Source organism: Prosopis cineraria, unplaced genomic scaffold, assembly GCF_029017545.1.
Source record: "Prosopis cineraria cultivar Desert tree isolate PC_DT_omini unplaced genomic scaffold, ASM2901754v1 PC5, whole genome shotgun sequence".
Lineage (NCBI taxonomy): Eukaryota > Viridiplantae > Streptophyta > Magnoliopsida > Fabales > Fabaceae > Prosopis > Prosopis cineraria.
The window spans coordinates 1,783,291-1,855,379 of record NW_026555336.1 but is presented as its reverse complement, the minus strand read 5'-3'; the positions used below and the strand labels follow the sequence as shown (position 1 = coordinate 1,855,379).

Genomic DNA, 72,089 nt, shown 5'->3' with positions numbered 1-72,089 from the left:
TTATAAAATATTGAAAGAGAGAAGTAAGTTTAGCTACTCAATAAGAAATTACACCTAACCTATGCAATTGTATATCAATTGTTTTAAATACATAAAGGAATTATTCACTTAAAAATATACAATTTTCAAGTGATACAAGTTGTCATTTCTCAATTTAACTCATTTTCATATTTTCATTTTGAATCACAAAGTGAATTGCCACAATACACACAACAAATGGGACAATAGCACATTTACTATCACGACTTATCATAAACTTATCACCATGTGACATGTCGGATTAACACATATTTGGCATGATTAACACCTTATATCCTCCTTATTTTATCCAACTAAAATTGTGGACAGTAATATCAATCAGGTTCCATCCATATAATTGGACTATCCAAACTCATCAATTGTAAGGTATGACTCGTCTAAAGATCACATAACTCACTCTCGAACCATGAATTTTCCTATTCTCAAATCTCTAGGGTGTCATATATGTCGCACCCGAAAAAAATGCGAAGCGGACGGCGCGTGAGCGGAGGTCCTGACCTTTGCGGCAGGAACCACATGAACAAGAAGTCGCTACCGAGATTTTGAGGTAAATCTCGAAAACCAATTAAAAGGAGAATAAGGGTGGTCTGCGAATCAAGAATAAGTGTGGGAGTCGGTTGAGTGTAGGGAAGGTGTTAGGCACCCCACAACACCCATTCGTCAGAATAGTTACCTAAAGTTTGTTGTGCTCTATTAATATAGTTTTAAAATTATTTTAATTATCCCTTTTATATTCATGTGTTTGATATAAAAATGATGATAATTGAGTAAGAAATATTTATTTATTTTACAAGGAGGACGGACTTGACTCAGAATCTGACTCTGAGGCCTACGTATCCTGTGATGGGGATCAAAATCCACGTAGTTCGGGTTTAAAAGTTTGTTGGTGAAAATATTTTTTTAAATAGAAATTAATTAGAAATAATTCACTATTTTGCAAATAAAATAATTTTTGAAATTTTGATATGTGTGTTTTAAATTGCAAAAGGTAATTTAATTTTAATTATTTTCTCTATTTTTAAATTTTTGGAATAAAGAAAGAAAATGGTTTAAAATTATTATTTTTTTATGTTTTATGAATGAAAATTTTAACCGCTATACCTGTAGAGCCTTATTGGTTCATACGGTAATGCAATTATTCTAAGTATCTGTGAAGATTTTGAAATCTCACACGATAAAAGAATTTAGCAATTTAGTTTATTTATTTTTAAGTGTTAATAATAGTTTGCTTAAGTATGTATATATGTTTTTAAAGAATTTTAATCATCATACCCCTATAGCCTTATTAGCTTATACGGTCATATGACTTATCCAAATATCTGCGGGGATTCTAAAATGTCACACGATAAAGGAGTTAAATTTAATTAATTGATTTAATTAATTATATAATATATATATATATATATGTATATATATATTTTAAAAACTAAATCGTTTATCTCTATTGACTCATATGATAACACGATGATCTTAGAAGCCTACAGAGATGCAAAAATCTCACATAACTAAAAGATATAATCGGTAAATATGGTTACAATTAAATATATTAATTTGGTTAATTAAGTTTTTCTTAAATTATATATTATATGATTATTTACAAAAATTATTTATTTATTATAAAAATTGATAATCACTATATTTGTGAGGACTTATTATCCCACATGATAAGGTGATTAATTTAAGTCTCTACGAAGATCCTTGAAATCTCACATGGGACTTAAAAATATTATTATAAAGAAAGAATTAAGTTTAATATTGAGCTTTTGAAACTCATATAAATACCTACAAAATTGATCTTCATACCTGTAAAATCTTATTGATTACACGGTATGAAATCATTCTAAATGCCTACGGAGATTTTTAAAATCTCACACGATAAATAGATAATCAAAATATTTGTATTTGTAATCAGTACATAATATTATGGTTGGTTAAATAATTTATGCAATAAAGGTAATAGAAAGAATAAATTAATTTGATAATTCACTATTCTTTCAACTTGAGGATATATTTTTTTAAAAAAATCAGATTTGGCATAAACTTTTAGCAAGATTATAACCACAATAGATACAGCTTCAAACCACAATCAACCTCACAAATTATCAATATTTTCACAAGCTCTCTCTCTCTGTTTTTTTTTATCAAACACCTCTCATGTGTGTTCTAAATTCTAGGGAGATGACATGATTTAAATATTACTTGATCTAATGTAGCAGCCTATAATTCCAGTATGGCCCCCCATCGTTGCTCCCATGGTTAGCACCAAATGTTTTTGCTTTCTCTAGCTTTCCATCCTCTGACTAATGAAGCTAGGAATTAACTTGTATATTCCACTCAAGTGGTATTACAACAACACTCCTTGCAAACTCAACACCTACTATGTCTACATTTTTAGCCTGATCCCAACGTGGCTTTGGAGGAGAGGATTCTGTCCAACCACTGAAGCCAAAGCCAAAAATAATAACTGAAACCTCTGAGATTGACCAAATGAAATAATATTTCCATTGCATACAAATATAGACCATACAAAAGCTAGCTTGTAGAAGCATTCGAATAGCATATGGTAGTGGTCTTTTTGTTGATGTGCTCCAAAGCCCTTTTCCTTTAGCCCAGTCTAGATAATCCTTCTTTCAAAAAACTGGACCAGTCAAATGACTCTAAGGCAGTAATCAAAAATTCAAAAGACGACCTAGCTTATACTTGCCGTAAAGCCACGATGAATGACCAGAAAATTTTTTTTTGTTTTCTCAACTTCGGCCTTGTACTTCTCAACTTCCTGAACCACCTTCTCTATTTCTTTTCTCCTTTTCTGTCCCCTGCTTTGCGTCTGTCATGTTCTGTTTCTCTTCTCCTCTTTCCCTTCAGGAATCTCTTTTTTTTCAGTCTCTCCTCTCTTTTTTTCGTTTCTCTTTCTTCTTTTCTTCGTTTCGGATCAGTGTTCCTTCTTCCTCGGTGCTCTGTTTTTTCTCTCTATCTTGAATCTCTCTGTGTTTCATGCTGTGTTTTTTTCTTCTAATTTTTCAGTCTCTTGTTCTGTACTCTCTTTTTTTTCCAGTTTTTCCTCTTCTCTCGGACTCTTCCTCGGTCTCGCCTCTCTCTCACGTTTATGGCTCTATCTTTTTTCATCTCTCCTCCCTCTTGTCTCTCGCTGAAACGTTCCTGTTTCTCCTTCTCTCTATGCTCTGTTTTTCCTTCAATTTTCTGTCTCTGTCTCCTTCTCCTTCGTTCTCTCCTCCATGAGCAAAAAATTCGATCCCTTCTCGTAGATCTTTGCATGAGAGATCCCTTTATTGTTATAGCTTAGGCTCTTTTTCTTTACCGTGCACGTCTTCTCTATTTCTTTCTCCTTTTCTTTGTTTCTGCTCCCCAGTTTTTCTGCTCGCGTGCGTGTCTAGCATTTGTTTTTCTTTTCTTCTTCGTACGTGCATGCGTTTCTTTTTCTGCATGCATCTCTAACTCCTTTTCTTTATGTGACCAAGTGTTTTTCACATATGATCTTTTCTGCGTTTGCCTCTGGTATTCTTCTGCATTTCCCTTTTAGCTGTGTGGCTGTGCATCGTCTCCATTTCTTTTTGTTTTTGCATATGTGCTTCTGGTCTTCTTTATCTCTGTGTGCATGGCATCTGATCGAAAGACCAAGTTTGGAACTGATGGGGTAAGATTTAACCCATCGGTTTGTGTATTATTATTTTTTAAAAAAAACAAACTATAATTCTTTCTTTTTTTTTAAATCCTATTTGTTAATTTAAAATTTTAAAAAAAAGACAAAAGAAATTTGATTTTGAATTAAGCAAACATATTTTTTTGGAAAATAACAAAATTTAAAGGAAGAAATTCAAAAGAAGTTAACTCTCAAAATTAGTTCCTAATATCTTGAATGGTTAGGATAATTTTGAAGAGATTTTAAGCAAGGTTATTTTTTTTTGTTAATTTTGTTAGATTATTTTTTTTGAAAATATAATCCTAAAAAAGGATTAAATTTCATTTTTTTGTATTTTTATATTTTTTGGTTATTTATTATTATTTAAAAAAATATCCGGACAAAATATAGTGTTCACATATACCTTAAGCTAACCTCTTCGATAAACAAGTGGAAATAGTTAGTTCTAGTCTCTCGATAAACTATAGGACTGTCTCTCAACAAAAAGTGAGATAAGACTATACCTTTGTGCACCAGAAGGCAACCATAAAGTATTGTATGGATTTTATCTATTCATCTCCTTAGGTGAATTCCTGCCAAATAATCATGCAATATCTCATGTTCACACACATATTCACATAAGCCTATGATTCACTATAACAAGCTTATTGTTTTAAAAGTTATTTTATCAATTAATACATGTGAGCATCCTCAATTATCACGGTATCACATACCATTTCCTCTTTATTCAAGCATAACTTTCTTCACAATACACACACTTATCACATTACATAACATAAACTCCTCATTCCAACATATTACTATAATTGACTCCTCTTTTAAGGTCGGCTCTACATTTAAATACAAATACGATTAATAAACTTTCATGTGAATTTTGGCATGCATATACATGTATGTTTTCAAACATGCATGTAAGTAAATCCATTTTCATATTACGACATAATTAACAAACAACTACTCAAGATAAGTTTTTTTCAATTACCTCAAATCTTTGAGAGGTCAAATGTTTACCCTTCAATATATATTTTCAAGCTAAAAAAATGGTTGCCTGGACAATTAATCTACAATTAATTAATTCTAAACTCAATTAATATTACCAAAAACATATTTCCAACTCTTACATTTCATTTTTAAAATACCCAAAGCCCTTGTTTTCCACATTTAGGCTTATCCATTGGGTATATTAACTCTCTTTAACTCTTGTTAGCTCCATTAATTGTCTATAGGGTCATTTATGTCTCAACAACCTTCATAAATTTTGAATTTAATGCCTATTTTTGGATATTTATGGCTTCCAAACACCATTAATGTCTAAACCCACAATTTCTAAGTTTAAATACTTAAAACAACTCTCACTAACTCTATTTAAGTCAATAGATTCGAACTCATAACCCATATGGATCAAAAAAGGCCTTTCATTATCAAACCCTAATAAAAAACCTCAAGAAAATGGGTTGCAAAAGGAAAAGAAGTAGTAGGAAACTTACTTAGGGTTTAGCAGCTTGAAAATTCCTATAACCTTCTTAGAATTGAAACCCTAATAGAGCAAAAAGGAGCTCCTTCATTTTCTTCACTCTCCCTCTTCTGTTCTTTTATTTGTTTGCGTACTTAAGTCTATAAAAAATGGGTCATGCACTATGGCACACATCATTTATGCCCATCTATGACTATATACTGTGGCAGACACTTCCTGTGCCATGACAGATGGTATAAGAGGTTCTTCTTCTCTGTTTTAGTTGCTTATTATGCTGCGGCGCATGGTAAAGAATCACATACCTTCATTTTCTCTCCCTTTTTGGCTTACATGACGTACACTTAATCTCAAACCCACATTCTAAGGTCGTTATTAGGCCCAAAAGGTTCCTTAATTCTCTATAACGACTCTCTTCATTATTTTTACTTAATTAAACTTGATTGATCCCTTAATAATCTAATGATTAAAATTTAAGATGTTATACCTAGCATGAAGCCAAATTGATTGTTAGAAATATTAGTCTCCAATATCAACCTATGATTAATAATCTTTTCTCACAATTTCATTATATGACTCACGAGTCCATTCATGCATTTTTTTATACCCTAACATCTCATTAAATAACTTAGTTAGCCACCACTCTCCCTTTTCACTTAGACATTTCCCTACTTTAATAGGGATATAATCAAGTTGTTGGCTCTACCATTAATATTTTCTTAAGAGCTTCCTTTACCTTAATATCACAAATGCTTCAATAAAATGACAAATTATTCTCCTTCATGAGTTACTAAATCCTTCATCATTGAAAAGTTTGTAAAATAGGTCTCCTATTTGTCTTTAATATCACCATCAGTAACCAAAACTCTTCTTCATCCTTTATGCACTTTACTTGTTCCAAATCTTTTGATGTTCTTTTTCTACTCTTAGCAATCTTATAAATTCTTCGTTCTCCATCCTTTGTCCCAAGATCCTTGTAAAAGTCTTCAAATGCTTTAGAATAAACTTCACTCACAACTAGGGGTGCACATGGGCAGGGCAGGGCTGGGTAGGAGCCTGCTCGATGCCTAGCCCAAAGAATGAATGGGCTGCAAAATGCAGCCCGAAGCCCAGCCCTGCCCATAAAATGCCCTATTAGTTTGGGCTGGGTAAGGCTGGTTGGGCAGCTTTGCCCAGCCCATCAAATAATCGCCCTGCTCATTAAATCACAACTCTTTTTATCATTTTGAAATAAAACTTTCACAAATCAACAATAGTCCTATGTATCAACTCAAAAAATTAAGTCAAAAACCATAAATCCACAATAACGGTAACAGTCACAATATCAAATTATTCATAATTGAATCCAAAATAACAGCTATGATCATTGAAAACAACAAAATTCACAAAAACTTGGAGCATCATATGAGAAACAACAATTTGAAAGAGTAGACTCCAATTCACAAAAAACTTCTTCCCAACTCTCAACTTGCATGAATGGAAGAGGAAAAAATATGTCATAACTAAACAGATTAAAATCCTTATTCAAGGCAAATGCATGGTGAATCTTGAATGGAGTAAAAGGAAACTCACATGCAAGCCAACATTTGCTCTGGAATGCATCAGATCTGCCCTCCTCTAGATAAAAGCAGTCAAAAGAAATGGAATCCACAGTAGCCGAAGCATAACTTTGGTAAATAGCAAAGCAGAATAAAGGGGACCAGTAGGGGGCATACATGCATAAGGGACCTATCACTAGTGTCCACTTCATCCAACTTAACCAAATTTACAAACTTATTTAATTTTTCAAAGAGTTAATAAAGGGTCAAGATATACCTATAAAGAAACACTTCAATCAACACTAGCAGCCGCATTCTCCCCTTCAAGTGTTGCATCTGAAGACAAAAAAATTACATTAATATAAAAACTAAAATAAAGGGTGTATGTGTGCATGTGTAAACTTTAGAAAAAAAATATGTTACTTGTAAGCTGAATAATATTTTCTGTCTCATTAAAGTTATCAAACTCATGAAGCTTATCAACCAACTCAGAGAGAGATTGCCCACTTTGCAGCCAATTTTACCCACAAATCAATGCTTCTGTCATTTTAGGAGATAAAGAGCTCCTATATTAATCAACTACACGTCCACCAGTACTAAATGCAGACTCAGAAGCCACTGTAGAAATTGGCATAGCCAATACATCTCGTGCCATGTGGGAGAGAATTTTATATTTTTCAAAATTGGCTTTCCATCATGATAGTATGTCAAACTCAGAATCAGATGATGAGATTTCAGCTCTAGAATCAGTTCCAAGATATCTATCTAGCTCACTTTGTGGATCCATTAAAGTTCTTTGCTTCAAAGACTCTAACCACATTGCCCCTGGATCCTCAATGTCGTCATCATCATCATCATCAAGAGAGGGAAATGAACTTGTAGATGCATTATTTGTATGGGTAGGCCCTAATTCAGTAGGAACCCCAACAGAATACTCGTCAAACAGTCGATGCAAACAAGTTTTGACCTTCTCCATCATCAATGCACATTCCTCAGGGTTACTGAAAAGGAGTTCAAACATGTAATTTACATAAACTAATTTGTATCGAGGATCCAAGATCACAGCCACAATCAACAATGGATTCATATTATCTGCATGACCCCAATACTTATTAAACTTTAAATGCATCTTAAAGCTCATATCTCCTAAAAAAGTATTACCATTGTTTCCAATATGCTTATGCAACATTTGCTGAACACGAGCAATTTGATGGAAACAATCATTTGATGTTACAACAAGGGAGCTTGAAAATTTCAAAGTTATGTCATAAAAGACCTTCAAGAATTTGATGAAGACTTTAGAATTTTTTCAATCATCAAGAATAGGGCCAGAGAAAATACCTCCCTCTTGCCTAGAGCTGAAGAATGCAATATAGTCATCATCTTCATCACGCATCCTCTCAAACACCTTTTGAAACTTCATTGCAGCTTCCAACATTAAATATATTGAATTCCATCGAGTGCTAACATCAAGGCAGACAAGGCTCTTGGTTTCTATTTTTTCATATTCAACCTAATTTTTAAATTTTAGAAACTGTGAAGGAGATGACCGAACATATCTCACAGCACTTCAAATGGCTTCAAAACTATCTTTCATGTGTTTGATGCCTTCGTTGACCACCAAATTAAGAACATGTGCACAACATCTTAATTGTAGATAGTCTCCTCCACAAATCAAGCCCTTCCAACTTCTCAACCTCCTTTTAAGATATCTTAAAGCCGTGTCATTAGATGAAGCATTATCCATAGTTATGCTAAACACCTTATCAATACCCCAATCCAACAAGCATTGCTCAATGGTCTTCCCTATAGTCTTACCTTTATGATTTTCAATCAGAACAAAACTTAAGATCTTCTTATGAAGCTTCCATTCATTATCAATAAAATGTGCCGTCAAACACAAATAATTGAAATTTTGGTTTGACGTCCAACAATCTGTCGTGAGACAAACATGCTTAAAACATTGCTTCAAGATCTTCTTTAGCACTTTTACTTCACCAAGATATAGTTGCCACACATCTCTCGCAATTGTTGTTCTTGAAGGGATTAGAAAGCGAGGTTCAAACTCATTCAACAACTTCTTAAATGAAGTTCTCAACAATTCTGAACAACTGCTCATCACAATGATAAATTCAACAAGAGCTCTTCTACACCTCTTCTCATCATATAAGTGATTGACTAAAGATTTTCCTTGCCTACTTGTCCTACCTGATAACAGATTTATCATTCCTTGTTTCTTATCTTTGGTGGCCTTGTGAGGGTTCTTTGGACACTTTAGGATGTGCTTCAACAAAGAATGTGTCCCATGGCATGATGGATCAGAAGCATAAGTCGTGTGGCAAAACTTGCATGCTGCTCTATGCTCCCCATTAGTTTCTTCTATAGGAAACCTAATAAAGTAATCCTACACCTCCGATGTATGTTTAAGTTCCTTTTCTTTCCTTTTTCAACCCCTTCTCTCAACATCTGTTACTTGTGTGACATGTTCTGTGGGAGTTTAGGTGGGAAGAGCACGAGGGGGAAAAGAAGGAGGTGCATGTAGAGGGACAGATTGAGGGGGAGGGGGAAGGGGAGGCAGAGGGGGAGGGGCTGCTGTTTGTGTAGGAGTATGGGTTAGGGTTTGTGTAGGTCCGGTAGGGGTTGGTGAATGGGAAGGTCCAGTAGGGGTTGGTGTTTAAGATGTTTCAAAAGGTGATGCAACTGAAGCTTGATCCTCCATGCTAGCATAACAAAATTACAGAACCATAAATTTCATAAAAATACAAAATCAAGCTTGTTATTCAATGATATAAAAATCACAAAAAAATACATATAATAGAGATGCAGAACAGTCATGTAAAAGCAATGATTATAGATTAGGAAACAAGAAATTTGCCATTTTCAACAACTTTCTTCTTATGCAGTAATTGGGATAAAAATCATTTATCAAATCAATAGCAAATCAGATAAAGTGTGTGTAATGTATTATATATGTAATATTAATACATTATAATATAATCTATAACAATAAAGCCAGAACTCAACTCATAATTGTTCTCACAATCTCGTATCATTATTTCATCAACAAAGCTTTTTTTTTTCAGACAAAAACAAATCAAATCAAAGACTAATATGGAAAAATCATGCAGGCTTGGAAGATACCAGACTCAACTTTGTACAGAGACATTGAGCATTATCTAAGTTCCACCTTAATCCCAAGTGTTCTTATTATTCAACTGGGTTCTCCTATCTACTTTGCAAACTCTTCCTACATCAAACACATGCACGTAATATTTCTCTCTCTCTCTCTATATATATATATATATATCATGACGATCCAAGTAATTGACCCTTTTTTATGAATTTAAAAACTATGAAATAGGATCATGAGGTATATTCAATACGAGGCGAGTTCTAGTACTGGGGAAACTGTAGAGCATATCATCCTCTATTTATCAGGTTCGTATGTCATTATGTTTTCAGTGAAGTACTTTTCTAGGTACATATATATTTTGTAACTGCTATTGAAGGATTATTACACTAAAAAAATGAAGAAGAGCAAATTGAAAACCTAGGCACTGGGCAGACGCGAACTGAATAAGATTTAAGAGTGGAGACTGGAGACAGAGATGAGTGAACAGCAGAACAGGTGAACAGGACAAATAAATTCGAAGAATATGCAATCTATCAACACACACAGCTGGAGTTGATGAACGCTGAACGGACGATATCGTGCCAGACTGCCAGTGGAGACTGATGGCGAACGGTCGAAGAGAGTGACTATGAGAAATACTCGAACAGGGAGAGGCGAGAGAGGAGAATGACGGCAACCATAAAGATTGTGTGAGGGCCGAGGGGAGAACAACGGCAAGCAAAGGTGTGGCAGTGTGAGGAGAGAATGACACGACGAGAGACGAGATTAGAGAATGAAGGTTAATGATTGAGCTGTGTGGCAGTGTTGGTCTGTGCTTCTGCCTTGTGGGACGCTGAGTCGCTGATCCAGTGATGCTATTGCTGACTACTGAGCCTGAGACGCCGCCGGGACTCTGGAGTTTGGACTCTAGAGTGGAGAGTAGAGAGATGATTAGGGTTAGAGATTAGAGAATAAGAGGTGGGAGAGACGCTGTTGCTAACTCTGAGTCTGCACTGCAATGCTGATTGCTGAGTTATTGATGCTTTGCTTGGTCAATTGGTCCATGCTGAAAATTGAAATGCTGGAGTTGGGCTGTAGACGCTAAGCACTGGGCAGATGGACTCACGCAGACAGCAGATCCACAATTTGGATACAAAAAAAAATATATGAGCACATTTCGGGCTGGGCCAAACGGGCAGGGCAGCATACCTTCCCCTCGCCTGAATATCAGCCCAGCCCAAAAATGCCCAAATCATGTTGGGCTATTTTTTTTGGGCCGGGCTGGGAAAAATTTTATCGAGTTTGGGCGGACATGTCGGGCAACCGGGCTCCATGAACACCCTTACTCACAACTTTCTTTGTTTCCTTCTTAGCCATACAATACCTATTTTAATTTTCATCCAGGGGTGGAGATAGGGGGACCAGCATGGGCCACGACTCCCCTAACTTTTTAACTTTTTCTTAGTAAAATGTAGTTGTCATTAAAGGATTGATATCATTTAATTTTGCTTTCATTTTATATTTGATTAAAGAAATTATAAGAATTACTATTAACAAACTTTGTCAAGCAATGCAACAAAAATCCCAAGATAAATTAAATGGTATTTTCTTGATATTTACCATAAAATCACCTATATAAAAGTTAAGAAGTTATAATTAAGATATATTCTTCTAGGAAAAAAATTACTTTTTCTATAATAACCAAACTATTGAAATTTATTATATGAATAGTTTTTACTATGATATACTTATATCTCATCGATATAAAGAATTTGTGGCAATTGAGCATCATTATTGTGTTAATATATTTATTTACTACAATTATCAATTATTGAAAGAATTAAATAATAAATTTAGTAAACAAGTAATAGAGTTTAGTTCTTTAAATTGCACAAAATTTTAGATCTCAAGAGTACATTTAAATTATTTAATGCTTATGGAGAAGATAAAATCTTCGCTAATTTAATAATAGTTTATATTGACAAAGAAATTATTAAAAAATTTATTGTAGACATGATAATTAATTATTCTTGTACCATGAAAAATTGATGTGAAAAACTTAAAAAATTAAGGTATATATTTATTTTTGTTATTTATGTATGTATGTATGTATGTATGTATGTAAAATTGAATATAAATATACTCATTAAAATATTTATGTTATGTTAGTGATATATATATATATATATATATTTAATTTTCTTTCGATTATCATATATGATTTGTTATCTCGGCCCTCCTTAATAAATTTTTTTGGCTTTGCCCCTATTTTCATCATTATTGCACAAATGGATGGATTTAAAATACTCCTTCTTATATTTAACTTTTTTCAATACATTGTCATTCCACTACCAAGATCCCTTATCTCTCATACCGAAACCTTTTAACTCTTCAAAATTTCTTTAGCAATCTTTCTTACCTTCTTAGCTATATTCTCCCATAAGATGCTAGCACTTCTATGAGACTCCCAAGTTCCCTCAACCAAAAGATTCAACTTGAAAATTTCTCGCTTCTCATTTTTTAATTATCACTACCTAATCCTCTGATTTATATCTTGTTTGCGCTTTTGATTTTTACTCACAATATGCACATTAAGGATAAGGATCCTATGTTGTATTGTTATAACATTCTCAGGAATCACCTTATAATTTTTATAAAGTCTTCCATCTATGTTCCTTACCAAAAAAAATTAATCTTTGACCTCAATGCTCCACTTTTGTAAGTGATGAAATGTTCATCTCTTTTCTTGAAACAAGTGTTAACCATCTTGAAATCATACGCCAAAAAAAAAAATCAAGAATAAATTGTCCTTTATTGTTTAACTCTTCAAAACTAAAACTATCATGCACCCTTGCATAGTTACCTACCTCCCTCTCGACATGACCATTAACGCCTCCTCCAATAAAGATATTTTCACTTTATGGTATAGATTGAAGCAACCCTTTTAAATCTTTCAAAATATCCTTAAGACTAGCTTCTGCCCTAGCTTGAAGTGTATAAGTGTTAATAATATTGACAGTCTCTCATCTAAATGATCATTTTTAAAGAAATAATTATGTCTGTAATTCATTTAACTTCTACCATGTTCTTTTTTCACTTCTCATCAATAATGATACCCACCCTATTTCGTGTGCTTACTTTTCATGTATACTAAAATTTAAAACCTTGAATATCTTTAGCTTGTTCATTGGACCATTTAGTTTCCTACAAGCATAAAATATTAATTTTTTAATGAATCATAATTCCTATCACCTCCATATATTTACAATTCAAAGTTCTAACATTTCAAATATCAAATTTGATCTTGCTCACATGGATTAAATTCTTTAGCCATGTTCATTTAGAACAATGCAGTAGCCCTTACTCATTTAACACTACGTCTAGGAGTCAAAGTAGCAGCTCTCACTCATTTGTCATTGCACTCTGCACTCAAGTCATATAACACATTACTTATGCAACAACCTAGCATTAGCACAAAACCATTAATTGTCCATATTCATTTGAGATTCAACAAAGTTTTATGTTGGTCATTGAGGATGCTTAACACAATTATCCTCCTTTACTCGGGCTTGAAACCAACTATAAATATAGGCAAGGTTTCATACTTAAATACCATTTAAAAAATATAACATTTGTATAGAGTCTAAATAAAATATAATATTCATAATATGACTTGTTATAAATTTAATATTAGGTATATATATATATATATATATATATTGATAGTCCTTGTATCCTGTAATCCATCATATTTTGCAAAAAGAGTGATTCAAAACCTGTATTGTTCTTTCAGGTAAAAAAAAAACAAAAAAGCCTGCATTGTCCCTCCTCATAAATGCACTGGATCTGGTTATCAATTTAAAGTTTCTCAATTTTCTATAAAATTAATTGTGTTAATTTCTTAGAGAAATTATCCTAAAACATAACTTGTCAACCGAATCTCGGCCACTAAATCAAAGTAAAATCTAGAAATCAGTCCACCGTAATCTGGTTCCCTCTTCTCTCTTGCGACTACAGAGTCACGCACATTGCCGGACCGGAAGAAATCAGATCAGATAAGCAGGCAGCTCAATCTGAAGAGTTCGACATGCAGGCCTCAAGGGTGTTGCTACTATCTCCAGTACCAACCTCCATTTCACGAATGGGCCGTTTCAGATCCTCACCATCACTTACTTTCACAAAGCCAAGGTCGTCGACGTCGTCACCCAAAATCACGGCAATGGCAAAGGAGGACAGCGACGCCGGCGGCGAAGGCATAATAGAGAAAGCAGCGATAGCAGGAGGGCTGATATCGAGCCCAGTCATCGCGTGGTCTCTCTACACGCTGAAAACAACGGGGTGCGGATTGCCTCCCGGTCCAGGCGGCTCGATCGGCGCACTGGAGGGGGTGAGCTACCTGGTAGTGCTGGGGATAGTGGGGTGGTCAATCTACACGAAGACGAAGACGGGTTCGGGTCTGCCAAACGGACCGTTGGGTTTGTTGGGTGCGGTGGAAGGGCTGTCGTATTTGGCGGTGGCGGCCATAGTGGTGGTGTTCGGGTTGCAGTATGTGGAGCAGGGTTACATCCCTGGTCCTCTCCCAGCTGATCAGTGCTTCGGCTAGAGCCTACCATCAATTGTGGACCACTCCAATTCTATCTTCTTCTCGTGGATACTGTTGTTTCTTGTTGCCTTTATTTCTTCCATTTCCTTTGACCCTCGAGTGATCCTGATCCCTGTAATAATAACCCAAATCAAATATTTTTTCCCACCCAGTACGCAGTTGCCTTTTTCTATTGTAAGTTGTTTTTTGTGTGTGGGTATTTTCGTGATTCAATGTATAATATAAAAATAAACTTTATAACAAGGCATTTATAAGTAGTAGTATACACCAACCTTATACTTCACAGTGAACAATAAACAAAAAGCACGACTCATTTTAATAATAATAATTAAAAAAATGTCACCCGCAAATTTGATTATGAACACGTATTTAAGGTTCATGGCTTTTAAATATTTATTTTTTTATAAATTTTATATTATTGTATATAAATGGATAGTATATATAATAGATTTAAAAAAAGTAAGACTTATATACTTAATATATTTATATTAAATTAAATCATAACAAGTGAATTTTAATATGTTAATAAAATTAATAATAAGAATTTATTATAAAATAAATAATCTATACAAGATTCATATATCTTAATGTGATTAGAGTCGGGAAATGGACGGGCCTAGCATATATGGACCTAGCCTTTACGGGCCTGGCCCTTATGGACTTAAGCCCGAAAGTTCAATTACCTCAATTTCACCCAAAAGTTGAGGCTCGATTCTTATTCAAAGAACTCAAGGCCAAGCCCATAAGCCCGTTTATAAAAAAAATAAAATAAAATTTAACATTTTAATTTACTTAGAGTATTCTAAAATTCAATATACATTAAATCAAAGTCTCACGTAATTTAAAAAATAAACTCAAGATTTAGAAGTTCAAATAAGATAAAGACAAAAGTCATCATCAATGCTAATTAAGATCTCCCTCATCATCATTCACAAATAAAATGTTATTTTCAACTCTGTCACAGGCCTGAAAGTGAGAGAGTGAGAGATCGAGTATGAGTATGCTGCGTAGGGTTTCTTTAAAAGTTGAAAGTCCAATCCTAATTCGGCCATTCCTCAAAGTCCAATATAGAAGGAAAAAAAAAAGTTAAACGGGCTTGACGGGTCGCTAGGGCCCGAGCCCCTTTTTTTAGAGCTAAAAAGAGCCGGGTTTCGAAGCCTGGTTATATTAAAAAATATTAAATTTTTAAGCCCAAATCCCTATTAAAACGGGCTTAAACAGGCAGCCCACCAATCTTAGCCTTTATTCTCAACTCTAAATGTAATTGAAAACAAATACATTTAGTATATAAGGTTAAATATATAAGTTTTTTCCCTAGCCAAGCAACAAATTAATTTTTCCCTGGCTTCGGAAACAGAAATCAAAGCAAATTCAATGTTTTGTTTTAAGAAGAATTACAGATAAGGACTTGAGAAGAAATTTAATTTCAAGTAAATCCAAAACATTTTAAAATTTTAATTTAGTCCATGTCTGAGAAAAATCAAAAGAATTTCAATTGTGAAAATATCAAAATGCCCTTCTCCTATTATGTGGAATTACTAGTTGTTAATTTACAAATATGAGTTTCAAATTACATAAGTTAATATATCAATAATTATATAAGATTTGTAACATTAGTTTTTCAATTATAAATAGTAACATCAGTTATTAAATTATTAACTTTACTTGTTAATTTATTAATATTAGTTGTAAATTCTTGACAAGTCTTGTAATTTACTAACATTAATTATGAATTACTAACAAATCTTGTAATTTATAACCGATGTTAGTAAATTAATAAATAAAATTAATAAATTAACAACTAATATTGTTGATTATCTAATAAAAGAAAGTAATTTATAAGTAATATTGATAAATTAACAAGTGCAATAAAAAAATTAATAACTAGTGATTTTGTGTAATAGATGAATGGTATTTTAATTTTTTTTACAGTCAAAATTCTTTTGACTTTTTTTTCTAAATTAAACTGAAATTTTAAAATATTTTTGGATCCACTTGAAATTAAGTCTCTTCTTAAATTCTTAATTAAAATTCTCCCTTTGTTTTATTTACAAAACAAATAATATTCAAGTTTTCTTTATGAATGCACCGAGCAAAGCCAACACAAACTTTTGATAGCGATTGAAGCCTAGAACTTTTCTACACGAGCTCTTTTATATGCAGTACAGTCATTCAATTATATTATATTATAAGTTTTGCTGGCATTAGGGTAGCAAATTAAATATGCAATGGTCATATTTAGTGGCACCATGAAAGAAAAACATGGGTGGACGTCGTATAACTATGGACATAAGTGAACGAATACCATTAAAAAATTGGCAAAAATCTGTAACGGAATCGAACTAAGCTTAAGGTGGCAGAAAAAAATTCCTCCTTTGTAGGAGACCATTGAGGAATGACATGAACAGTCAAGTATGGTGAAATCATATCAGGCAACAAGTTTTCCTTTTCTTTCTTTTGAGAAGTCTTTCATTTCTCCAAACAGGTACCGTCCCTTAACTCATTATCATTTCTTCAAAGACATTGTAATCAATCAAATTCCTCATTTCATTATTTGATTTCTGTACCCTTTTAATCTTCATCTGCATTGTTTCTAAAAGTGTTCTTGTACTTCTCTCAGGGTTCTCAGTGTTTGTGACAGGAGCAGCTAGGGGAAAGGTGGAGCTTCCGGCGACGTGTAAACATTTGGCCGGAATTCTCAAGTTCTTCATGTTCTGAATCCAAAGAATATAAATATAATGTCTTCCTCATCCCCTGACACTGCTCCGTCTTCAGATTCTGGTAACAATGACAACAATAGTGATGATTATGGAGATCCATCGCAAAGCCCTCCATCACCTCCACCACCAGATCATCAGACGGCGGATCCTAATGACGATCCATTTGTGAATTCTCCACCACCGCCTGACCAGAACTCTTCGGGTTCCAATAATTCCGACTCTGGTTCGTCGTCGGGTTCCAATTCCGATTCTGGTTCATCGAACAAAGGTTCTTCTGGTGGTAAATCCCCATCTCCATCTTCAGGTCCTTCACCGAACAATGGTAAATCGTCGAATTCTGGTTCATCCTCCTCTGATTCGTCGTCATCGTCAACGCCTAATTTAACACCAAAATCTTCCGGTGGGAACAAGCAGTCGCCTCCTGCACTCCCAGATTCCAGCGAAAAAAGCAGCGGCGACAAAAATGGCGACAGCAGAGCAATCATCGGAGCCGCCGTTGGTGTGGGGTTTCTTCTTCTTATAATGATCGTCGTCTGTGTCATTTGTTGCAGAAAGAAGAAGCGAAAGCATAGGTATTACTATAGCGATGATGGCAAACCCGGCAAATCTGGTACGGTTTTCAGTTCATTCATTGAATTCAACTTTTTTATACGAAGAACGAAGAACCATGTGCACCATTTTTAGTTGCTTTTGGTCACAAATCTTGTGCAAATAGATGTGCACGTCACTCATTCCGTATTCAAACAAGTGCACGCATGCTGCTTGTGATTATATAAATATCCTATATAATTTATGGATAATGTAGTTCTATAGATTTTAATATTTTATATTCATCGCGAACTAAACTGATATTTTGGCAAGACTATAAATTGGATTTCAAAATTAATAAATTTTTGTAAATGAATTTTTCTTTATTTTTGAGTAACGACAAAACAATAATGTCTAATAAATTTGCTACGTTGAAATATTAATTTATAGACTTATGATTTCCATGGCTTGTTTTATATATATCAGTGACATTGATTTAACTCTTAAATAAATAAATATATATTAATTATATAATTTTCAAAATTATACAAATATATATATATATATATATATATATTAATAAATATGTCAGGATCGTTATATATTAGTTCAACATAATAATACAGATTCTTTTGAAAAAAGGTTCACTTTTGTTTTGAACAATTCATTTGCTGGAGACTTGCTGACACCTGTTTAGCCAAGCTAATAACTAAGCCAACCACCTTTGATATATTCAGGTATTCAAATTAAGGTTCCTTTTCTTGGTTCTTTTGCACAAGAATGTAACTAATAATAATAATAATAATAATAATAATCTAAGTGACTAATTAATAAGGATCCAAGAATGAGGATGCTGCAAATATTTAGGTGAATTCATAATTAGATATGATTCCAAAACATGCATGTGCAGCTAGTGGATATTACAACAGAGGGCAGAACCCGAATAACTGGCACCCAGGTGGGAATGACCATGTTGTGAGGATGCAGCAATCACCGGGCATGGGTACGGGCATGGGTCCGGATAGTGGTGGGTGGGGCCCAGTTCCTCCGCCTCCTCCACCGCACAGCACTGACATGAGTTCCAATTACTCACTGGGGCCACCGCCCCTGCCTCCGCCATCCCCAGGGCTGTCATTAGGGCTGAACTGTGGCACCTTCTCTTTTGAAGACTTGGCTGCTGCAACGGAGGGCTTTGCTGATAAGAATCTGATAGGACAAGGAGGTTTTGGTTACGTGCATAAGGGTGTTTTGCCTAATGGAAAAGAAGTTGCAGTGAAGAGCCTGAAAGCTGGCAGCGGCCAAGGAGAGCGTGAGTTCCAAGCTGAGATTGAAATCATTAGCCGTGTTCATCATCGCCATCTCGTCTCGCTTAATGGCTACTGTATTGCTGGTGGACAACGAATGTTGGTTTATGAATTTGTTCCCAACAATACCCTTGAGCATCACCTTCATGGTAGAGCATTCATTCAATTGCTTAATTTTACACTCTCTTAAGACATGCATATTGTAACATACAGATTTGATGGTCTTGAGCAGGAAAGGGTCTGCCAACCATGACTTGGCCTGATAGACTGAGAATTGCAGTAGGATCTGCCAAGGGGCTTGCATACCTTCATGAAGACTGTGAGTTTTATGATCGTGATATGTACACTTCAATTTGTTTTTTTGTCATATTAATTTTGATCTCTCTCATCTTTGCTTGATTGACAAGTTATATAATGCGCTCAGGTCATCCTCGAATTATCCACCGTGATATAAAATCTGCTAATGTCCTACTTGATGACAGCTTCGAAGCCAAGGTTTCATTTGAAGCAATCCAACTTATTATATATTCACACATGTTCACAAATATATTTAGCAATATAAATTGAATTGCAAACCCCATGTTAATGCGTACATATGTTAATCATCAGGTGGCTGATTTCGGATTGGCCAAGTTGACTACTGATAATAACACTCATGTCTCAACTCGAGTCATGGGAACATTCGGGTATATAATTTTCCTTCAATACATGCTCTAATTAAATACATAATTAATTACACCGTTGCTTAATTTGGATGCTAATTAACTCAGGTACTTGGCTCCGGAATATGCGTCAAGTGGAAAATTGACTGAGAAGTCTGACGTGTTCTCTTTCGGAGTGATGTTATTAGAACTTATGACGGGGAAGCGACCGATAGATATCCAAAATATGATGGATGACAGTTTAGTGGACTGGGTTAGTATTGTTTTTTCTACCTTATGTTATAAAAGCTTTTTTTTATTTTTTATTTTATTTTTGGCTGTATGATAAATATGTGTGTAATATGGATCAGGCTCGACCACTTCTGGCAAGGGGGCTAGAGGATGGCAACTTTGAAGAGCTAGTGGATCCGTTCTTGGAAGGCAATTACAATAACCAGGAATTGTCTCGCATGGCTGCCTGTGCTTCTGCCAGTATTCGTCATTCTGGCAAGAAACGTCCAAAAATGAGCCAGGTACATACACGCATCGATCTTTTAATTAATATTGGATCTCCTTCCTTAAAACCAGAAGACTGTACGTTGTCTCTCAAGAATTCATGCAACATGTATGTGGTTACATGCAGATTGTAAGAGCACTGGAAGGAGATGTGTCACTGGAAGACTTGAACGATACAAGGGCAGGGCATAGCCATCTTCTGGCATCTTCATCGAGCTCAGACTACGATTCAAGTGCATATCAGGCTGATATGAAGAGGTTCAGACAGATAGCTCTGGCGAGCCAGGAATTTGGGAGCAGTGAATCAAGCGGTGAAATGTCTCAGCTTCACCAGATTCCAAAGCAACACCTTTAGGGTACTCCAAAATTTATCATTCGTACTGCAAATTATTCAAGGCTACTTTGAATCGATGATCGACCTTTGTGTCCTCGTCACTTGTAGCCATTTTGCTGACGGTTAATCAAGCAAGGACAAGAAGAGATCCACCCATTGCTTCAACTTTTCAAGAGCGCGCCTTAGAGAAAAAGATTCTTTAGTAGACTGTGTTTATTTAAATAAAATAAACTAATACCACAAAAAAAAAAAATCAATCATTTGGAGCTGCCACATTGGTGGTAAATTGAGGGACTGATTGCATGATCATGATTTCATTGAATTAATTTACATTCTTTTAATTAGACACCATCAACCCAAGAATTTTTTTCCCCGTTCATTTTTGTGCTCACGGAGGATCTTGTACAATTAAAACACCGATCAATGTGTGACCTCATTTTTTAATCACTACTGGTTTGTGTTCTAAAATATAAAGATTTGTATTATTGTATATTTATGAACATTCTTTAGATTGGTGAAGGCATGATATTCTCTTATTCCTTTATTTTTCTTTTGGAATTTGAATGTTTTTTATATTTTATTTTGTGATTAAGAATATACGCGTGTGTGTAGCTAAATCAAACACTACAAATTAGCTGTTGATCTATTTATGGGTATAGTTTATAGGACGAATGGATTGACTTTGTTTGTTCCATTTTTTCTATTAAAATTTTGAATGCCAGTCGCATTTAATTTGTTTAGTTCGTCTCGTAGATTGTCTGAACTGAATTGTTCGATTTCTCAAGAAGCTGTTCATGTACATCCCATTTCATGAAGAGAATTTAGCTTCTAATTTGTAATAAATTAGCATACCAATATGTCAAATCTCCAATATCTTTGTCGGATTCCTAAATAATATAACATATCGTTTGGATGGGTGGATTTGTTAAAATACATGTATTTAAAATCTTTTATTTGAATAGTTTAAAAAATTTTAAATTAAGAGGAGAGGTGAGTTGAAATTAAAAACAAAATGGAAAATTGGGAGTGATAAATTTACCATTATTTTTTAATTAATGAGAGTTGAAAATAATGTATGAGAAAAGTGGTATACACTACAGCATTAGTCGTGCATGTACCAAATTAGACTAGTGGACACCCTAGGTCAAATCTATTAACAAGTTGGATTTTATATTGATTAAAAATAAACAACAAGGAAAATTGGTTTGATTAATTTTCTAAAAATGCAATTAGAACTCTAACTAATGTTCATACAATTTTTGTTTTTAGAAAAAATGAGTGAACAAATGAAAGTGTGTTTGCAACAATGAATGGAAATGATCCCTACAAGTATGTTGATTTCAAATATTTTCATGTGTTATTAGGAAATTTTAGATTCAATTTGGAGTCATTTAAGTAATTGTAAGAGAAAATGAGGCTATTACTTGAGAAAAAGGAAAGAAAAGTGTTTTTGAATATCAGAAGGAAGACTTAGTAATATCTTGTTGAAATGAATGAATTGCTTGAGCTAAAATTACATTAGTAACCTAAATTATGAGTCAAAATGCTATATGTAAGTAAAGATTGAAGATGAAGAAAAAGTAAGATTATGATATAGTATATCTGAATTATGCAACAACATAATTCAATGACAGTGGCAGCGATAGTAGGTTTACATCGCAACATAACCCAATGATGCCATAATGTAAGCATTAGTTAATGAAATGCAGAGTTTCACGAAAAACTAATATTTTTAGGGTTCTAAACATTTTTGCTCGGCATTCTTCATCTTTGCTCATCTCCAGTAGCTCCAACTGATTAGGAAAGTGAGAAAAACACCATGGATGAGATGGAGAAGATTGAATTTCATGAGAGATTAGTGATTTTCATCTAAAATCATTCTAATTAAGCTTTTCTTCTCCTTCTCTTCTTCATTTTGATGTATTCTCTGTTTAGTTTTGCAATTTTTAGACTTATGTGTAGCTAAATCTCTTAGACCTAGAGGAACTAAAAACCTATTGATGGATTAGACTGGTTTTTATCCATTAGTTATGCTAAATGTTAATTTTAGTTGCTTAATCTTATACTTTAATGTCTACTTGATACTTGGCCAACATTAAATGTGATTTTGAGTATTGGAATTTTTTCTTGATAAAGGAGAATCTCATTTAGATCATTGGATTGAGCAATATGGGATTAGATTTTATCTAATTTACAATTACAATAGACATGTACCTAATTGCCTCATATAATCATTGTGAAGTGTTCTTGGTTTGCGTTGCTTTTTGGATAATTGTATTAGAAATAATATAATTAATTTAAGAGTTCTTAGTGGATTGAAAGACCCTAAAACTCTTGATGAACAAAATTGGCTTTGAAATTAGTTAATTAGATTAAAATGGAGTCTACGAAATTAATAGGGGATTATTAACTCTAGGTTGCTCTTTACTTAAATGGGTGTTGGATTTAAGCATTTCCTTGAGTCTTTATTAAATTTAATTTTAATTTTTATTAATTAATCAATTTCAATTAGTTTTGCTTAACGTAAATAAAAATAGAAACTTTATTGCCTAATCACTATTTTGCTTGATTTCTTATGAGATCAACCTTAACATACTAATATATTATATTTTAACATGTACAGTTATGGTAATACATTTTAGTGTGCATCAAACTACGATGGTGAAAAAATCCTCACTCAACAATTAAATTGCTAAGAAAATGCTCTCATCGACCAAATATAGTTCAAGGCCATCCCAAACATAACTAATAAAGCCAAACACACAACCCTAACTATTAATAGTCATGTAGTGAATTAAATTAGCATCATTAAGCTCTCCATATGTTATCTTATTGACTTAGAACAGTACTTAAAACAATACTTAATCAAGAATTAATTCCAAATTAACTTCAACTAGAATTTGTCAAGGCTTCACAATATAACTACACAATTGTGAATGCTAAGAACATTCAACAATTTAACACAATGCAACTATACATTAAACTATTGAATTCAACAATTAAATAATAATTCTAGCAATCAATCAACTCAACAACAAATATCTTCAATCAAAATGACAAAGGCATTAATAAACACCTTAAGTGTAATATTACAACTTCACCAATTCAACTATGAAAAGAGAAATTACAAATAGAAAAATCAAAAGGAACTAGAGTAGTCTAGAAATCCTAAGACATTAAAATCCACAAACTCAATTTCCAATCCATCAATCACTAGTAAAAAAATGAAATTTAGCAAAGGACAAATCTTTTACTAAATTGCATTTTAGTGAGGGATTTTGTCTCTTGTTAAATTCATAACTAAAAAAGAGCTCGCTAAATTTAGCAAGGGATCATATTTTTCTCACTAATTAGTGAGAAATTTAATAAGAAATTCAGTTCCTTGTTAATTTTTAGCGAGGGCCACATCCCTTACTAATCTTTCCCTAAAACTATTCAAAATTCAATAACTTTAGCTAGGGATTAGTCCCTCATTAATTCCTCACTAAATGTGCTTACATTTGAAAATGATGATGTCATATCACCCACCATATGTACGTCAACTTATGACATGTCAACAACAATCCTGTGCCTCATCAACCACCATGTCATCTACCATCTCGTGCCCCATTATTCACCACATGTGCGATAACTCATGATATGTTATTGTTTATCTTACACCATGTCACTTGCTCCTTATCATATCACATATTCATTTTGTTTATGCTAAAGTTAAGACTTGAACTCTTAATCTCATACATTTCAAGCTTTATGCTCTCCTTCTTTACCAACCAAATTGAAAGGCACACCTAGTCATTATATGAAAAGTTAAATATATATTATTTAATTACATAAATATATTAAATAATATATTATAAAAATACTCACATATATACATATGAAATTTTATTTTCAATTATTAATATGTTAAAAATATTTATACATTATTTAAATTATTCTTTATATTATATTTTTAATAAAATATTATTTTATTAATGAAAATAAACTTAAAATAAATAAAATATTAAATATTAAATAATTTTATTATAAATATTTTTGTTAATTTATAAATTTAATTTTTATTTTTAAATAAAAATAATTAAATATATAATTAAAAGTCATCATCAAAAGTTAAATTTTTTTACAATAATTAGCTAGGGATAAACTCTCTCACTAAATCCATCACTAATTATCTTATTTTAGAAAGAAATTGATAATTCCTCACTAATTGTCTTATGTTAAAGTGGGATTGAGAGTCTTTCACTATTTTTCTTGCTAATTTTTTTATTTTTAAAAAAATTAACAATTCATCACTATTTTTCTCGTTAATTTTAAGTCGAGCTATGAACTTAATATTCCTCATTAATTTTTTCACTAATTTGGTATTTTGAGAGGAATAGACATGATGATGCTCTCATTTTTTTTAGTTGAATGACATTTTTCTCATTTAAGAGAAAAATTGTAACCTTATTATTCTTTATCAATTAGAACAGCCTTTTATATTAAATAAATAAAAAATGAAAATATCTAAAAGTTGTTATTTATAAGAATCATATAAATAAAAATTTAGGATAAATGATAATAAAATCTCTTTGAATTAGAAAAAATTTTAGGATAAATATGTCATTTAACCCTTGATCAAACTTTAGTTTAACGATCAACATTTTTTATATTTAATAGTGGGATAAAAATGCACTCTTTTTGAAAATTTTGGGACAAAAATGCTCCAAAAAAAGTTTAGAGTATTAGGCGCCTTTGGAGAAAAAGTTTTAGGATAAATTTGCCATTTAACCCTATTTAATATTAAAAGCTATTTTAATTGATAAAGAATAATAAAATTATAATTTTGCTCATAAATTGAATGGCCCATAATGAAAACAACATCATTCAACTAGAAAAATAAAAGCATCATCATGTGTGTTAAAAGTAAAAATTATAATATTATCCTTTCTTAAATTGTGTTAAAAATAGTAAAAATATTTTTTCTATGTCATTTGCCATGTGTATTGTATCAATATGACATGGCAATAACTATATTAATAAAATAATATTTAATTAATGGTAAGGATTTTTGAAAAATAAAATGAAAAGTTATGAAGTTAATTTTAAACATTGAAAGGTGAATAAAGTCATATACAATTGTTTTAAATTTAGGGAGATTTTATGCACAATTATTAGAAAGTGTCACCAAATAAAATTTTGGGAAATCACTGTAAAGCCTCTCATAATTATTCTAATTCTAAATATACAAAAAGTCTCACCAAATACATAAATGCTTGTGAAATCTGTGGAGACTTAGCTCTACATGTGTGCGCACGGGCGCACACACACAGATAGATAGATAGATAGATATATATATATATATATATATTGTGGATTAATCATAGTGCCCACACGGAAAAAAAGATACTCCTTCCATCTTTATGTATAAAATATTTTTAAAAGAATCTCGCAATCAATAAAAATTTATTATTTAATTAAACTTACATAAAAACACAATAATTTTTCAGTTGTATCCTTAATAATATCGTAATTAATATCATGATAGTGGTAGGAAAAACATACATTAATGATCTATTTCATTTTTTAAAATAAGAATAAAGTTATTTAATTAATTAAAAATATTATTATTACCTTTTATATTTAAAAATAAAATAAATTTTTAAAAAATATTTTATATATCGAGATGGAGGAAGTAATTGCCTCTCTGATCTTTGATTTATCAAGATCGCCTCTTTCTTTCTCAGTCTCTCGACGGCACAATAATAATAATAATAATAATAATAATAATAATAATAATAACAACAACAAAATTTAAAATTACAAAAAAAAAAATCCACCGCCCTCCCCTTTGTCTTCCTGGCGTGTCATGGGCATCACAGATTTAGCTAATCAGAACAACAAAACATACAAAAATGAAGAGCAAAATGAAAATTGTTGTCCCAGACGAACCTCGGGCTCCAACAGCTTGGAAATATTACCGATGTCATCAGAGAAGACAAGGCCCTGGATTGTTACCGTTCAATACATTCTCTATGATTTCCCACTCAATTCAGTCCTTGTAAATTGGGTCTTGCTGGACTTGGTTTGTAATTTTGCCCACTCCTCAAAGTTGCGTGCATGCAAATCCTTTGCGATCCATTTGAGGTATCTCGAGGGGAGGGTTCCTAGCATTTTTCCTTTGTTTTTCCCAAAATATATTACTTTGCCTCTGACTAGGATTATTTGGGGCAATACTGGTTGTTTAGGAGGTATTGAGCATCCAAAATAGCAATTCACTGGTAATAATAATCGATTCTAATGATTGATGGGATTTTGAGAGATAGATGTTCGGAAATGAAGGAGATTCTTGGAGCAATAGAGTATAAGAATCTTCCTTCTTGAAACTGTAACCTACGCAATGGAAACCCCAAATTAGAGTCAGAGAATATGAGTCGAATTATATAGGTTGATCTGAATTGATCATAAGGGTTAAATTAGGTTAAAAAAAATTGATCCAAATAAAAATTAATTTTTTCTTGCTCGAATCATATAACCCGTAAATCATATGGGTTAATATTAATAAGTTAGGGTTAGCTCATTTAAACCATATTTAAAAAAAAAAAGAGAAAATGTTGTAGATATAAATCGTATTAAACATGATTTACTTAGCTTTATCAATTTATATATTTTGTACAAACATTATAAATTAATATTTTAATATATTTAGAATGTATCATAAAAAAATATCAAATTAGAATTTATTACTTAGGTTTATTTTTTAAAAAATTATTAATAAATAAATAAATATGGGTTGGCAGGTTGGTCCATTTAGCCCGTCAACCCTTAAGGATTGGGTTCGGTTGAAATTTTTCAACTCATATAAAAATGAGTTGAACTCAATCCAACCTATATTTCTCTCAACTTATATAAATTGAGTTGGCTCATATTCTTACCTCTACTCCTAATGTCAAGTCTAACTTTGACTGTGGGGAATTACCCTATTATTGAAACCAAAATAGGCTTTCTAGTGTGTTTGGTTTTCAATTTGCTAAATGTTTATTTAGTAAAAGTTAATCAGTTTAGTAAAAGTCAATTGTTGTAACGAAATTTATATTTGAATGTATTTTTTTTTAAAGGTCAGTTTGGTATATTAAAAGTTATTTGGTTTATGATAATGAAATATGTTTTTAAATGTACAATTATCAAAATAAACATTGATTTATAATGATTTGTAATTTTTATTATACAAATGTAATATATTTAAAATTTTTAAAAAATGTTATAAAAATTTTAAATAACATAAATTTTGATTTATAATGCCAAAAGTTTAATTTCTAGTTAATTTTATTTTTTTAATTTATAATTTTAGAAAATGTGGTAAAGATTTGTAATTTTTGTTATACATTAATGTTAAAGATTAACATGATTAATTATTCAATTTATAATGCTAAAAACTTGATATCTAATTATTATTATTGAAATAATAATTATATTTTTAATAAATTAACTATTTTTTAAATAAAAAATAAGATATTAAACTAAAGGTAATATGATCAAATAATATTCTACTTTTTACACTCACTTTTTAAAAATTTGAAATAGTTATATTTTAGAAATTCACTTTTAACTATTATTTGAATGTATTTTTAAGATATCCTTTCTTATAAAATATTTTATTCAAATAATTTTTTAAATTTTTTAAAAATAAAATTTTACTTTTTAAACGTAAGAAATAAAAAAAACCAAACGGACTCCTAAATGATCGGCATTCTAGCTAGGTTGGGGGCGGTGACCGGTGCCGTACACCTTCCATGGCCCACCGATGGTGGGATGGAGAGTTTTGAATTATTGAAAGATGTAGGGAAGAAAAAAAAATATGGGCAACCAGTAATTAGCCAACACAAAAGTATTTACACCGGAGTCTTTATAAATTTCAGTAAGAAAAATCACATTTAACTTCCTTTTGAAAAAATTAATATTAAATAAAAGTTAATATAAAATAAATTATTATTAAAATAAGAACATAATTTATATTTTTTTAAAAAAATTTATTTTTAATCTTTATTTATAATTTTTTTTATAAAGGTGTTAAATGGGATTCTCTCATTTCAAAGTTATTTATCCATTTGATGGGAGCTTTGAATAATTAGAGTCTTTTATGGGATTCAACAGTGATTTTCTCTAAAATCTATTCTCAAATGCTCCGTTTTTCGGAAATTTTTCTGCTGGTGCCTTTGCTTACAAATTGCTAGTTCTTCGGCTAATTCACCCGCTCAAACCCAAGGGTCTTCTTATTCGTATTTGTAAATCGTGGCTCGCCAATACAAATCGCAGGTCGAAACCTTTTTCTCCTTGTACGAGTGGGATTTTGGGTTCGGTTTGCGCCCAGATTAGTGAGCTGGCAAAGCTTTAACTCCGTTCCAATTTCCAGTTCGAAGTTTCTAATTGAAAGTGAAGGATAAGGTAGACCTGTGGCCCTTGAAATGATAACCCGATCTAAACTTGTTGAGCAGCTCAGAGATTACCAGATCCGATCCCAGCATAAGTACTCCGCTCTCACAATCTTCTCTCCCAAACCCCATGTCAATACTCGGTACAATTTTTAACTCAACTACCATTGTTCTTTGGTTTTAAGTTTCCAATTAGATGGTATGGAAAGCCCTCATGTAACTCCACCTGTTACTGTAATGTTAGTAGAGGTGGGAAAGACGGCATTTTGAACTATTGCTTTATTCGCTCTTGAAGTTGAAGTTGTTGTATTTCAGTGAGAATTTGTTTCATGGATTAATTTGTTGTATTCTGTATATTTATTTCTCAATAGTTGAAAATTTTGGCATACTGCTGGCTAGCATCACTTGGAGAGCTTATTTTGTGTCATTTGCAAACTGTGATTGAGGAGCATGCCCTAGGAGCTGAGTTTGGGTAATTAAATAAATGTCCATTTATTAGAGACACTTTATTGTCAGCTAGATCCCAACTCTATTCTCACATCGAGCAGTGCTATTCAATCCCAAGAATTTATGTCCTAGTCAAATCTGTGCTTACCAGCTTCTCCTTGTGTAGTTGAACGCTTGATCTTGATCTAATACCAATTGTCAAGATCAAGCACTTAGCTTCTTACCATTTGTTACTTGGCCAAATGCGAGTTAAAAATAGTTTCACCGCTAATATCCTTATGTTCAAAGTACAAACCCAGACCTTACTTTGACACCATTCCAAAGGATTAATGGCAAGTCAAATGTGAGTTCATGAACATAGCGGAACCTGAATTTCCCAGCAATCGGTAGTTATACCCATGCGACCATGCAGTTTGAACACATGACTTCATACTAATGCTAATATTCTTTAGGATAAAGTGCTTACAATTGGGTCAGAAGTTATAGCTGTAAACAGGGTGCGACTCTATTTTCCTAACCAGTTATTGAGTATCTATCAAGCGTTATACTTACAATCAAACATTCATCGTATTTCAAACATGAAGGAGCCTGGTCAGCATGTCCTTGCCTTGATTTGCCAACATTTCTTCCTAATGAACATGGTCACCGTGCTTAGGATGCGCACCTTCGTCAACTGTACAATGGATTTGGGATTTTTACTTTCAAAAGTAAGGTTTAGATGTTTTGTGGGCTCTGCTCATTAGGTTTGGTTTGTTATGTAGAAATGATTTGCTTGAAGACATTCAGCTTTTCTTTATGTTTCGTGATAAAGTATCAGTGAAGGAACCCCCCCCCCCGGGGGGTATCTAGCAGTATAAATGACAGAAGTGAAGATTGAGTTTTCTTCCAGAGACAATGGTTATTTAAAAAAAAAACAAAGAAAGAAAAAAGCTATGTTTACATGGAAATAAATTTAAAAAATCATGTATTTTCTATGGTGCAAACAAAGCACAAATTTTGTTCTTTGATGCTTTTATGGGTTATGTTTTTTTTTTTTTATTGACCAACGATGGGAAGGAAAAAATGTACTTTACAACCCTCTCTCTCTCTCTCTCTTAAATGAAGATAGACCTTTTGGTTTTTGCTTATATGATTTCTGGATGGCTAAAAACATTTTATATGTCCAGAACTTAAGACACTAAAGATCAAACTGAAGATTAGACGAGTCGCTGAGAGTGAGTCTGTCGTCTTCACAAGAAATCTGTTGAAAAAAATGTAAGATTGATAGTTTGAAACCTCATTGCAAACCTTAGGGTTCTAGAGCCGCAGCATCATGTGGGTCTATGGGTGATAGCATACAAGTTTCCAATATTTCTTTTGGGGAGGGGGAACAGTAAAGGATTTTTTTTTTGGGGTTATTGAGCACTACATTTGGAACTATAAGTGATATTACTGTTCATGTATAGAGAATATAACATCGAATGGAAGACTAGGGATGCATACATTCAGCCAGTTTCTGGCCTTGGTATCAATTGGCATGTTATATATAGTCATCAGGCTACAGGAGAATGTCAGAAGTATTTAAACCTAGGGTTTGGTTTGTTTATATAATGGTCAACTAGAAAATAAGATAGTAATTAGGTATTCAAGTTGCATAAATTTATGAGTAGTATTTGTGACTGTTGGGTATTGATCTACCTGTGAGCTACTTGAATTCAGATTATGAAAAACTTGAGTTTGGTTCACCTTATTTAACAAATGAATGAATTTTGAAGGAGAGATTAAGCAAATGTAATTCAGGAGCCAAGCTTTAAAGTTGCTTTCCAGCCCACAGGTTTGCAAATACTTTTGCAGGAATTTGCTATCCTTTCAATAGCATCAAATCTATAAAACTATTTGTAACTTTTTGAGCTGGGCTTGCTCAGAGTGCCAGGCTTACATATTGTAGTTGAACAGGCATAAACATAGAAGTATTCAGATTGGACAAAACAGCCAAAATCCTTTTTTTTGGGGGGGGGGGTGGGGGCGGTTTTGAGGTAGCTTAAAAGGCTTAGCATGACATGTTATTCTTGTAAGTCTAAATATTCTTTCTTGAAGAGCTGTCATTGTTCTTGCAGCATATTTAGCCCTTAAATCACTTTTTTGGCCCTTGATGATGAAATGTGTATGCGATCTCATATAGGGAGAGTTGGACAAATTTAAATACTAGATGCATATGAGCATTGCAGCCTTAAAGCTGAGCTAAATGGATGCTAATTAAGGGTTTTATGCGAATAAGCTAGATAATAGCAGAAACTTTATTCAAGTGGGCATGGATGAATTTAATTGAGGTGTCAGATCTCTGATGGAACCTTGCTACTACTGTTTTATTCACAGTTGTGATTAAACTGGATCATTGAAATAAAGTTTCTGATAAATAACCAACCTCAGTGGGAGGTTGATGATATTTAACCAGTAAGCACAGCCTAGCCGCCTAGCACACACACAAAGCAATAAGCAGAAGACAAAATGAAACATCACAGCCCTAACAGTATGCTATTTGAGAAGCCAGCACTCTACTCACAACCTCTCCATATCCCCCAACACGCCCACACACCATTACAATAACAACAAGCCTTATCCCACTAGGTAAGGTTGGTTACATAGATTACACAACATTATTATGCTCTATCAACTATATGTCAGAATTCCCAGCTCACCATCCTTATTTGTATTTTTCTTCCTACTATAAACTTGGGCTGAAAAGCCAGGCTAACTATTAGATAAATTACCCCAAGCCCAACAATTTCCTTTGCATTCAAGCTGATTAATGAAGTTGTTTCCTGATCAAGCTGCCTTGTCATTGATTGGACGTAATATTTTTTATTAGCATCTTGTCCTCTTGGGCTGACAGTGCCTTCTGCCCTTCTCCCTTCCTTCTGTTTTAATATGAATTTTCCATGATATTACTTCAGTGTTAGTCCAGATTGGAATTTTGTCGAGGACCATGTAATTGCAGATATTATTGACATTTGAATTAACGACTTGCAGGGTTGATGTTGCTGTGGCAGTTATTTTCGCCTTATCATTCTGCATCCTTTCAGTGTTAGCCTGCATTACCCTTTACTTCAGGCGCTTTTGGATTTTCTTGGTTGTGGTATGCCTCAGTATATCACTTTTTATACGCCTAAAAGTCTCTAGGCAAGCATTAGCAAGAAAGAGAGAAAGAAGACTGCCATTGTCCATATAAACATTTACAGCGATGATGATATCTAGCATAGCATACCCTGGTAGGCCAACAAGGACTTATTTGATGGCTTTTGCTTTATTTGGTCTTTCATGGATGTTTCAGCAGACAGTAATAGTTAGAACAAAAATTGACATTTTGCCTGCTGCTTTTAAAGAGAAGATATCCAGTTTCAGAATCTGTATACCCTAGTTAAGTGAATTCATCTTTCACTTTTTTGAAATGCACAGATCATACTGTCAAGTGCAGTCAACAGCCATTAGGTTTCTGTCCTTTTTTCCCCTTTTTTGCGATCAGCTTGTAATTTGTCTCAAGGAATTCAGGCCAAGATTTTCTGTAATTTTGAGATATCTCATATATTTGAGCATGGATAGTTTAGAGCTGTATATCTCTTTTCTTTTGGATAAAAAGTTGAAATCTGTAGACTTTGCGAATATGAATAATTTGAGATGAATAGATAATAGGAAAGCCCCATCTGAAATTTGCAGGCGAGCTGTATTGGATAATATTGTCAAGTCACTGCAAGTTTTATTCTGTTCTTTTATGATATAGTCATGTTGTTTTTGGCTAAGACATAAATTTTGACATGCTTTCCTCTGAAAGCTCACCAAGTCATTTTGGAAGTCTAGATGTGCACTTGTTTCATTGATGATAAGATCAGTTTCCAACGTGGTTTTTGCGTTTGTTGAGGAAGAACTCTGCTATTGTAAAAGACAAATGGTCCTGGCAATGGAAACTGGGAGAGATCATATATCTTACCTATGTTAATTGTTGGGTTCCTAGGAGCTTACACTTTGTAACAGATGAGGATAGAATACAGATGACAGATTGAATGTTAAACAACATATCAAGATTATTTGATATAGAGAAAACATATTCAAGATCATTTTTTCCCTGGGGATAACATTGCCCAAAAAATGTATGTTTGGTGGCTTTGTTTTGACAAATCAAGGCAGGGTCCTTCGCCCCTTCTTCAAGTATCTTTTTTCGCTCCTCGTTTGAGAGTTTCAACATTTTTTAGTGTGCAGATAAATTATTTCTCAGAGAGTGTATGACTGATTAGGAATTGTGAAATTAGTCGTTGGGGAAGCTCTATTAGATGAACTTTAGTTGGCCACTTTTATCAGCTTCTCATTGGCACACTGCTTATTTGGTGTCTTCAATGTTCGTTCTGATATGGAGAAATAGGCATAACTTCATCTATAACTTCATCAGTAGTTGGCAAGCGAAGTCCAAAGTATTTGCATTCTTTGATGTCCATGTTTTTAAACTAATCTAGAGCATTGTCATGACGGTCCCCCAGGGGTCCATCTCGTTATATTTAGTTATACTTCAGTCGTCTGCTTTTACCAATTTCACATTGGCACTCCGACTATACAATATCTTATGTTTGTTCTGGGCGAATGACACTGATGAAGGAGCTACCAGCTTTGAACTCATTCCCACGCACTTTAAGCCAAAGCTCTAAGCCCATGAGACATGAATAAGCCAGTATTTTAGGACTTGTTTGAAACTTATTTTAAGAATAGTTTTCTGTTCTTCAGAAGAAGAGAACAAAAAACTTTGTTTGGTAACGTATTTTTAAAAAGTATTTTGAAAAATAAAAAAAAGCAAAATATTGTTTTGAAAAACAGAAAAATGAAAATAACTTTCAAGTATTTTGTGATTGTTGTTTTGGAAAATAAGAGAAAATAAAAAAACATCTATTTTTTTTTTTTGTTCTTAGAACATATTCTATAAAACATCAATCGTCAAAATAATAAAACAAAAACAATTTCAAACAACCCCTTAATGTTCGTTTCTGCTGTAGAGAAATAGATATAACTTCAGAAGTACATGTTGTGTGCTCAGCGAAATTCGTAGTATTGCATTCTTCAGTATCTATTTCTTAGTAATCTAGAGTGCTGATGTGGTCCCCCTAGGGTCCGTCTTGTTATATTTAGATCGGCAATAGTCGGTCGCATTTTTCGTTTCTCGTTGGCATTCTGGTTATTGAAGATCTTCCATGTCTGTTTCTGATATAGAGAATTAGGTGTAACTTCAGAAGCAGATGTTGGCAAATACAGTGAAGTCCAAAGTTGTGCATTTTTGGGTGTCCATGTTTCTTAGTAATATGAAGTGCTGTTATGGTCCCCTAGGGTCCATCTTCTTGTGTTTTCCTTTAAATATTGCTCAAGGCATGGGGTATCATGGGCAAGAAAAAAAAAAGGCAGCATAACCTTTAAAAAAAAAAAAATCAAGTGGGATTGCACTTGGTGGCACACAGGTGGCATGATTGCTCTAAAATAATGAGTATGTGGCCCTCCCACAGGCGTCTTTCAAATGTGTTTAGGGGGTTCTTTTGGGTAAATAGTTGAGTATGAATGATGTCCTGGAATTATTGTTGCCCCGCTATGATATTTTCTGCTGAATGACTTGAACAAACACAGAGAGGAGAAACCCATCTACTTATCTTCCAATAGATTGAAACTGAACCCAATGAAATCATTTGATACATCGCACAATTTGAAAAGTTTTTTAATATTATTTCGCAATGCTACTTTGTTAATTTATTGGTAATAAGTTTATAATTGTGTGATATTGATTGAGTTGTTGCAAGTTATATTTACTCTTTAAAATAAATAGATTAGTTGAAAGTACTATTTATAGGTTAAAGAGAGAAAATTAATTTTAATATTATTTATAGGATGTTTCACTATTTTTATATACATCTTTTACCTTTCACTCTTATAAAATATTTAGAAAAATTATTAAGAATAGTTTTTTTTTGTTTTATTAGGGATAGAGATGAAAACTTATTGAATTTTAAAATAAAATTAATAAAATTTAAATTTTTTTTAATTTTAATAAAATATATTAAAAGTAATTTAAAACTGTTATAATTAATTTGGTTTTACACATGAACAAACAAATATTGTGCACTGTAAACCAAAAATGGTGCCCATGAATCGCTATTTTGGTTGTACACTAGTGGACAATAAGTTCTATTAAAGGTAAAACCTGACGGTGGGTGGCGGGGATTTTTTGGGGGGAGTGATACCTAACACTTGATGATTATTTTTATTAATGCTTGAAAGTTTTAGATCACTAATCAAGAATGCCGCATATATTATAATCACCCTGATAATTAAAAATTATTAAGCATTGAAGGCCTTACTTGACAATTATTTAAAAATAACTATAAAGTATATGCTTGCATTTTTATTTCCGTAAGCTAATATTTAATAATTATTTTTAAATAACCATCGAGTATATAAATATATATTTGATAGTTATTATATAATAAGTGTCAAATATATCTTTATCCAACATAGATTTAGATATCATATATATTTCATAGTTACTAATATAAAATTATTAAATATATGTTCAAATACTTGACGATTGTTATGAGACAATTATTAAATATTTAATATTTTTTTATTTATTGCTTTTATATAATAACTATCAAGTGGCATCTAATTTAATCATGCAAGTAAGGTATAGAGAAGGAATATTTGCATCTCTTAAACAAATTAGCTTCCTTTTTTCTATACGAAAGCCAAAAAAGCTGCCGTCTTACTGATTCTTATTGCCTCCAAATTTGTGCTAGTTACATCAGAATAGAATTGAAATGTGCCCGGTAATAAACAAATAAAAACGTAGAAGGCCATCTCCAAGGCACCCACAAGTAACATTGGGCAAATGAATTACAGACTAACTCGCATGAATTGATATTTTTGTAAATTATATTGGGCTAACTCTTCAAATAAAATAAGTTAAAAAATTTTACTCAACTCATTTTTTACCGAGTTGGCTAACCCATCGGTTGACCTGAAAAAATGTATCAGAAATTTTTTTAACAATTTAAAATTTATATAATATAAATATATAATATATATATATATATATATATTCATGTTTTAAAGTAAATTAGTAATTAAAAAACTTGTAAAAAAATAAAATAAACATAAAATTCAATCAAATAAATTTATTTTGTTAAATTTTTACTATTAATTATCTTCTTACCTAGGTGTGTTATATTTCTCATTGAGAAAAAAATTTAAATATAAATCCATATTATTTTTCTCAATAAATTTATATTTATGATTTAAATTAATAGATCTTATGAGATTAATAAATAATATATATTTAAAATATTTTTATGAAAATTAATAAATCATCGATTTATAAACTATAACAAAAATTTTATTTTCAAATTATAAAAAGAATTTATATTATATTTTGAATGTAAAGAATATATTTGGGAGTCATAAATTATATGTTTGACAAATATTGTCATTATTATAAATTTATAAAAAAAATATAATGTAATTAAAAAAATTATTTTTAAAAAATATGGTAGCTCGCGAGCCAGCTCGTTTAACCAGCTGACTAACCCGTTTTAGCTTGTTAGTTTTGAAGGTTGGGCTAAGCTTAACCCGTTTTAAAAAAGGTCCAATTTGTTCAATTTAACTTGTCAAATTTTGCAGGTTAAACAAACTAGTCCATGAGCTCAACTCATTTTTTCAGCTCTACCTATAAGACTACTGTAGGTAAGAATGGCTTCACACAATATGGGTTTGAATTAGTCTGGGCAAGTAATGATAATACCCTGAATTTCTTAGGGTACAACTGATGAAATCAAAAGAGAATTAAAATGTGTGCTTGGTATTATTTTTTCTATCCCTATAAATAAGTCCTAATTTTTACATTCGTTTTTCTCTAAAAATAAATCCAAATACAGATTTTTTTAGATATAATCAATACTTGTTTTCAAAAATAAGGTTAAAGTAAAAATATATTCCTAAAGTTTTTCTACAGGTGCAAAAAGTATTTAACAGCGCAAGCTCGCCCTAACATTTTTAAAAATTATACAAATTTGCGTTGCTATCCTAGAATTGTTATGTTGACTGTTAACATTAACTTTTTGATCAATTTAGCATCCACATCACTTGTCATGTGTGATGTGGTTATTTTAAAAAATAAATTTAAAAAAAAAAAAAAAAAAGCTTAAACGCTTCATTCTTGCTTCTTCGTAGTCTCTCTCCCTCTTCCTCCTTCAGATCCTCCTCTCTCCAATTCCTCTTCTCCCCTTCGTAATCTCCCTCCCTCCCTTGTGTTGGTCAATCTAGATTGCTGCCATTACCTCTTTTTGCTCCATGGTAGACCCGTGGGCAATAATTATTTGCAGGATCGTCGATCTGGGTTAGGAAAGGGAAAGGTTAGTGTCCTAGAAACCTTCGATTGAACGCAAGAATGGCGAATATGAAGTTTCTCGCCCAACTTCATGGCAGCAACGACAAATCTAAAGGACCCATGTTCTCAGTTATATCTTTGATCTAAAATCTCGCCTCTTGGTTATTCTCTTGGCCTATGAAGACTCTTCTACTACCATCTCTCCAAGCTTGTCTCTTTACAACCTTTGCTCCAAGTTCATCCATTCATCGCCTCTCCGTCTCTAACTCCAATCTTTACGAGCTTCTCTTTCTAGATTCGTGTTCTTTGCTATTTCTTTTGCTTGTGGCATGTGGATCTTAAATTTTTTTTATATGAAACCTTCTTCTAAAATTTTCCTAGGATTATAATTTGGGTTGAAATTGTCATTTGGAATCCCAGATTTGGGATGCAATTTAATATGTTTGTTTGAGTCCTTCATTGTTTACACGATTCAATCCGACTTTTGCTTGAATCGTTGTTTGAATATGTTGAAATCAATTTAGTATGAGTTTTGTTCAAATTTGTCTCTTCGATGTCATCTGGGTTCTGTTCAAGCAGATGTTTTGACAGGGATGGTTTTGGTTAGTTTGTTTTATATTTTGTTGCATTGTTCTGGTTTTTTGTTTTAGTTCTTTTGTTTTTATTTTTTTTGGTTAAGTGGTATGTTAGGTTGTATTTAAGTTTTTTGGGTGTTTTTTCTTGGTCACGGCTATTAGTGATTGTAATTCTTTTTTGATTAATAAAATTGATTTTTTTGGCCAAAAAAAAAAAGAAAAAAGATGTCATCTGGGCTTTTGTCTAGATTGTTCGAATCTAATTTGTCAAGATGGAACACTGGTGGGATTTCAAAGCTCGTTCATTCTGGTTGTTCAAGATGGTTGGAATCTGGGTAAATTTGGTGAAGAATATATTTTAAAGCTTGAAAAAAAGAATTAAAAACATTCTGAGTCAATAAGCAGGAAAAAAATGTGAGAAGGATGCTAGGTGGATACGCCAACAAAGCAAAATTGTGTCAACACATGTGTATCATTTTTAAATGTACATTCAAATGTTAGGGTTGATGAACGTTGGGCAAATTTGTATCATTTTTGAAAATGTCAAGGATTTGCGCAATTAAATATTTTAAGATATCAATTGTTCTTATGAAAAAACTTCAGAGACAGATTAGCACTTTAACCTCCAAAAATATTCATTCTAAGTATAATTTAATACTTATTTATAGGCAATTGAAGTTTAAAATATTATGGTATTAAATAGAGAGTAAAAATGAAAAGGAAAAAGTAATTATTACATACGATAATACATAGAATTTGATATACCATTGGTTTATGTGATTTTCAGTATGAGGACTTGCATTTAGGAATGGATGAGGCTTAATTCATTCATAAGCTGGTGCGGTAGAGGAATTCTCTTCCTCCCGCAAAACGAATGGATTCTATTTTGGGTAATGGATCTCAAAATTAGCATTATGCCCCTCTTAACAATTCGAAACCTTAAAGATAATTTTCAAAAACATAAAACAATATTTTATACAAATATAAAAAATATAGAATGTTTTTTGGCAAGACAAAAAATTTAAAATGTTGTTTTGATATTTTCATTTTTTGTTAATTGAAACATGTTTTTATACAAATTTAAAATAAAGATGATTTTTTTTTATATAGGAAAGAATACTCATCAGAATTTTGAAGAAGCTAATCAGAACTTTGGGAAGAATACTTGTCATTCTACAAAGTCCACTTTAATCTGGAAGAAAAGTTAACCACAATTGACCAAACTTATTGAGAGTTAACCTGTAAAATTTTGAAACATCAGCTTCAGTCTCTATGGATTCCACTTGAACTAAATTAAAATTAAATTTTTTAGACAAATGACACAAACAACCCCAATCCTCTCAAATAAAAACAACTTACATAGAGAAAATAAACAACTGATATATGAAAAATGAACAACTAAAAAAAATATTTACAACTTTCATTAACAACATAATACCACTATAAATATAAACAAGTAAAGCTCCGTATAAAGATGAATAACTCATACAAGAAAAATTAACAACTAATATATAAAAAAAATAAATAACTAATATAGGAAAAATTTACTATTCTTATTAACAATATAATATTACTATAAATATAAACAAGGGAAATTACATGTACGAATAACTCATATTGAGAAAATGAACAAATGTTATATGAAAAATAAACAACTAATATAGAGGATTGAGATTATAAATTGTATCATTTTCCTCAAAAACTTAAACTTTAGCCAAAGTGAAACCCACAAGGACTAAATTAATGTTTCAAAATTTTAGGAGGGTTGACTATCAATAAGTTTGGTTAAATGGGTTGACTAATATGAAAGATGAAAAAAAGGTCTATCCATCTATGAAGACCCATCCATGTAAAATTGTAGTAAACTCAGACCTTTGTAACGAGGATTTGTCTATTCCATTTTGTTCGTGCTAATTTTGGCTTGGGTTTGCAATAAAATTAGTTTGTTACATATTTTTGTTTCAAGTAAATGAGGGAAAGAGAAGACAAAGAAATCGATAAAGGAAAATGAGAGTGGCTTGGACGAATAATAGAAGCACTTGTCCTGGCGGTTGTACATGGTGTTTTGGTCCTTAAGAATAGCCTCAATCTGTAAGGTTATTTGCTATATACTAGAATGTGATCAGCTATATTTTTTATAATTTACAAATAATACAATTTTTATAGATTTTATACAGACATTAGTTTGAAGGCTATAGTTTGGTCTATTTTTTCCTATGGGTGATTTAAACAATATTTTATTGATATGAAAAATTAAAATGAATGCAGTGTAATATTTTTATAAATATTGTTGTGTTCTTTAGTTGATGAGCCATAGCCGAAAGCAAAAGCTGAACAAAGCCTTTTTGGAGGTTTCTTCTCATTATTTATCTTCCAAGTCCAGAGTTGAAAATCCTTCAAACTTCTTTCATGCTTCTTTTCTTTGCGCCACCGGGGATTCTTTTGCATTTTTTAAACTGTATATTTTATATTCATTCTCGATAGGTTTGGCGTGTCTCAAACTCTCAATCGTGACATATTTAGAATCAGATAGCCTTTATCCTAATCATTTTCACTCAAAAACCTATAAAATCTAAAGAAAATGAAATATTTTATACGTCATGTAAAGAAGCACACATTTTAGATTCCAAGCAAAAATCATGGTTTCATTGCCTGATTAACCTAGACAGTATTAAACGTTATGAACTCTCTAAGTTACTCAGTTGATAAAAATATCGAGGCCAATGCAATAAATTCAGCATTAATTTATTCATAGCTAGATAAGATAGAAGAGCTATATTGATGGAACATTTGAATGATCGGGGACTAATTAACAAATTATGAATATATACTTGTGTTGTGTGTAAAGTCAAATTGATGGCAGTACTAAACGTACACTCTTGTCCAAGTTAAAATATATACTTTCTTTAATCTTAAATATAAGTATTTTTTTACAATAATTTATATACCAATAAAATTCTTATTTTCATAAAAATATATATATTATTTTTTTATCATTAGTTTTAATTTATGATGAGCAAACAAAAGATCATAAATTCACAAATGCTAGAATTCAAGTTAATTAATACAAGAAAAAATGAAAAAAAAGTTATAAATACTAAGTTACTTATATCCTGGGCCAAAGCTTATTAGAAAAACATGTTTATATTTTAGACCGAATGGAATATTGTTTTTTTTAACCCTTAATTACAAATTATGATGAGTGAGGAAAAAGTTCTAACTTCAAACAAAAAAAAAATCTAAGCTAATAAATATAAATGATAAAATGGAATTTTTTTTTTTGCAAATATTAACTAAAAAAATGCTTATATTTTAACTTTAAAAGCAATTTAAGATCCAAATGATTGGACTGTCACCTAAATATAAAAGTGGCTTGATTTAACTTGTTAACTCGTTTTGAAGAGTGGCACTTTTTGGACCATTTTAAACAGGCTGATTTTGTTAAAATTGGAATTAACCTAGAACAGTTTGATCATTTTGAACCCTTTTTTTCTTTTTTACTTTTATTTTAATAATAAAAATTTTTATTCAATTTATAAATATTAATATCAATTTGCATATGGGTTATTATAGTAAAATTTTGAGTGCATGATTTATTTATTATCATTATATGAATAAAAGTGTAAAGATAAAAAATGAAAATTCATTTTCTTTAAAATGATAAATAAAGAAGATAAAAAAATACAAATAAGAATAACGAGAAAATGAGTACTTATTTTATTATGCCTCAATAACTCCAAAACTTCGATGATATAGCTTGTATTTATAAAATTTATTTATTTATAAATTTAAGCACAAAGATTTTATGTCTGCTATGATGCGATGTCATCCATTGCTCGTCTCCCATTTATTCTTTCTCGTTTTTGGGTTTGTTAACTTTGGAAGGATTTATTTTTTACAACCTCAAGAATGCACAGGTTGAACATATATCTAATTGTTCCAAATCCAAGAAACATATTAGCAGGGAAGCCACCATGTGTATATTAGAAAACTTGGGCTTGTATCATATTTATTCTTCTATTGTTCTTAATTAGGGGTATTATTGTAAAGATCGTCCGCCACACATTCCCATGGCGCATCTTTGAGTCATATCAAATATACTTGTATTCTTAATTAATGAAGGTGATTGAATTGAATATCAAAGTGTATTAGTCACACTCATCGCGGAAGAATTTGATGATCAACCAAACTCGTATATAATTGCTATGGAGATCAACTATCTAATCCAACCGCCAAATCCATGCTTGCAGATTTTTTTTAATTTATTTAATGCTAACATATTCGTTTGGATGATATGCTTCTCTTTCTTGTTGGGCTCCTGTAAGTTCTTTAAGCTTCTCCTTTCTTCTCTTTCCTTAGGGAGAACAAGAAGAATCAATTTGTGGGTTTGAGTAAAACTTTCTTGTCTGGATTTAGGAAAATGACAACAATTCTATATTATGTATTTCTATATATTAAGAATTTATAAAAAGAAATATTGTTTGTAAATGATAAATAATATAATTATATTAACTATAAACTTTGCATATGTAATGCATGCGCATCCGGTTACTTTTGTTTATTTTTATGTCTTTCACAGTAAAATTTTAGCACGCAGGTTGAGAAATATGTTAAAATTTGTTCTAAATTTTCAAGCATGCGTGCCCTTAATCATTTAATGTTATTTTGAACTTTTTAAATTTAGCAAAGATATTAATAAAATTAGAAAAATAGTACTCCCTCCTATCTAAAATATAAACTTTTTTTCTTCATTAATCTTGATTCAAAATATAGCCAAGTTAGTACATGCAATAAAATTTTCTTATTTTATCTCTTGCATTTATGTAAATGTATTCATCACTCATCATAAAATGTATTATTAATTGGAACTATGGATTAAAAAATAATATATATTTTTATAAAAATTAAGACTTTATTGGCATGTGAGCTCTTAACAAAAATTACTTATATTTTAAATTGAAAGGAGTAATTAATATTGTCTCAAATTTTTAAAAAGATAAATAAAAAACAAAAATCTTGTTTTAATTAAAGAGTTAGTCAAAAAGAAGTGGCTGGAGCAGTAACCCGCTAGCATGGTGAGAAATTCCTGTGCAGATTAGTACACCATGTTGTTTATATATTATTTAATAAAATTATATCAATTTAATTAAATAAAGTATTAAAATTTAATTATAATTATTGATTTTTTAATACAAAATCATGGAAAATCATGCAGAGGTATAAATTAGTTTATGTTAGAGAAAATAAAACTTCTATTTCTTCATAGTGGTCCAACAAAAATATGGGGCCAGTTTGGATACCCGTATTTTATAATAGCTTTTTGTTTCGAAAAAATTAAAAATAAATAAAAATTGTTTGAAAATGTATATTTTAATATTTTTTGCCCTCCATTCTGACAAAAATTAAAAGCTGTTCTGAACAATAAAAGCCCTCAACATCTTTTAAATATTTATTACTATTTGTTCTACAAAATTAGAAAAAAGCCAGAAATATCATGTTTTTATTAATGATAATTATATTATTAAAATAAATTATTTATTCAACCTTTATTTCATTAATTTAAATTTTTTTAATAATAAAAATTCAAATAATTTTTTTCATTTTTTGTTTCTCAAAAAACTATTACACATAATTATTTTATAAATGTATTCCTTTCATTTAAAAATATAAGATATTTTTAAAAAGTTAAATGTTAAAAAATATAAAGTATTTTTAATCTTTTAAAATCTAATCATTTTTTTAAAGTGCCTCTATTGATGAATGATTTTACATTTATTATATAATGTTTAATAGAAATAAATATAAAAAAATAAGATTAGTTTAAAAGTAAGTAACTATTTTATTGAAAATAAGATTCGATTAAAAATACTTTATATTTTTTAACGAAATAAGTACATATATATATAAACAGAAAACATAACCAAACTAGCCTTTGTACTCCCTCTGTTCAAAGAGATAAAACATTTTTATGTAATATATTAAAAATATAAAATATTTTGGATCTTTCAAAATATAATTAATAATATTTTTTAAAAATATCTTTAATTAAAAGGTACTCCCTTCATTCTCAAATATATGAAAAATTACCACCTCTTTGTTTTTATTTATAAATAAAATTATAAATTTTAAAAAATATTTATTATACTTTTTTAAAATTACTTTTCTTGAAATAAATACTCTCTCTGTTTAAAAATATAAGATATTTTTAATTGAATCTCACCCTTAATAAAATAGTTATATACTTTCAAACCAACCTTATTTTTCATATTTATCCCTATTAAATATCCTATAATAAATATAAAGTCAGTGTCAATATGAGCACTTTAAAAAAATACAATATTATATTTCAAAAGATTAAACATTTCTTATATTTTTTAATATTTAATTTCTCAAAAAATGTCTTATATTTTTTAACAAAAAATATTTATTTCTATTGAACAAATTTGTTTCATTATTTATAAATAATTTAATCTAAATTTTTTAACTTTAAATATAATTATTATATTTATTTAATTTTTTAAATTGTATGAATTAATTTTTTTTATTTGGAACGGATTGAGTATTAATAAAATTTTATGGGTTCAATTAAATAAATTATTAATATTTAATTATAATATTTAAATTAATGCAACTAGCATGAGTTCTTCTAGGGAATCAAGCCACTGACAGAGAGGAGGTATTGGTTGAAATAGTCAAAGATTGTAACATGAAAAGTAGAGCCACCTGGGGAAGGCTATATCATAGTCTGACAAAATGCTTCACACAACACATGCACCAGCTCTGCAATCATTGACCTTCGTTTGCTCAACCCCATCCACCCTTTCCTCTTTGAACCTTAATTTGTTCTGTTTTGCTTTGTTTCTGTTTCCCCGCTCATCTCTCTCTCTCTCTCTCTGTCAGTTCTCACAAACTCACCTCGTTTGCGTCAAAGCTTCCCAGCATCAGATCACTCGGTGGCAGCACAGGCAGCAACCTAGCTGTATTTGGGCCAAATCATTATTTATTGCACGTGAATTAAATACTATGTTTAAATCTCTTCATTGATACGATGGCAGACATGCTATGTGAATAGTGAGAAATGCATTGATCAGTTTATATGGTAGTAATGGCTGCAACTGTTCAAGTCAAACTATTCTGCAGCTTTCTGCAACATGCACTGCACAGCCAACCAATTAATCTTCGTTTTGCTCGATGATCTCTGGACCATATTTTGAGCCGTTGAGTTTTACTGTTAATTAGTAGTTTTGCCGACGGGGCCGATTAGGGTTTCAAATGTGAATATCTGGGGTTTTACTTTTCCCTCGCTCGTGGTGTATGGCAGAAAGATTACAAGTACGTGCTAGAAGATCGTGATGATGATGGTTAATGAATCCGTACACAGCATATGTCGTCAAGGTTCGCGCATTTGTCCTTTGCCACAGCAAAATTTGGCGATGAAGTCATAACCCACACGTGCTTTTGCCCTGTCGTTCTTCTTGCTTCGTCCACCATATTAAATACTGGGCCTAATCTGCATGTTCATCGAGGAACGAAACAACAGAAGCAGAAGTCTTACCCAGAAATTAATAGCAAGACAGCTCAGAGTTTTAACATAAAGGTCACTTGGTAAAGAAACTAAAGATCATGGCATATTCTCTCCGGAACAACGTATAGCATGTTGATAATTACTCTTTTTCATTAAATATTTTTAATTAAATTTTACCTCTTAATAAAATAATTATTTATTTTTAAATTAATCTTATTTTTTTATATTTATCTCTATTAAACATCTAATAATAAATATAAAATCATTATCAATAAAATACTTTTAAAAAAATAATGATTACATCTTAAAAATCTAAAAATACCTTATATTTTTTAATATCTAACTCCTCAAAAAATGTCTTATATTTTTAAATGGAGGAAATTATTCATGATTTTTAAAAAATATTAATTTATTTTTACTTAAAATTAATTATTTTTATTTTATAGAAATACAAAATATATTTTTTTTGGATACGCAGAATATGTAGAAAAATTAAAATTTTTTAAAAAAATATATGGGTATTAAAATTTAAAAATCAATATTCAAAATAATTTTTAAATATACTTTGAGATATTTTATAAATTAAAAATAATAAAAATAAATATTTTTATTTTTTTAAAATATCTATAATAATGCGCCCAATTATATGACATCTTAGTATAAAATGATCCAAAAGTTAAAAAATTAATTAATATTTATTATATTTTATATATTTTTAAAATTTAATTTTTTTTTAGAGTATTTGGGTTAAACCTAAACCCAACATAAAAAATACACAATTTTCCTAAACTTCGCCCTAAAATTTTTTTTAGCCTTATTCAGGATGGCTTAAATTGCTGACTCTAGCATACACTACTACTATGTATTTAGGTTTGTTTTTAGTTTGTTCTTAATGAACATGTTCTATAATTAATTTCAATAATTTCTGTTTGATAATTGATACTACAACATGGGAAAGTTACCTAGCGTTATGGAAGGACCCGTGCTTTAGTACATGAAAAATAAGATAATGAGATTTCCTCAGTTTTCAATATATAATTGGATTTGGATGTCATATAAAATAATAAAGGGAAGTTATCACTCCATGCATCATGATTTTTTTTTATAAAGGATCAATTATATTAACATAATAAGACAAAATAACAAAGTTAAAAAGTTCAAAGCTTAACAGTAAAAAAAATAGAAAATAACAAGTTGTGGTTAGGACAACTAGAACCATACTTCAGGAAAGTCATACGCGAAAAAAGTTAAAACATTTGTTTTATATCTTAATAAACTGTTTTTGACCCAGAGAAGGATATAAACTCTCTTTGTTGAGCTTTAACACCAAATTTCCAAGTTGAACAGAAGAATCTCAATGCTTTTGCCAGAAACCGTATATCCAATGAAGTAAACTGCAAAGACAGATTGCCAAAGTAGATGTCCGGCGCTTGATTCATGAAATTCCTTGGAAAAGGTTAAAAAAAATCCACATTTAGTTATTTTATATGATTTAAAAGAGGAGGGGCAATCCAGTGTGTTTCACTTTGATTTTTTTTCCAACCCTTCTCTTTTTTATATTATTACACTTTACTCCCTTAAAAATCTTTCTTCTCAACTAAATCAGGTGGTAATATAAAAATTGTAGAAAGTCATATTATTTTATGAATTAATTATGATATGGTTTAAATTAAGAGTGGGTTTTAATTTTAGTTAAAATATCAAGTATGAGAGAAGGGCCAAAAATAAAAACAGAGAGAGTGAGGCGGGTATAACGGTACGTGATAGATTAGGACCATTTTATATTCGCTTAATGAACTTGAGACTTTCTGCATGTTAAGGATTAATTTATCATTTCAAGTTTTTAACCATTAAATTATAATAAACATGCTAGAATATTATATTACCCATCGTTTTTTTTTCCTTCCAACGATGATTACCCATCTGGTTTGTGCTTCGAAGATCCATTATCTCGCATTATCAGAACATTTTTTATGACTGTAAAAGCTAGAACAACTAATAAAAGCACGTTACCTATCCCGCCTCTTGATAGGGTTATTATTACTATGCTGATTTTTATCAATTTAAAAAAAATGAAAGTTAAGTTTTAAAAGTAAAGTTGATGATAATTAAGTTCTAATAATTTTTTTTAAAATTACAAATATCTACTTAAATAAATGTAAATTTAAGAGTTTTAATTACAAATAAAATGTTTAAATTTAATTTTAAATATAGGTGAAGTTTTTCAGGTTGTTTTTGTTTGTTAGGACATTCATTTGCATAATGTCCTTCTGTATGGCAAATCCAACATCGGCAGTCCTTTTTATCCTTGGGACAATATTTTTCAGGATTTTGTTTCTGTTTCTTCCTAAATTGTTTTCTATTCCTAAAGAATCTGTAAGGTTTCTTCTTGTGCTGTTTCTTATATTCGTGGAATGGAATACGTTTCCATTTTCTGTAAGGTGTCTTTTTCTTATGGTATTTTTTCTTATAGTATTTCTTACGTTTCCTAGGTTCGTAACATCCATAGTTACCAATCCTTTCACTGTCGTTGTAACAGCATAAGAATATCAGCTTCCTAAGACGTTTAGCTGCCTGTAGTTGTTTTCGCAAAGCACATGTTTCTGCTCTCCAATGTTTTAGGGTTGCTATTCTTCCTTCTAGAATTCTTTTTTTATTTTTAAATATAAGAGATTTCAGTATATTTTTTAATGAATAGACCATTATATTTTTATTGAATTGAAAAGAGAAAAGGATAAGTACTTTTATTAATTTATTTTAAAAAAATATATTTATTTTTTATTTATAATAATTAATAATAAAATTAAAATGTTGCTGTACTTTTAATTATATAATAAATTTTTATTAATTTATATAATTTAATTAAAAATATCTTACATATAAAGATGGAAGAGTACGAATCAATATTTACAACTAATATTTAAAAAAATTTCATGAGAAACCAAATCGTCTTTAATTCTCTATCTTAAAACTTTTTTGTCATTGATCCCTAAAATGTAAAAACTCGTATTTAACGCACAATAATAAAAGTAGTTAAAGAGACCGTTGAGAGCATTATTAATATTATATTTTATTGGATAGCACAAAAGGCATTCTCCCCCACCACTCTCCTATAAACTCCCCTGATATTATTTATGGGAAGGAGAAATAAAAAAAATTTAGTCTTATTTGTTTGACATTTATTAATTTTTAATACTTCAGATAAAAATATTAATAATAAAATTTAAAAATATTTATTAGGAATACAAGTAAAAATTTGTTAAACTTTAAGACAAAGTTAGTAAAATTTAAGGTTTTTCTTGATTTAGGTAAAATATACTAAAAGTGATTTATAAATAAGACCAAATGAAGTATAAATCATCTCAAATATAATTAAGTATAAGGGATTAACATTTACTTAATTATAAGTATAATCAAGGTTTTAAAAACCAAACTGGTCATTGAACCAAACTAGACAATGATTTACGGTTCATTAGTTCAACCGTGATCGGACCGGTTGATATTAAATTAATATATTATTAATTTATATGTCATAATTAAATAAGAAATATATTTAAATATTTTTTTTAAAAAATATATCATAAATGCTTTATAATATAATTTACTATTGATGAATACATAATTAATATTAATTATAAATAAATCGTTTTGTTTAAAAATTAAAAAAGATATTGATAGAATGATAAATATTATATATTTTATGAAAATATGTTTTAGCTAAATTAAAAAGATCAAATTTAAACAGAAAATATATATAAATAATAGGAGTGTAAAAATTAAAAAAATGTGCTGATATTAAAAAATATGTGTAAGTGCATAATATTTGTTTGAGCCCCACATCATCTACGTGAAAAGGGGAAAGAGGCGTGCATGACTATAAAAAGGAGTGGGGCGCACACTGACAGACAAGGGGCTGAGCTGCATTTTTGTAAAAATCACAGCTCATGGCCCAAAGCTTTTAGTATTTCAGTTTGGAAATTCTGGTTAGTTTTTTTAATTTTTTTTTTAATGTGGTCTGGTTTTTTGAAGGAATTGGTTCAGTTTTTATCTGATTTTACCAGTTGTTAACTGATTCTATAATGGTTAATTTAAAAGGGCCAATCGAACCGAATTAATGGCCGATTCCCGATTCGATCGATTGAATCGGTTAGTTTGGTCTAATTTTTAAAATTTTGAATATAATTATATTTTTAAATAATTAAGAAATCAAGATGAAAATTTTACTGCTGCTCAGAAATATTATTTAATTTCACAATTAATATAGGAGTAAAGGGTAAATATAGGGGAGTGCATATTAGTGAGCAGGGCAGGACTGTTAAACTAAACGTTTGGTTTAATTGATGGGCAAATCCGGAGTCAAATCAAAAGGAGCTGTAAAGGGCGCAGCAATTTAACAAATATGCCCCACAATTCTAAATGCGAGAATTAGGCAAGCATATTCCTTCCCCCCTTCCAAAAGACAGGTCAAATCCTGGAAAATATTACATGGCACTCCTTTCCTTTCATTATATTTTTTTCATTTTAGGAGAAAAATTATTGGGAGGATTTCCATTAAGAACTATTATAGAGATTCTTATATGAGTTTAAAAAATTTTAAAATTTTAATTTAGTTTAGGAAGAAAAGTCAAAAGAATTTTGATGATAAAAAGATCAATATACCTTTACGTATTATACAAAATTATTAGTTGTTAATTTTCTTACTCCACTTATTAATTTACGAATATGAGTTTCAAATTACATGAATTGACATGTCAATAATTATATAAAACTTGATATTAATTTTTTAATTATAAGATGTAACATTAGTTGTTAAATTATTAATTTTACTTGTTAGTTTTACTAGCATTAGTTGTAAATTATTGACATGTCTTGTAATTTACTAATATCAATGGTAAATTACTAATAGGTCTTGTAATTTACAACTGATGTTAGTAAATTAATAAATAAAGTTAAAAAATTAACAAATAATGTTACTGACTATTTGACAAATGGATGTAATTTATAAATTATATTGGTAAAATAACAAGTAGAGTGAGAAAATTTAAAACTAGTGATTATGCAAAACAAGTTAGGGATATTTTGATCTTTTTATCCTTAAAATTCTTTTAACTTTCTCTCTTAGACTAAATTAAAATTTTAAAATTTTTTAGATCCATATAAAATTAAGTTTCTATAATAGTCTTTAATTAAAAATATTTCAAAATTATTTCATATTAAATGTTACTATCTCCACTTCTTATCTTAATATAAAGTAAACTTTACAATTTTTTATTTTTAATGTTAAAGTAAAGTTAAAGTTACTAATATTTTTTTACTCCTATGTCGTTTAAATTCTCAAACAGTTATTTAATATTGTCATTAATTTTAAAGAAAGGTAAAATGAGAAAGTTATACCTTTCTCATCAATTTCAATAACATGACTACAATTTCTTAATATGCTAAAGTACCTCGTTTTAACAAAAATATAAAACAATTAGCTACTTTTAACTGTAATTGTTTAATCCTTATAACAACAATAAATATTTAGCCACTGTTGGTACTACTTTTTACTCGTATCAAAAGCATAACTCGTAATAGTGATGAATAATTTAAAAGATATATAATCATCAAATATCTTTTAAAATAAAAATATTTTTCAAACTACCCCTATAAAAAATAGGGGGAGATAGATATACATTATAAAATGAGCTATAAATTAAATTTATAACAGGAATAAAATAAAAAATAATAATAAATAATCCTCCATATATCTTATATTAAGGATCAAGAAATATTTTTAAAAAGTATTTTATAATAAAGATTGAAGGGAACTTACATATGTATATAAATTCAAAATATTTAACTAATTATTTTGAACTATATAAATTGATTTTTTTTATTTGAAAATGGACAGAGTACAAAATAAATTAAAATTTTATATTGCGAGCAAAATAAGGTCATGTGTTTGATAAAGTAAGATAATTTAAGAAATGGAGTAAAGTGAAGCACAGAAGTGGTCAATAAATCGTGGTGCTAGCCACACGTGCGATTGCGCCAAATGTCAAAGGGTCGCAAGTAAGTTACTCTTTGCTAAGGGCTGTGGAAGCAATCATGGGAGTGCTGCTCCGCCGCACGAGTGGGTTTGTGATTGTCCTTTCCTTCTTTTCCTTTTCCTCATCCTTCCGCTTGTCTTTTATATTGGATTTTGGGTAAAACTAATTTGAAACTTGTTCTCTAATATTCTAAATTTTTATTTGAAGTAATACAACCTCATAACTTGAAAAAAAAAAAAAACAGAGAGAGTGTAATTTTACCTTCTTGCTGGCCATTAATTGCCAAGATAGTTAGTTAGCCATTTAATTTTTTTTAAAAATATTCATAATACGTTTTCACATCTAACAAGATTCTCATCATCTTCATCTTCATTGCCCTTCGCTCCCAAAGGCCTCTCGTTGTCTAGCACCCCTTTACCAATTCTAGAGGATTGCCTCTCATTCTTCAATTTTGTCAAGTAAGATACTTCCCAAGTTTCAAAAAGGAGAAATCGCAAAAAAATTACAAAAGTTAAAAGTCAATGACAACAGATAAGAAGAAGAAGCCCTCTCTCCCTGTGTGTGTGGGGTTGGGGGGACGCGTGTCTCTGTCTCTACTATGTGATGGAAGACAAGGAAGAAGAAATGGATTTGTTTTTTTTTATCTCCACTTCTTATCTTAATATAAAGTAAACTTTACAATTTTTTATTTTTAATGTTAAAGTAAAGTTAAAGTTACTAATATTTTTTTTACTCCTATGTCGTTTAAATCTCAAACAGTTATTTAATATTGTCATTAATTTTAAAGAAAGGTAAAATGAGAAAGTTATACCTTCTCATCAATTTCAATAACATGACTACAATTTCTTAATATGCTAAAGTACCTCGTTTTAACAAAATATAAAACATTAGCTACTTTTAACTGTAATTGTTTAATCCTTATAACAACAATAAATATTTAGCCACTGTTGGTACTACTTTTTACTCGTATCAAAAGCATAACTCGTAATAGTGATGAATAATTTAAAAGATATATAATCATCAAATATCTTTTAAAATAAAAATATTTTTCAAACTACCCCTATAAAAAATAGGGGGAGATAGATATACATTATAAAATGAGCTATAAATTAAATTTATAACAGGAATAAAATAAAAAAAATAATAATAAATAATCCTCCATATATCTTATATTAAGGATCAAGAAATATTTTTTAAAAGTATTTTATAATAAAGATTGAAGGGAACTTACATATGTATATAAATTCAAAATATTTAACTAATTATTTTGAACTATAAATTGATTTTTTTTATTTGAAAATGGACAGAGTACAAAATAAATTAAAATTTTATATTGACGAGCAAAATAAGGTCATGTGTTTGATAAAGTAAAGATAATTTAAGAAATGGAGTAAGTGAAGCACAGAAGTGGTCAATAAATCGTGGTGCTAGCCACACGTGCGATTGCGCCCAATGTCAAAGGGTCGCAAGTAGTTACTCTTTTGCTAAGGGCTGTGGAAGCAATCATTGGGAGTGCTGCTCCGCCGCACGAGTGGGTTTGTGATTGTCCTTTTCCTTCTTTTTCCTTTTCCTCATCCTTCCGCTTGTCATTTTATATTGGATTTTTGGGTAAAACTAATTTGAAACTTGTTCTCTAAATTCTAAATTTTTATTTGAAGTAATACAACCTCATAACTTGAAAAAAAAAAAAAAACAGAGAGAGTGTAATTTTACCTTCTTGCTGGCCATTAATTGCCAAGATAGTAGTTAGCCATTTGACATTTTTTTTAAAAAAAATTCATAATACGTTTCACATCTAACAAGATTCTAGAAAATTTTGATAAAGAAATTAGTTTATGAAGTTGATTTTTAGATTATTAATGTTTATTGATAATTAAAGAGTAGTTAAAAATTATACTTAATAGTATTAACTATAGATTTGTTATTAAAGATTGAGATTAAGAATATGTTATATTTTTAATTCTATTATTAGAATTATTTTATTAGTTTCAAAATTGAAACTATATTTATAAATAATAGGTTATTTGTAGATTATATTACTGGTGAAGATTGTGGTGAGAAGAAATTTTAAGGAATAATTTATTGAAAAGCCACAAGGTAACCATGCTTTTAATTTATGATTAGTGTTACTTCATGTTAATTGGGTGATTATTGAAAAATTATGAATTTTGTAATATTGTATAATTGTCCAATATTATTATGAATTGTTTGATTATTGTGGGAGGTGTTGGGAGACTTGCTATTATTGTTGTATTTATGTGCCACGTGGTATGCCCCTATTGGAGCTCAATAGGTGGCTTGTAAGGGCTCGGGCTAATCTACCTTTGACCGGGTAATTTAGCACCGAGTGAGGGCTACGGCTCGAGGTTAATGGAGGGATATAAGGATGGTTGTTTGTGTGTATTGTAATATTTCTTATATTTGTTGGAATTATATTATTTTAATTCTCACTTAGTAAGCACACACTTAACTGTTTGTATACACTATCATAAATTGGCTTTGGTTACTGGGACTTTTGAGTCTCATTATGTGGTTAACAATTTTCAGGAGAAGAGCCAAGAGTGACACGTGGAGGAGTCCCAGAGGCTTAGTGGTATAGATCCACTGTCTCTTTTGGGTATTTAATTTATGATTTATAATGTGTTATATTGCCAATATTAGGGCTTTTTGTTTATTGTCAATTATATGAATATATAAATGTAATCATGTCTTTCAAACTATTTCTATTTTTGGTACAATTTGAATGACTGTTAATTTTAATATTTGATTTACTTTGGATTGGTTAAAATGGCATGATTATAAGGCCAAATAACTGGCTTGTGTTGAAAATTGACTAAATTGCTTATTTTATTTGTTGGGAGTATAAGGATGGATAAATGTAATTTAGTTTACTTGTTGGGAGTATAAGGATGGACAAATGTGATTTAGCCTAATGGCATGTGGGAGGTAAAAATTTATCTAAAATGTTATAGTGTGTGAGTTGAAGCCAATTATAAAATATTTTATATCGAAATTATTGATATAAAAATGTGTTGGGTGGCTGTAACCCAACTATGGTTGAGTTAAATTATTTAAAAAAAAAAATTTGGTGTGTTACAGTAACAATCCAAAAAAAAGGAAAAAGAGAAACAAGTAAAAGTAACAAAAAGACATCATCTTTTAACGTACTCAAAATTTAAGACTTAAATTTATACGTTATTCTTCTTTATTTTGCATTACTTATTAAGTTTAATTTTTTTTATGTGAGACTTTTCATATTTACTTAAAGTCCACTTACATTTGAAAAACCTAATATTATAAAATCAAAAGTTTGGATAAATGAATTATAAGGTTTGTTACCTTTAGAATAAATGTCTATAACAAATCAAATTGTAAAGTTCTAATTTAATAAAAATAAAGTATAGAAACCTGATTTAAAATTGAGATAAATTATAAGGATTCACAGATTAATTTTCTCTCGATCTTATTAAAATTTTATATTTAAAATTCATATGATATGTACACACACTCACTAGTGTCCCCTTCACTCTTGGTGTAAACTATGAAACTCATGGTTATAATGAGATAATTGAATTGATTTGGACGAATAACAAGTTCTAATAAGATCTAGCAAATGCAAAAGTTCCAGATGGCAATGTGTTGTTGTTGTTATTTGTTATTTATAATATTAAATATCTTCTATCTTTATTATATATAAATATTTCAATTATTATTAAGAGATATTATTATATAATTATTAGTCATTATTATATTATTTATTTTTCTTTGATGTATATAATGTATTTTTTTATATCAATAATAGATATGATAGTTTTCAATCTTTTTTTTTATTTATCTTTTTTATCTTTGATAGTTTTCATTATTATTAACGGCAATGATTTATCTCTTTGATTCATCCTCTCCTGTGTACATGCATGCATGCACTTGCCTTTTAGTAAAATTTAGTAAATGCAAGGTGGCAGACGGGATGGGACTACCAAGACAGAAAAGGCGTGCGAGGAACAATAATGTAATCATGTGCTTTGAAATGGAATGCATAAGTTTATCGAACACCACAACTTAATTCTCCCCACTAAGAGTATGATCCAGAAAACTTTTGCCTGCTTTAAAATTTGAAAAGATGAACGTATATTACTCTCCTGTTCACAGTTTTCAAACTTTGACAATTCATTACTCTTAGGGTTTAAAAGAGGGTCGGAGTACTCCAATATTCTATTGCCAGAAAAGTCATCTTTTTTATTTATTTTTTATTGTTCAATGTTATCTCTCTCACTTTACATGTCATATAATTTTATCATTAAATCAGCCTCTCTAGCTCAGATGCTGAGAGAGATTAAATTAGATCTTCCTGGGGCCTTAAGATTTTCGTGAATATAATATGTAATTATGTGCAACATTTTCTATTAATTAAAAGATGTGCACCCCACTTTTTTTAATGTGTACCACAGTACTTTAAGTTGACGCCATATGCATAGAACTATGTTATAATTAGACAAAGAATGTTCTGATAAGTGAATTTCATTGATTCATTTAGTAGAGATATCCATAGAGTAAAAGAAAACTTCATAGCCTTAAATTCCTAGGTTTTTAGAATCACATGTTTTCAATACAATATAATGTAAAATGTCGACTACAGTATTTTTCAAAGAGATGAGGGAAAGTGGATGATGAATATATATAAATATAATTACTCCATTTTGATGTGGTCAAATAAGAAAAAAAAAATATTTTGTAAAACAGTAATTTGCATGAACCTTAAGAAACTATGTAAGCCTGAAAGTATAAACTAGATTAATTAAGAACAATAATATTTATATATTTTGTGTGCAATAGATACGTAATATCGTTTATAAAACAAGAAAATTCATGAAGACAAAGATTAAATTATGACAGCTCAATTTTAGTCAATTTTGTATTTATAACTAGCTAGATAAAATTGATATAAAAATTTATCTAATATAATATATATCTATATATCTATCTAATTATCTATGAAATTTTCTTAGAGCTAATATTTTAAAAATTTTGGGTTTTTTTTTTTTAACTTCAGAGCTAATACTATAGTCGACATTTCTCATAGATACAGTACTAACTCCCGTATATTTTGGGGGTTGTTTTTTTTTTTAAATTAAAAAAAGTAGCTCTTATAATTATTTCTCCCTCTGTTTCTTTCTTTTTTTTTTGCATTTAGATTTGTACAATAGACATAACAAATAAATTTTCTTATTTCCCCCCAAAATAAGTGGGCTTGACACCATAAACTTGTACATTTCTTTTTTCCTCTGATTACTGAGCCAAAAATTCACAGGTACATATACGAGGTTATTAGCATTACTGGACCATAAGCTGAAAGAAAATGTGGTAATAAACATACACAAAAAGGAAATGAACTCTTTAATTAATTAGAAAAAAAATGTGACAAAGTTAACATCATGAGGTACTATTGAGTTGTAAGCGAAGATAGGGATATATAAATCCAATGAAAGAGTAGAAAACAAGCTATAGAGGGAGGCCATAATAAAATTACGAAGCATCTGTCAATACTCAAAACAGAAACCAAACAATATTAATGAATAGATGTGTGCTAATGCAAAATGATAAAACTATCAACCTTCCTTGTAGTTATTAATTTTGGATATTTTTCTTCATTATCAAACTATATATGCTTAGTCCTCAAAATTGACCCGACAATACTTTGTGAGTTTGACCTGCAGGTAGTGATATCGGAATCCATAAATATATTCATCTGAAACGATCATGGAAAATATAACGATAGAGATCGTTCCTTGCAAATTTCTGAATGGGTAACTGTTAAAACTTGTGTGTGTGACTAATCCAAATTAAATTAAGAAGAAAAAAGTTACTCTGTATACCTAATGTTTGGTTGAAGGAAAAGGGAGAGGCGATTTCTATAATTTCAATTTAAAAAAAATTGGAGAAGTAGGATTGAAATCTTTTAATTAATTTTTCTCATTCTTTCATCTTACATTTACTATCTATTAAAATTTTATAACTTCATTTATACATTTCTTTTAAATTAAACTTGTTTAAATCTCTTATCCCCTTTATTCCTCTCCAACCAAACAGTGATAAAAAAATCTCGGAAATTCATTGTTCATTAAAAAAATGGATTACCAATTAGACCTCTCAAATCTAATCTAGTTAAATAATTATATAAAAAAATTAGATTAATGGCATGACAGTTTTGAAAAAATTTATTTAGTTGTTCCAGCAGAACAAATTAAGACAACAACATGGAAATTTTAAATTAAATCAATCACTAATTGATTTTAACTCAATAATGGTAGAAGGTTTGAAATCGGAGTATTTAACTATGGTCAAATTTTAGTTTACTCCGAAGTCTCCTGTTCAATAGGAAATTTTGGAAGAATGACAATTGAAGACCCTTTAAGAAATTTAATACAAAGTAAAGGCTTTTGAGTTATAAATCCTAATATTTCAGCCATAAATTCTTGCTATTTTAATTGTAAAAGGTCATTGATATTTTTCAAAAATCCTTATTTGTCATTCCCCCATAAATTTTTTAAAAGTCCTGTTTGATTGAAAATATAGGATATTTGATCATTTATATAATTTTTTAACTATCTTCATTTATTAATTAAAATATTTATATAAAATTTTTAATGAAGGTATAATTGAGAAAATATAATATTTTTTAATAAAATTAAAGTTTTGACTAATTTTTTGGCAAATGCAAAAGCATTCAAAGCAGTTTGAGTTTGGGACCCACTGTTTTATGATATTATTAATTTCTATGATTGAAATTTGAAACCCCAGCGATGCTAAAATTGAACAATCACAAAGAATATATAAGTGTGATTAGTTGTAATGATGGATTGTTTGAATTTTCAAATTTTAATTAATATGTTCGGCGTACATCATGTGAGTAGTCATATTCATGCATGTGGAATTATCAATTCTAGTTTCTATGTAAATTCTCGCACATCCGCTCACGGGGATGACCAACAGTGGACCTTTGACAAAATTAAAGACATAATGTTGGTCAATGAAAATTAATATAAATATAATTAAACAAATTATCAACGTGAAAAATGGCATACTATTAAGAAGAATGATACATCCCAGATTATGGGCGAGATTTGATGATGTATGCAAATCGCCAAATTTTAGATCTGATGATGAGCATCCTATATTCTTTTATGCCTAGCCATAGTTATATTATATCCAAATTCCAAATAATCGAATTTTGTTGTTAATTAGTTGTTAGTCAGTAAGTCAATTATGTTAAATTATATTTTGTGTGTTTGTTACAAGGTACGTGTATTTTTTGAAAAAAAAAAAGAGGCCTATTTCAGGATATAGAAAGTGATTTTTCTCTGACAAAAAAAAACTAACAAAAAAAAGTCTAGCAATGAAATATAAAAATTTCTTATAAGAATTTACCTATATTAGGAATCATGTTTGCGCCCTTATTTGGCTTGATTTTAGATATTTTAAATAAGCATATACAAGAAGTCTCCAAGTACATGTATTTTGAAGATGATATAATTTTATCGTGGAGTCAAAATTAACTTCAAGCTTGAATTAGGGGAAAAAAAAGATATAATTTTATCGTGGAGTCAAAATTAACTTCAAGCTTGAATCAGGGAAAAAAAAATCTTAGAACTTAAGGGTTTTTTCCTGAGTGAAACTAAGACATAATATGTATGCAATGCAATTTTGATAATGTCAACTAGTAGTAATTTGGAGGCATTAGATTGGAAATTTAGATCATACAACAAGTAAAAAAGTTTATATATTTAAAAGTAATTATTTAAAATGATGTTGCATATAAGATACAATCCAAATGATTCAGATAGAAAAAGGCTACATGGAATTATTTGTGATTGAAAAGTCACCTAATAACAATTAAGGTTAAAGGAAAATTGTATCTAACTGTCATAAAACCTACCATATTATGGTAGAGAATGAGATTTAAAGGAACAACAAAAACATAAAGTTGGAATAGCAATTAAAGATTATGATATTGTGATTGATATACAAACATACAATAAAAGATCATTAAATTTGCAATGAATATTAAAAAAAGTAAATGAATCATCTATTGTAAAAAAATAATAAAAAATTATTTGAAATAATTTGAATATGTATATGTAAAAAAAAAAGGTCGTGGAAGGTATTATGAAGAAAATAAAACATATAATCTTGAGTTATGTGTAAAGAGCGGCAGAGGAACATCAAAGAGACAAATAGTTGAATGATATCTTTTGGTTGTCAATATAAACAATATTTTGTTATCGATTGAATATAACACTATCGTGTAGTTGATGTAACCAATTCTTTTTTTGGCTAAAGATGGCAAGCAAAGAGCTTGAGTTCGTAAATACGATTACAACACCGAGAGTGAAAACTGTAAGTAGGACCAATCAGCTCCTCAACATAGAGGGCAAAACAAAATGCAGGAATGACGTAATCAATTATATGATCTAATAGAATACCACTTGTTGATTTTGTCATTTCGCAACTTCAATTCACTACTTTGTCTTTATTCTTACCATTTTTCAAATGGAAATATTCGCCCTACAGACCGTCCGTTGGAATAATTTACATGGGAATATGAATGGATTAAAAATGAGGATAGGAATGAGAATCAATTTAATTAGATGAAATGATGACATGCTTGATTCCACCTTAAAAGCCGCTAAAACCACATGTTGCTCCTACCAAAATCACGTTTTAATGGTTTTGAACAGATTCACAGAGAGAGAGAGAGAGAGAGAGAGAGAGAGAGAGATGATGAGTCGTGGGGAGAGAGCTGTCGATATCCTAGGGGGAGGAAATTGGTAAAGTAACTCCCTAGGGCAGTAGCTTCATCTCCAGCGACATGGATCTGGCTCACCAACATTTGAATCCAGACACCATACTATTGTCCAATCATCATTATCTCACCGTGGAGTCAAACTCTGCTAGTGACTTAGCTTGAGTCTATTTCTGACTTTGGATCTATCTTTGACTTGGCAATGACTCTGAGATCTACGTAGTTTTATTCAAAGAAATTTTGAAATTTTACTTTCCTTCTTGACTTTGCTTTCCTTATAAAAAATAATTGCAAGTGGAAGCAATTGTCTAATATGTGGGGCATGTATTCTTACACAAATCTAATATATCCATCATCCATACTTCATTTAGCAAAATTACACTAATTTAATTAAATAAAATTTTATGTATCCTTATTTTAATGACTTTATTTTTATAATAAGATGTTTTAATTAAATAAAATTTTATGTATTTTTATTTTAATAACTTTATTTTTATAATAAAATGTCTCTTTAATTTTTTACATTTTTTCTCTACCATCATCAATGGCAGAGTCAATTTATATTCATAGCCATATAAACAACATGCTTTTATTCGATGAAGCATGGATAACGATGTGTATTAGGTCCATATAAAAATTTCTCATTTGATAACCTAATTTATACTTCATTTGTTTTTAAATATAAGAAAAATATTTATATGATTTCTTTTTTTTATATAAGACAAACAACAATTAAAAAAAAGCATTAATGACATGTTTTTTAATTATCCTTCATTAAATAATAGTATAATTAAATTAGGAAAATGAATATTAATCACAAGGACATTTTAATTTGAACTTTTCAATTTTAGACATAATTATTTAGGATTAACCAATTTTTTAAACTATGTGAATTAGTTAAAATTTATTTATATTTAAAAATGAATGAAATAAGGATTAAAAGGACTTTTTTTCTAGGGTTGCCTGACATCCTAAACTATTTTTTGAAGCACATTTGCCCTTGGAGTTTCAAAAAAAGAGTATTTTCACCCCAACATAAATATTGAAAACATTGACTGTTAAAATGAAGTTTGACTAGGGTATATTACTAGTTTGCACTCCCTTATACATTTTTAGTCTCTATATTTGTTTCTCAATGATTGAGTGTTTCATTAGTGAAGGTGGGGGAATACATTAGATATTTAAAAGCAAAGGAGGGAGATCACACACAAAAGGAGCGAGACAAGCCAAAATGTAGGTGATAACTATTGTAATGTCGTCGCCATTATCACCACAGTTGCTCTCTCTCTCTCTCTCTCTCTCTCTCTCTCAATTGAAGCTCTTGATGTCCCTTATTTCTATTGCCCTTTGCCTAGCTCTTCACTAACGAGGCTATGTAGTTTATGTCAGAATCTCACTTTACCTACTTAACCAGAGCACAATGATCCATCTTAGTGTAGTTTTGCTATTGTTTTCTCTAGTTGTAAAGGACAAAATAGTCAAGATTGTTGAGGATTCGATGTTGTTCTGCTTAACCAAGCCTTTTTTACCTCTTCCTTTACTTGGCCTACTTTTTCTAACACCATCATCAGCTTCGTTGAGGCTGGTGATGTAACATCCTAAGTTTTAATTCCCTGATTAATTAAACCTAATTAGGGTAAATAAGTAAGTTGAAGTGGTATGTGGCTAGAGAGTTCTAATAATTATATTTGATGTATTTCAGCCCTAATTGTGGGTTTGGTATTAAGGCGGGCCACTCGGGCATCAAAAGGAGAAGAAAAGGAAGAGTTAATGTTGTTGTGCCACACGCTGCGATGAGGAGATCATCTGCCATGACGCACAGACACTTATGATGCAAGGGAGGATCTCTTTATGCCATGCACCGTAGCGCATTGTGCGTCTGCCGGGGTGCATGGCCATTTTTTACAATTTATCAAACGTGAAAATGAGACAGAAATAAAGAGAAAAAAAAGAGACAACGAAAGAGGCACACCAAGCTCTGCTAGAATTTGCTTGTGGACGACATTAGGAGTATTTTGGAGGCTATAAACACCCAAGTTAAGTATCACACTCATTAATCTTTTCATTTCTTCCACATTTATGAGTTTGTAGTTAAGGTTTGATAGTGAAAGTGAATTTTCAGTCCATATGAGTTATGGGTCTAAATTTATTGACTCAAATGGAGTTAATGGGAGTAGATTAGAGTATCTAAACTTAGTATAATGAATTTTTGGTGTCTTGTGTTGTTGGACACCATTAATATCCAAAAATCTTATTTATTATGGGTGGTTGGAAGATTGTGATACCATTAATGAAATTTAATGGCTCATTAATATTATTGAAGATTAAAGGTAATTATTAAACCTAAGGGATAGGCTCAAATTCTTGTGGAGTGAATGTTGGGCAATTTAGAAGTGGAGGATTGATGGTGTAAGTGCTTGAAATGGAAATGTTGATGAAATTCAACTTGGTTGATTGTAATTTTGGCTCTTGGTCACCTATTGGATTGAAAATTTAAGCTTAAAAGCTAGTATATTAAAAGGTAAACCTTTAACATCTTAAAGGTTTGAGGTAATCGAGAAAAAAACTCTACTTTCGGTAGTTATATATTAATTAATTGTAAATTTGATTTCTATTATGAGTGTAGCATGTATGGGTTAATTTTCAATGTGAAAAACATGTGTTAATTTTAATGAGTATATGAAAAATTGAATGTGCATAAAGTTATTATGACTTGAAATGCAAATGTCTAATTAAGATGTTTTTGAATATGAACATGCATATGTCTTTAAAAAAATGAATGTGATGATTATGTGAGATAGATATGTGTTGAGGAGAAATGAATTTTGAGAAGATGATAAGAATACACACTTGAGTAGAGCATGGTCGTGGGCCCAACGTGATTGTTGTGATAATGAGTAAATGAAAATGAAAATCTTAAATAAATGAGTATTGATTATGGCATGATTAGTGATGAGAGTTCGCCTAGAGACTGGGAGTAGAGAAAAATTCATATGATAATTGAGTTGTCTTCCGGTGCACAAGGGTATAGCCTTGTCCCACAGTTTATCTAGGGACTGTCCCATAGTTTGTTGAGGGACTAGAACCTAGCTATCTCTACCAGTTTAATGAGGAGAATAGCCTAAGATATGAGACACCCCAGGGATTCGAGAATGAGAAAAGCCATGGTCTGAGAGTGAGTTTTGTGATCTTTGGCTGGGTCACACCTTAAGATTGGTGAGCTTGGGTAGTTCAGTGAACCTTAATTAGTGTTATAGTCCATGATTTCAGTTTGATGAAATAAGGAGGATATAAAGTTAGTTAATCATTGTTTAAGTAAACATATGACGTGTCACACGTGTTAAGTAGTGGCAAGTCGCATGAATAATGTGTTATGTCATATATTTGAGAATATGGTGACAATGCGCCTAGTTTATGAGGGATAAAAAAGTTATTTAATGATAAATGACAAATTATGATATATGTGAGCTTGTTTTGCATAATTGGTTTCTTATGCATGTACTTGATTTATGATTGATATATAACTGCATAGGGTAGGTTTTATCTTGATTACTGAGTGGCTAGACTCACCCATTTTATTTAACACTTTTCATGTTCTAGTTCTGGTATTGAGAGGGAGAAGGCTAAGGAGGCTAGGAATTAACATATTTCTTTCTGTATGCCTCTAGCTTAGTTTATTTTGTGTAATAGCATATGTTTGCTAATTCTAGGATGCATGCCATCACACTTGCACTATTTTGTTGTTGGAAATGTTAGATTTATATTTTTGAGCCTTTAGTCTTTATGTATGTTGGTATATATATATATATATATATTTACAGGGTCAAAATACTAGTGCAAGTGTAGAAATAATGATTTGAACAATGTTATTAAAACTGGACCGGTTATAGAACTGGTTGAGGTACTGGTTCGCAGTTCAATAGTCTAACCGGGGTCAAACTGTTTATAAATAAATTAATACAATAAATATATTTTAAATATTATATACTAAAAATTATAATTAAACTCAAAAAAATTATTGCTATTAAATATGTTTTATAGTTGATAGGGTTAAGAAACAATTACAATTATTAGTATTTTAATATTAGTTTTATAAAAGAAAAACATAATATAAAAAATATATTATATAGTGGTGGGGCCACGGGAGTGAAAACTGAAAAGACAAGAGGGGAGTACATATTTATCATAAATCATTTATGGAAGGATGAGTTAGTGATAGAAATTAGGACATCTTAGTAAAAAATGATCAGAATTTGGACAAAAGAAAAAGATAGTGAGGCAATAGGACATGGCAAGTTTGCAACAGAGGAGAGAGAACAAAGATAGGCAAATGAAATGCTCCTGTTCCAGTTCTTGCTTCACTGTCTGGATGCTCCTCAACCCTTGCTGCACCTCAACTTACATCTTTAGAGCCACGTACTCACACAGAGCTCAGATGGGATAAATGAGCATAAAATGAGCACTCGACTGGATATGTTGCTTGCGCGACAATGAGAGGCTAAGATGAGTACTTGATGAGCTAGGCTAGGAAGACAGTGAAAAAGAAGGTCAAACTTCAAAGAAGAGGAAGACTGCCACAATAGCGACTGACAGTGCTAACATAAATTGTGGATTAGGGCATCTGTATGACAGACTGAGTGAGTTGTCCCTCTATCTATGAATTTTTTTAAGGGAGAAGAAAAAAAAATAAAGGCAAATCGCTTGAACCTTTGTAACCATCAGTTTATCCGATTCTTTCCAGTTTACTAGCGGTTTGGATGGTTCACTAGCGGTTCTATCTCCCCCCGATTCTACCTTGTTTCTAGACCGCCTACTTGGTCGATTCTTGGTTGACTCGGCCGGTCCGGTCTAGTTCTGATAACCATAGATTTGAACATGTTTTGAATGATTTGGGTGAAATGTAATGATAATTTACTCCCCCTCTGTTTTTAATGAAATGGGGTTGAGAAGTGAATTTTTGTTATACTATTTTTTTAGTACTTGTGACATGTTATACTGGTAGTTCTAGGTTCATTGGACATGGTCCAGGTGTTAGGAAAAGCTTTTGGCACATGTTGAGGTTTTTGGACACCCATTTTGCGTGAAAGTTGTAAAAAATAGTTAAAATATGTTTGGGTGTCCAACTTTCTAGTGTGACTTGTTTTGAAAATAAAACCCATACCATTAGCTAGTTTACATAAAGAGTTTTTCATAGACACCTAAATCATGTCATTCGAACATTGGACGGAGAACCAGGGCATGTCAAAAGTTCCCTGATTCTGCTGTTAAATGACAATAGAATCAGTTGAATTTTTGTGCAACACGCCGTGGTGCATTGCCCTGTATCACAATACATGTTTTGTTTTTCATCCGTTTTTGACTTCTTTTACTCCTTTGAGGTATCTCATATTTTTGTAATTTATTTTTACTCTGATATGAAAGATTTTGATTGATTTAAACTCATTTTTATTTAAAATACATGGGATACCTTACTTTTGAATTAAACCTTGGTAATCATCTTTTTGAGTTTAGTCTCTGATTACCAGGAGTTATATTGGTTAATTATATTTAGTGAAGTGAGAATATGACAAGATATTTCAAGTGAGAATGTTATGCATGAAGAATGTGAGCAGGTGGGTGCTCCTTATTATCTGTGGGAATATTAGTTATCGGTAAAAGGACACTAGGAAAAAGGGCCATGGGTTTCAAAGAAAGCTCTCTTCTTTGTAACTAAACTAGGATGTGAATTCCTCTTTTCCTGTTAGACATAGTGCTTGTGAGAGAAAGTAGACCATCTCTTCCATACTTTAAACTTTGACTTTTAACTTGAATTTGCAATGTTTATAAGAGAAGAAGTGTATCATTTTGTTGATCAGTAATCATAAGAGACTATAGGAAAAACCAAGAGTGACATAAATACAAAATCTTCCCCCATTGGAAATATTATTTAACCCTTACATCGAATTACAACACATTAATTACTATTTGAACACCAAGCACAAAATGAAAATATGATGAAGAATTGAATTTAAAACAATTGATCCTAATCTACCCTTCATTCCTAGTCTTGACCCAAACCTTCCCAAGCTTTCTCATCATGGTAACAAACACCACATTGAACTCGACAGGGTTATTGGTGAACTCAACTTTTGTTGATTATGAATCAAAGTTGATGAAGAGCACCTAGTCAAAAGTAAGCAGCCCTTGATCAAAAACTAAGTTTTGGTGATGCAAATTGTTAAATGCTAGCGGTGATTGAACATCAAGGATCAAAAAATTTTTGAGGTAGAGCTACACCAACCATTAGGTGAAGTTGGAGTTTAAAGTTAGGTTTGATGAAAGAAAGAGCAGAGGAATAAATTGAAGATTCAATTTTTGTGGTTTGTTATGAAGAAGGAAGAACCCCATTAGCCTCGTAGGAGAAGAGTTAAAAGAAGTCAAGTGAAGGAAGAGGTAAAAGAGCTTTGGTCAAATTTCATTTTAACAGTTAACGTTCATCAAATTTAACAATAGTTGATATTGTACTAATTTTGAAAGTATAAGGAAAACATTACTCTATAAAAGAAATTCAAGATATCAAGCACCCATAAGAAATTTTTGAGATATTTTTATCCTTTAACCCTTAATTATTCTCATTGACAATTTACAACACAATTAGTCATCCTTAAAGTCCAAGTCAAGTCAACCAGTTAAAGGCAAATTAGTGATTGATAGTCTTATACCATAGTGGATGTTCACCAAAAAAGGAGAACTCAATATTTTTAAAGGTCAATTTAATTTCATCCAAACATTTGATTCCTCAAAATGTTAAAAGATCAACAATAACAAAAAGAATAGCCAATAATAGGTTAAAGTAAGAATGAATGCTTTCCTTTGCTTGTCATTTTTACATTGGAATAGATCATTTATACAGTACACTCCCTGTGATCTTTTATTAGAGCAATTTTTAGAAGTGAAAGGCTAATCTACTTTTGTCTCATAACAATTTATTTGTTTTTACAATTATGCATTAATGTTAGAAATAGAACCAATAATTTAGGCTAAGTCTAGTGAGCCAATAACTCAAATAAGCCTAAAAAGTTTTAGGATTGAGTTTGAGAGTTTAGAAATCTGTTTTACCCATATTTCCAGCTTATTCAGGCAACTAAATAAATTCAAAGAAATTCAATCCAAAATCAAACAAAAAAGTGTTTGCTCAAATGCCCACATTCTTTTTTTCATTCATAAAATAAAATCAATATTCACTTTACACTCACAAAATTCTCTCCCAGACTCCCAGTTCACACACTTTGCACTTCTAGAAAAAATTTCAATGTTGTGAAAAATCATAATTTTTTGAAGCAAATATTGAAACTAGCTCAAAAAAATAAAACTATAAAAAATTCTAACATTTATGATACTGGGCTGAATTATATAAACATTTTGCCAGACTCAAGTAAGCTCGCATACCCAAATTAGCTTTACTTGGAAGTAATTAGAATCATGCTTATAAAGTCATAATTATTCCTAATAAATAAGGCCATATTTGGAGTTAACATTTTTTTGAGTTAATTAAAGATATACTAACAAATTTTTCTTAAGATGCTTGATATAAATGTAATTATCCTAGTATAAGGGTGATACAAAAAATGAAACTATTTGAGAAATTTATGCATTTATTGATAAAAATAAATAATGTAAATTAATTCTTTTTTATAGAGAATAATTTAAATTGATTATAATACATCGACCTACCCAGTCATTTAGGGGGTGGCAGTGTGTGAGTGTCCAAAAACGTGATGGGTTTGGTTTGATAATATAAAACAAAACAAAAAATACTAATTTTGGCTCTATTTTCTATTTTCAACATCAAGACTAAATGTCATACATAAGTAGAGAAAGTAGAGAAAAAAAATTTAGGTTAAAGTATATTTTATTTTAGTCTTCTAACTTCATTTAAAATTTTAATTTAATTTTTTAATTTTGTAAAGTATACTTTTAAACCTTTAACCCTAATATTGTTAGTTTTAAATAATTTTTTATGTCAATCATTATTATTTTACAAAAATTTAAACTAAATATATCAACATTTAAAAATATTTTATCAATATTAAAAAATTAATTCAATATAAAAATTTATTAAAATAAAACTACAATGTTAGGGTTAAAGAATCAAAAAAATACTTTATAAAATTGTGGGATTAAAATAAAGTTAAAGAACTAAATGTATATTTTAGTCAAAAATTTATTATACAAATTGATATATCTATTTTATATATAAAATTTATAAAAAAAATTATATTGTCTATAAGCCAAGGAGAACCACATTTAGAGTCCCCAAATAGAAAAAAAAATGATAATGGAAGTTCAAAACAATAAAAAGTTTGGCATGTAAAAGTAAATCATTGAACATTATCTTGTGCATCATTAAACCTTTTGTTTTTCTAAGCCTACACTCTATTTTTTTGGCCTTGAATGCCATTCTCCTTAAAAATTATCAACGAGGTTACTAAGCTATGAAATTCTTGCCCACAATCTATCTTTCTTCCTTCTTTTCCCTAAATCAAGTCAAAATGGGGATAAATTAAAGGGGTACCACTAATAATTACATATTTAAATACACATATGGTGTGGATAATTTAAATATGGAAATAAAAATCAAATTAAAGAGATTGAAAGAAAGATTAATTGATTTCTTGTTTGACTTAATTTAATTAAGTTGAATATGAAGAATCATATTTAATCAATGGGATAGTGAAACTTGTAGTCTCACTCTCAAATTTATCTCAACTATCAATTTAATTTTAAATTGTCTTAAATGATCATGTTAGTCATTTAATTTAAGCTTAGAAACACAAATTAATTCTTAAATTAATTTAATGTGTAAAGTATATTAATGATATGGCATGTATGTGTAGCTAAATGAGAATAAATTAATTCTCAAATCAATTTAATTCTTTAATTTGTGTTTTGCTCTTTGTTTTTTAAAAATAATTAGTCATTTTTTGTATAAATAATTACATTTTTCATTAATTTACATAGCTATAGTCAATATTTTGATTTCTATACTAGTAGATTTTAATAATGTTACACCCTCTTTAAATAATAAAGACAAAATTAAAAAATTTAAGAGATTAAATTAATAACATTAAATTTAACAGGTGAAATCAATAAATGAGTCAAATTTAAATAACAAAAAGTTTTATTTTCCGCGATCAATTTAAAGTTTAGAATTTAGTGCAACAAAGGTTGAGTAAAAAATTACTAATTATTAATCATTTCCCCTTCTCTCTCGAACGAAATGTGTGTGTGAGGGGGGGGGGGGGCGTTGGGCAGAGCCATTAACTTGGACAAGCCTCGCTCAGTGCAGAAATTTAAAAAGTTCACATGGCCAAACTCTTTTTTTGAAATCAACTTCAATTTCTACTTTCAAAAATTAAGTTTTTTTTTCAAGTAATAAAACATTGCAGCACATAATAAACTGAACAAGACATATCTTGAAAATAACAATAGCATGAACAAAGTTTGAGAGTTGGTTCAACAATAGGAAAAAAAAAAATACAAGGATTGTCTCAAATAAGACCGATTATAAAAAAAAAAAAAAGGTATTTCTCTAAATCCTCTCCTGAAATGTTTCATGTTTATTTGGACTACTAGCCCGTGGTTTAAGCCAAATTAGTGACTATGGGATTTGGGACAATAATGGTAATTTGGCGTTTAAATGGTTTTTTTTTTTTAAGTTTGGAGTGGGTTCCGCCAAAAATCTAAAGCACAAGGGACATTCATGGAGGGGAGGAACGTAGCACATAGAATTAAATACAAAGAAATAAATTAATAAAAGTGATGAGTTAATCAAACTGGGTTTAAAGTATAAACATATAACTTAAAAGGTCTGATTGGCAGAGGACATCATTTTCCAAGTGTAAAGCCAATTTGGGGTCGCTACTTTCCGCTGTTTTCGCTTAAAGACACAAAGAGAAGCTTATATAAGCAACCTATTGGCTTCTTCAAGCTTTCATTGAGACCTTCCTCCTGCCCTTTTTCTTCATTTTATTACTCCACAAAATCGAAGCCCCTTTTCACTCTCTTTTTCTTTTCCCTCATTGAAAACTGCACTCTCCCAGCTTTTATTTTTGCTTAGAACAGAGAGATATCAGAACATATATACATAGATTACGCCACAACATCAGACAAGCCTCCCTCCATGTCTGACTCTCCCCTGGCTCTCTGTTCTATTATATCTCTCTTCCTTCCTGTCCTTCTCATCTTCATCCTCTTCAGAAGAAAGCAACCCAGGCTTAATCTCCCCCCTGGAAGGATGGGCTGGCCTTTTCTTGGTGAAACCATTGCCTATTTGAAGCCTTACTCTGCTACCACTGTTGGAGAGTACATGGAGCAGCACATAGCGAGGTACGAAGTTTTGCTCTATACTTTTCTCTACAACTTCGTGCGGCTCATAAACTTGTCTCTTGTTTTCAGGTATGGCAAGATTTACAAGTCCAAGTTGTTTGGGGAACCGGCTATAGTGTCAGCTGATGCAGGGCTGAACAGGTATATATTACAGAACGAAGGGAAATTGTTCGAATGTAGCTATCCCAGAAGCATTGGAGGAATCCTGGGAAAATGGTCTATGTTGGTGTTGGTGGGTGACATGCACAGAGACATGAGGGTTATATCTTTGAATTTTCTCAGCCATGCGAGGCTACGGACACATCTGCTGAAAGAGGTTGAGAAGCATACCCAACTTGTTCTTAGCTCATGGAGGGAAAATTGTACGTTCTCTGCTCAAGATGAAGCCAAGAAGGTAAAGTTTTTTTTTTTTTTTTTGGGTGCTGAGTCCATTGATTTGAAGTGAAAGAAAGGAGTGAGAACTAAAAGGGTGTTTCGTTTGGATTGCAGTTCACCTTCAATTTGATGGCAAATCATATTATGAGTTTGGATCCTGGGAATCTTGAAACAGAGCAATTAAAGAAAGAGTATGTGACATTCATGAAGGGGGTGGTTTCAGCTCCTCTGAATTTTCCTGGAACCGCGTACAGGAAGGCCTTAAAGGTGAGAATATTCAAGCTTTAAATCTTAGAGCACCCCTCAGTTGTACTAATTGATTACTGTTTGTTTCAGTCCCGGTCAACCATACTGAATTTCATAGAGGGCAAAATGGAAGAAAGAGTGAAGAGAATCAAGGAGGGGAATGAAACTCTGGAGGAGGATGATCTTCTGAACTGGGTTCTGAAGCATTCGAATCTTTCAACAGAACAAATTCTCGACTTGATTCTGAGCTTGCTGTTCGCTGGACATGAAACTTCGTCCGTAGCCATAGCTCTTGCTATTTACTTCTTGCCCGGTTGTCCTCGAGCTATACAGCAACTAAGGGTAAGCAAGTACGACGACAGTGATCGATACTACGAAAATTATGCAGTTACAGAACTTAAAATCTTATTTTACACGTATGATCTCATCATTATTATCCTGGAAAATTGTAGGAAGAACA

General features: G+C 30.7%; 4 protein-coding genes across 5 annotated transcripts in view; all 4 read left to right on the top strand.

Annotated features, from left to right (window-relative positions):
- The first annotated feature begins 13,732 nt into the window (after positions 1-13,732).
- Positions 13,733-14,667, top strand: LOC129311928 (uncharacterized). The gene has a single exon (XM_054954432.1). It carries the CDS (start codon positions 13,909-13,911, stop codon positions 14,422-14,424), a length of 516 nt encoding a protein of 171 aa, XP_054810407.1. The 5' UTR covers positions 13,733-13,908; the 3' UTR covers positions 14,425-14,667.
- A 2,210-nt stretch (positions 14,668-16,877) lies between these two features.
- On the top strand, positions 16,878-20,813 carry LOC129312195 (proline-rich receptor-like protein kinase PERK4). The gene is made up of 10 exons (XM_054954823.1): positions 16,878-16,909; positions 17,045-17,754; positions 18,583-19,125; positions 19,209-19,295; positions 19,401-19,471; positions 19,586-19,662; positions 19,747-19,891; positions 19,989-20,150; positions 20,261-20,489; positions 20,576-20,813. Exons 2-9 carry the CDS (start codon positions 17,163-17,165, stop codon positions 20,486-20,488), a joined length of 1,905 nt encoding a protein of 634 aa, XP_054810798.1. The 5' UTR covers positions 16,878-16,909; positions 17,045-17,162; the 3' UTR covers position 20,489; positions 20,576-20,813.
- A 7,760-nt stretch (positions 20,814-28,573) lies between these two features.
- LOC129310649 (uncharacterized) lies at positions 28,574-32,916 on the top strand. Its single transcript, XM_054952559.1, has 2 exons — positions 28,574-29,021; positions 32,335-32,916. The coding sequence occupies exons 1-2, from the start codon at positions 28,912-28,914 to the stop codon at positions 32,531-32,533; spliced, it is 309 nt and encodes a 102-aa protein (XP_054808534.1). The 5' UTR covers positions 28,574-28,911; the 3' UTR covers positions 32,534-32,916.
- A 37,650-nt stretch (positions 32,917-70,566) lies between these two features.
- Positions 70,567-72,089, top strand: part of LOC129310431 (cholesterol 22-monohydroxylase CYP90B51-like) — a 4,353-nt gene continuing 2,830 nt past the window's right edge. For both annotated transcript variants that reach the window (XR_008593111.1, XM_054952269.1), the window contains exons 1-5: positions 70,567-71,008; positions 71,078-71,402; positions 71,498-71,650; positions 71,720-71,971; positions 72,082-72,089. The exon at positions 72,082-72,089 is cut by the window's right edge and continues 85 nt beyond it. Coding sequence is in view for 1 of the 2 variants with exons in the window: in XM_054952269.1 (XP_054808244.1) it covers positions 70,803-71,008; positions 71,078-71,402; positions 71,498-71,650; positions 71,720-71,971; positions 72,082-72,089 (944 nt within the window). In the remaining variant the exon portion in view is untranslated. The remainder of the gene's footprint in view (positions 71,009-71,077; positions 71,403-71,497; positions 71,651-71,719; positions 71,972-72,081) is intronic.

What these genes read in the sequence shown, in the direction of transcription:
- LOC129312195 (XM_054954823.1), top strand. Translation starts at nt 17,163, where the DNA reads ATGTCTTCCTCATCCCCTGACACTGCTCCGTCTTCAGATTCTGGTAAC. An exon ending in CCTTGAGCATCACCTTCATG is followed by an intron (nt 19,126 to 19,208) that starts GTAGAGCATTCA and finishes GGTCTTGAGCAG; the next exon opens with GAAAGGGTCTGCCAACCATG. An exon ending in AACGTCCAAAAATGAGCCAG is followed by an intron (nt 20,151 to 20,260) that starts GTACATACACGC and finishes GGTTACATGCAG; the next exon opens with ATTGTAAGAGCACTGGAAGG.
- LOC129311928 (XM_054954432.1), top strand. Translation starts at nt 13,909, where the DNA reads ATGCAGGCCTCAAGGGTGTTGCTACTATCTCCAGTACCAACCTCCATT.
- LOC129310649 (XM_054952559.1), top strand. Translation starts at nt 28,912, where the DNA reads ATGATAACCCGATCTAAACTTGTTGAGCAGCTCAGAGATTACCAGATC. An exon ending in AAACCCCATGTCAATACTCG is followed by an intron (nt 29,022 to 32,334) that starts GTACAATTTTTA and finishes AACGACTTGCAG; the next exon opens with GGTTGATGTTGCTGTGGCAG.